The sequence below is a fragment of the Vicia villosa genome, unplaced genomic scaffold (assembly GCF_029867415.1).
Source record: "Vicia villosa cultivar HV-30 ecotype Madison, WI unplaced genomic scaffold, Vvil1.0 ctg.003848F_1_1, whole genome shotgun sequence".
In the NCBI taxonomy this organism is placed as follows: Eukaryota; Viridiplantae; Streptophyta; class Magnoliopsida; order Fabales; family Fabaceae; genus Vicia; species Vicia villosa.
Window position 1 is genome coordinate 19,279 of NW_026706316.1, and position 72,089 is coordinate 91,367.

General features: G+C 33.9%; 2 protein-coding genes and 1 long non-coding RNA gene across 3 annotated transcripts; 2 read left to right on the forward strand and 1 right to left on the reverse strand.

Annotated features, from left to right (window-relative positions):
• Nucleotides 1-4,282: 4,282 nt before the first annotated feature.
• On the reverse strand, nt 4,283-4,845 carry LOC131641565 (uncharacterized). Its single transcript, XR_009295570.1, has 2 exons — nt 4,647-4,845; nt 4,283-4,494 (listed from the first exon to the last, which is right to left on the reverse strand). It is a non-coding gene; the product is annotated as an uncharacterized LOC131641565 (long non-coding RNA).
• Nucleotides 4,846-34,722: 29,877 nt separating this feature from the next.
• On the forward strand, nt 34,723-36,618 carry LOC131641562 (protein TIFY 5A-like). The gene is made up of 3 exons (XM_058911867.1): nt 34,723-35,002; nt 35,131-35,239; nt 36,261-36,618. Exons 1-3 carry the CDS (start codon nt 34,956-34,958, stop codon nt 36,465-36,467), a joined length of 363 nt encoding a protein of 120 aa, XP_058767850.1. The 5' UTR covers nt 34,723-34,955; the 3' UTR covers nt 36,468-36,618.
• A 28,701-nt stretch (nt 36,619-65,319) lies between these two features.
• On the forward strand, nt 65,320-66,210 carry LOC131641563 (protein TIFY 5A-like). Its single transcript, XM_058911868.1, has 3 exons — nt 65,320-65,463; nt 65,588-65,693; nt 65,833-66,210. Exons 1-3 carry the CDS (start codon nt 65,399-65,401, stop codon nt 66,037-66,039), a joined length of 378 nt encoding a protein of 125 aa, XP_058767851.1. The 5' UTR covers nt 65,320-65,398; the 3' UTR covers nt 66,040-66,210.
• Nucleotides 66,211-72,089: the final 5,879 nt, after the last annotated feature.

Below are 72,089 nucleotides of genomic sequence, written 5' to 3' on the forward strand. Positions count from 1 at the left end.
TTTGTTGAAAGTTTCTTGAGCTCCCGCTACAGATCTTTGTTTCTTTTGTTTATTTTTTCTATTTCGTAGCTTATGTATTTTGGACTAGTAGTCATGTACCTAATACCTAACTTTGTTGTCGTTTAGGCGTATTGTATGTTTTCAGTACCAAACTTTGGCTATGTATTACATTATTTAAGATATATGTTATGCATGATTGTTATAGTTTAGAAATTAAGAAAAAGGAGGTGAGAAAGGTGTGAGTGCATTCTAGAAGCTTATTTAATTAAATAGTGAATAATTATGCAATAAATCCATGAAATAATGATGTAATAAATAAATGATATTTTGGGCCTTCTAGAAACTTGATTTTTGTTTTATGATGTATGAAATTGATTAGTAAAATTCAAATTGATATAATGATGTTAAGGTTCAGTTTGGTAAGACATAATCCTGAGTTTACGTCATATAGCTTATAGCTTATAAGCTCATATGACAATTTAGACATGTTTAGTAACGATGTTTTCATCACTAGCTTATAGTTTATTTTACTAGCTTATAGCTTATTTTCCAGACGCTATTTCAAATAGCGTTTTAGCTTATAGCTTATAGCTTATCATTTTTTTCTTTTTTTATCCTTATTATTTTAGCATAAACTCATTTTTATCTTTTATAATGTATTTTAATTTCAAATTAAATAATTATATATTAAATATCTTTTATGTCATTTTACATTTATAAGTTACTTGAACCGCTAATTTTACCAAACACTTCAATTAGCTTATCAGTTATCAGTCTCAACCATCAGTCATAAGTTATAATCTATCAGTCATCAGTCATCAGCTAGCTTATCAGTCAACCACTATTTTTACCAAAAAGACCCTAAATCAAATGATCATGAATTTATTTTCCAAAATGCATAATAAAATACTACAATTTTAGTCAATTTCTTTCAATATGTAATATTTTGATTTTTCTTTGACTTTTTATTATGATGTGTGATATGATTAATAAATATTCCTAATGGAATAGTGTGATGAACTATAATGCTCGTGAGTATGATTATGATGACTTTATTTTTTGATAAAAATGCACATAATTAAAAAATGAAAAACTTTAAAAAATAAATATGTATCAGATGAACTTAGAAACATGCTAGACGAAATTAGAGGTATGACATTTAATATAATAAGATAATATTGATTAGAAAAACACACACATACATAAATAGAAATTAATCTTCCAACTATCACCCTCTCCTAGAGAATAGGTGTAGTTTAAAAATTCTCCTGCGAACAAAGACACAATGACAACTCCACCTAGCCTAAATTAACATTTTGAATTGCTAAGAAGTAAAAATGAAGATCCCTAATCAACTCTATTACCTTTCTTTTCTTATTACTACCCCTTAAACCATTAAAGTTATAGGAGCCAATGATAAATAAATTTCGATAAATTCTTGAAGTAGGGTTAAATTCTCTTAAAAGAAGTAAAATAAAATATTACTAAGCGTTTTGTCATGTAACTAAAACTTCAGATATATAATCATACATCATAATTTATACACTAAATATTTTTTTATCATATTTTACAATAGAATATACCTTCAATTAAAAGAAAGTAAAAATATATTAACAAATATAATTCAACATATCTATTTCTCCCATCATACAATCTATGTATGCAAATAACAGAAAATTTCAAATGAAAATTTTTGATTGTTTAGAATTCTTTTCTTATAATTAATGGAAAAAGCTTAATGCACACAACCACCAAATCTAGTGGGTTTTTAAAAGAATAAGATATTCATGCCTATAGAATATATCATTAGATACGGTTAGCGATGATACACTATGTTAGTAGTTTAGGCTTATAAAAATTTAACAAAATGAGTAAATATAAATTGAGAAAAACTAAAAGTTTTTGTCATTCAAACAATACACAAACACAAACTTTAAAAAATAACAATGTATAGAAATAACAAAAAATATAAAATACATAATGAATCACGATCTAAATAATATATTTCCTAATTGAGACAATCTTTCAACCATATACAAGACACTATGCTAAACACTTGTTTTTCCTAACATTTACTTTCTAGTCTAATCATTTTATTTGTTTTGATATATATATATATATATATATATATATATATATATATATATATATATATATATATATATATATATATATATATATATATATATATATATATATATATATATATATATGTTGGAAATTATTAATATTTAATAATATATAATCACCATAGGTGTGTTCCAAAATGACAAGAAAATATCTATGTGAAGTTTGTATTTTGAATATAAAAACTAGTAACTAACCCGTGCGTGTGCACGGGTTCTGGTATGTGACGCGCATTTGTTTCAGATATATATTTTTTAATAGAAAAATATCTGGTACTCATGAAAAAATAATAATTGAATGTATAGAAAAGTGTCTGGTACCCGTGAAAACCAATTCGTTTTAAATGTAAATTTTTTATTAGAAAAATATCTGGTATTTGTGAAAAAAATAATAATTGAATGTATAGAAAAATATATGATACCTGTAAAAAAAAATAATTGAATGCGTAGAAAAAATTTCTATACCTGTGAAAAAAATAATATGTGAATGTTTAGAAAAATGTTTGGTACCCGTAAAAAAAATATTAATTAAATGTTTAAAAAAATATCTGGTACTCGTGAAAAAGTAATAATTGAATGTATAGAAAAATATCTGGTACCCGTGAAAATAATAATAATTGAATGTTTAGAAAAAAAACTGATACCTGTAAAAAATAATAATTGAATATATAGAAAAATGTTCGATACCCGTGAAAAAATAATAATTGAATGTTTAGAAAAACGTCTGGTACCCGTGAAAAATAATAATTTTAATACATAGAAAAATGTCTGATACCCGTAAAAAAAAATAATTAGATGTATAGAAAAATGTCTGGTACCCGTGAAACTGAAATAAATTGGATAATTGTTGAGTCCTATCTAATACGGGACGCACATTTGTTTCAGATGTACATTTTCTTAATAGAAAAATGTCTTATACGCGTAAAAATAATAATAATTAAATGTACAAAAAAATGTCTGGTACCCGTGAAAAAATAATAATTAAATGTATAGAAAAATATCTGGTACCCGTAAAAAAAACAATGGAATGTATAAAAAAATATATGATAGACGTGAAAAAATAATTAAATATTTTAACAAATAACTTCATCATCAGTAAAATACTATTTTCAACATCTAAATCATCATTCTAAACCATCATTCTAAACCATCAATTACTAATTTAAGTCTTCTATAATTTAAGCTTACACAATTTGAAAATAATAAAATCTATAATTAATACTACCCAATTAATTAGAAAATATTAACAATTTAAAAATAATTAAAATTTCTAACATGGTTTTTTAATAAGGTTAGAGGATGAATCTCAATGAGGTATTTAGAGTTTGGTTGTAACTTGCAATTTAAATTAATTATTTATTTTTCTTCTGATGTAACTAATAGGGATGACTAATTTTATAGTTTCCTTTTTCAGACTTCACCGCTTTTACTTTTCCAATAAATAAATTTGTTGCTATCCTACGGGCAAGAACTTTAATCATGGTTGACCATTTTCTCATTTAGTAATTTTCACAAATAGTTAATTAAAAATTTCAGTTACCACATGAAAACGTTTTTTTTATAAATAGCAGGTTATTAGCTATATATCAAGTATCAACTCCTCAGCATGTGTGAAATACATTGTATGTGTTTATATGTTGCAGATATCTAAACAACAAAAATGCATACACAAAACAAACATCATAATAATCAATTCATTGGGAAGAAATGGAATGGTAAGAGGACCATATTCCAGAATGCTATTCTTTGGAATGTATTTTGTTTTTCAATTTTAGACAACTTGAAGCAAACAGTTCCTTGTACAAACTCTTATTACATCAAATACATGCATCACTGCTATATTAAAGTTCCTTGTACAAAGGTCATTCTAATTTGTGAGCTATAGCTACAAATTATAAACATTTGAACACAGTTTTTAAAACAAATGTAGTATACTTACTTCATTCACTTGTGCCTTTAGAATGTTTGATAAAAATATATTTTAAACCTCAATCAATATACAGTTCTAAAATATAAAAATTACTTTATACTAAAAATACATTAGGATTATAATTAACTTTTTTTCCAAATACAAATAAACTTTATTAAACTATTTTATCATTATTAGTGTCAAATTTCAAATTAGGATTGTTCAATCAATTTTCCAATCAACTTGCTTTTCATCCTAAAGCACTTTAAAAATAAAACTAAGAGTTTTATACATAAAGTTAAAGCTATTTACTTACTATTATTTAAAACTTAATATAAAACCATCACAAACTCAAACAGTTTCTATTCTTTTATCAGCTCTAGTACTCAATTGCCTAATAACTTTTGCCCCAATAAGTCCACTTCTTTGCAGGCTTATCTGATGCAAAGCACTTGGTGCCTGTAAAACCAACACAACACAGTCTTATTAAGCAGCATAAACATCAATTAACAATAGTAGATAGCAAGTGCATTCAACAGTTAGCAGATTTTAAGTTGTTGTTGTTTGAATCCAATAACACATTAACACAAACATTTGAATAAGGATTATACCTTCTAATAGTTCTGGCTGATCAAAGGGACTACATAAAATTTGAACGGCTCCAATTTCGCTCTCTGTCCTTTCTTTGACATCTAATTCCATCACCTGAAACATTTATATAGATAAAAAACAGTTATCAAAATATCAAAAACAGATGCCAAAACACCAACTTACAATTGTTCAAACTGAATAATTGATGCCTCTTAGTATTTTTTTTATGACTCTTAATAAAAATGTAAAACTAAGTACTTTTGATATAATGATGAGTACATAAATCTTGATTCTAAAATCAGATTTTTATAAATAGTGGCATTTCCATCCTATATTTTGAACTGTGTATCAGTACATGCGTCGGTTCTTTGGAAACCGCAAGAACTATTATAACGATAAGGATTTAATTTATAACATATGGAAAGATGCATAAACCTGTCAAATACAAAAGCTTTGTAATAAAAACCAAAACAGAATCTTGAATACTTCATATCAGAATATCGAAAGATACATAAATGTAGTGGTGGTAAAAGAATACATCATAGACTTTCCGGACATACTATGAAATAATCATTTTAATGGCAACGGTATATAAAAACTACAACTTTGTTATAATGGCAAGAAATAGAACTTTGTTATCCCAGGCCTCCCTGCATAATGCATGAACATGTCAACAAATATCAAGTTCAAGCCATCATTATTAATAACCAGCTCAAGCACAATTCTAAATTATTGTCCATAACAATTCTAAAGAGCACAAAACAAAACTAACATCCATAGATTGAAAATTTCCCCAAGGAAAGAAAACTCCCTGGAATTTGAAATTGATATGAGAAGGCCCAAAGCATACATGTTGTGTTACCAGAAGGAAACACAGTAGAAGATAATCACCGTTAAGAACACCAAAATCACAACACAACCGAGAGGAAGCCCCTGCCGTGACTGCAAAAAAGAAACCAGAAACCTAAGACCTACTAATAAAAGGATTTAATATTATATAAGAATTTCAACAATAAACCCCCCTAACATGCGAGCTTCAACCGAACGTTGATTTTAGAAGAACACCAGAGCATACCCACATGAAAGATAGAGCAAAATCTGATACAAGCAACTTTTTTCTTCCCACGGTGACACTACCACCGCCTCCCTACTTTATCTTGCTGGTGCATGCTATGATTTGAAGTCTGAGACTGCTGATTTGAAAGTGTATGCTGTTGAAGTTGCTGCTGTTGTGCACTGATGCTCCACTGTTGTTGATGCTGCTGCTGTAGCAGAGCCAGTTTCAACTACATATACAAAAATAAAAAACTTTTAGAAGAAAGTTAATAACGAAACCTAATTTGAAAATGTCATACATAAACCTTTTCGAATCGGACCACCACCACACTCGTCGTCGGAAACCCATTTCCACCACCACCACACTAATCGTCGGTAACCCGTTGATGCCGCTACAGATCTGAATGTCAAAACATAAAAACTGATACAAATCAGAAATACATACAAAACCACAGACACAATAATGTCTAACTACTCAACAAAAAACCGATACAAATCGAAGAAATTTCATAAACAAAAAGTGACGGATCTGCAAATCCTAAGCCATGAAAGTGTCAGATCTGGAAACCCTAAGACATGAAAGTGTTCGAAACTATTGTAAATACGGTGGCTGCAGGAAGGTGAGATATTGAGAAGATGTGATATTGAGAAGATGAGATTTGGAGTCTGTAGAAGATGAATGGCAGTTTGGTGAGAAATGAGGAGGGAGGAAAGCGGAAGTAGAAGGTAATAGACAGACTAACTTTTGAGAGGCATGGGAAAGAGTAGTCTGCAATGATAAGCCAGATTGAGTAAAGCAAACAGTAACTTTGGGTTTCCAAGGAAGATTAAAAACGAAATGGGATTTGGCTTGCAAGAAAGATGAGTTAGTGGAAGAAAGCATAGAAAGAGTAGAAAGAGCAAGGAAATGCAAAGACAGCATCCACGTGGCGCAACAGATTTGCAAAGGGGCATTCTGGTACTTTCCAGAACATCAAACTTTCTTATATTGTAGATAGGCAACACTTCGTGAAGTGTTGCAATAGGTTATTTGTAGTTTGAATCAGAAATATGTAACACTTCGTGAAGTGTTGTAGAATGAAAACATGCAACTCTTGGTAAATGTTGCAATAGGCCAAGCATTGTAACTTTTGGAAAAGGAATTGTTTCACGAAGGGTCGCTACCTTATGAAACAATACTAAAGTGGCCTATAAAAACCTCATTCTTGATTCATAAATAAATAACAAAAAAATGTACATTTGATAAGCCTATCATCTTCACTAAAATTCCAGACACTCCGCTACATCCGAGTTTTCGTCGGTCTTACGCAAACTCGATAAAAGGCTGAATTATCTTGGGTATTCCTGCGTTCCAACTCTAAGACATATTGAGAGTGCTTGAAATACTTATAAGGAAAGTGATTTCATTCACGATTCTAGCCTCGATTTCATTCGGTTTAAATTGATTTTTTCTAACAATATATATATATATACACACACACACACACACACACACACACGCAAGAATTAGATAACTCACGTATCTTCTATTTCACTCGCGGGAACACTTAACATAAAGAATCAATAGGAAGCACGAACAACCACACATGGTCATTATAGGAAACCAAAAAATAATTCGGACTTGAGAAAGAAAACCATCATTTTCTTTTCTACCACGCGAAATAAAAAGCTACCACCCACTAGCACGATCTGTAGGACACTAGCACGATCTGTAAGACAATAGTTTCAGTAAAAAAACACTTCATCAAAGGTTATGATTCAATAGTTTTCAACATGGCTTAACTGTACCTGTTAAATAGCTTCGATTCCAAGATAAAAATCTTTATCCAACTCTCTTACCTTTCTCTTTTTTAGACAATCCCATAAAACCCTAACACTAAAGGAGACAATGATCACTGAAAGCCAGTTATTCATCCTCCGTGTTATGAATAAATATTGTGGATGTCCATATATATTCTTATCTTTCATCTTCATATTCCTTATTAAGTGGTATAGTAAGGTTATGATTTTTCATCTTCCTAATGTCCTATAAATAGATACCACTTTGCAATGTAAAGAGAACTACTTGAAAGATGATAATACAATATTACATTTTCTCTACTCTTTCTCTCCTTCATCTCTCCTTCATCTCTATATTGTTTTGGTTAATTTTATAACACGTTATCAGCACGAAGCTCTACCAAACTTGGAAGAAAAAATTTTTGAAGTCCTAAGTGTTAAAGGTAATATTAGGTAATTATTTTATTATTTTTCTTTCTCATTATCCGTGTTGAATTTTGATATTATATCTTATTAGATTATCAATATTCTCTAAATGATTACAAAATAACGTGTTTGTTATATAGTTCCTGAAGAACTTAACAAATATCCATTAAAGATAGTATTAAGTTTGTTATATAGTTCTTGAAGAACATATCAAATATCCTAGAAGGATAATATTGAGTTTGATATATAATTCCTGAAGAACTACAAAATGTGATTGAGTTCATGAAGAACTATTGTGATTGAGTTCCTGAAGAACTACCCACACACAATTTTTTTTTATCACTACGAAGATCAATTGTGATATATAATTCCGGAAGAGTTAAAGTTTTAAAATAAGGATTTATCACATCTTAAAATATTGTATCTATAATATTAGAAGAATTTCATCATGATATTATTGAATCCTAGAAGGATTGCATCTATACTAATAACATATCCCTGAAGGATTACTCAAAGATTAATTTTTATTGACCATTGTTTATGGAAATAGTTTGTGATGTGATATTTGTAGAACTAAAGATTATTAAACTAACTCCAAATTATTGTTCAAAGATTGAGTTTAATCGAATATTGTGTTTATCAATAATTGATGAATTTCAGAAGAATTCAACGTTCAATACTTAAGATTATATATATTTTTTAGATTATTGTTTATAACAAATTATTTTTATAGTTCCTGAAGAACTTATCCATCCCTGAAGGATAGTGAATCAAATTAATTATATGACGATATAATTTTAGTGATATAATATTGTTTGATTAAATATGTTTAATTTTATAAGGGGTAACTGTTTGATAATTATATGATCATATGTTCATATGAATGTATTTGATTAAAGTGTTTAATAATGAGATACTATTATATTGGTTTTGAATTATACTGGAGGTATTGAATATCTTTGTATTACACAAATGAATTTGGACATAAAATGTATAATAGAAAAGGTATCGATTTTTCCCTCGGGCTTGTACTACACTTATATTATACAATTTAAGCACATGTTATTGTAAACCAGTAGTTTACTTAAATGTGTCGTTGGTAAAACCGGTTGGGTCATCTTGGATATAATATGATGCGAATAATTTGTATTGAAGAACCAGAAGTTTCTTCAATCCATTAAATTTTTGTGTGTTTCTAAAGGAAAATGAAAATTTGAGAAATTGCATTTTTATGATATGAATTTTTGCATAGACTAAAATAGCATGCATATGTCTCTACTCACAACCAAAAGTTTGTGAAATTATTTTCTCAACTAATTAGACTAAGATCTTATTTTCTAGATTTTTTTAGAAATTTCTGTATAAGTATCACATATATTATTAAAATTGATATTAAATATCATGTAATATATGTTCATAAAAAGAAAATGGACCCGAAGATCCATTCTTTAGACGTCTAAAGTTAATTATATGGTTGATACTTATGAGATCATCAATTCTAAATTATATATTTGAAACACCCAAAGTATGATATTAAGATATTTATTCGCATTAAGCCAACAGTATACTATATCTTAGTCCTCCCTAATTTATTCTTATACTTCTCATCTAAGTGAATATTTGGATGTGTTGTGTATCTTCCAGTTGCTCCAATATAATACATTAAGATGAGTCACGAAAGAATATTGGAAAAATATAATTAATATGACTCTCAATTTTGAGGATATATTTTGAGAAAATAATCAAATACTTGATTGCAGCCCAGTAGGCTGATTATCACTTGATAAATTAATTTTCCCAATATTAGGGGGAGGGAATAAGCAGCTGAAATCATGAACAAGAAGTTCAAATGAACAACTAAAATCATGAACAAGAAGTTCAAATGAACAATTTAAAATAAATTGTTGTCTTGATCCTCGTACAAATCAATATGAACCAAAAGTGCAAAATATTATTCATTTGCAAAGTTTATGAAATAAATTATCAGCTGATAATACTCCACTCAAAGTTGATTCTCCTATTGGATAATATAATATTGCAAATGAGTTGTTGATGCGCCTGAAGCGTGGTATGAAAGTCGGTTCCAATGTTAAAATTCCTCTACTAAGAAAAGAAACTAAAAATGACCCAAGTGAGGATATGAAAATGCTAAAAGCACTTTGATCTAATTTAATTTTCAGTTCCAGAAGAACAAATCAAGTACTTGAAATATGAAATAAAGAGATCTCGATAAATTATGTCATGGATGAAATGGAATGGAACCGAAATTGAGATAACCAAATAAAGTCAATATTGACAATGTCTTTGTATACAATATAGCGCTAAAAGTGATCAATGATAACGAGGATCATGAGTCAAAGTCTATTAAAGATTGTAGACTAAGTGAGAATTGGCCAAAATAAATATATTCAATTGAAGAAGAATTAAACTCACTTTACAAGTGACTCACTTTTGGACCTGTAGTCTGAACACCTCAAGGTGTGAAACTAATTGGATATAAATGAGTTTTTGTGAAAAAGAAAAATAAGAATGATATGAAGTCTGATTTATTGCTCAATGATTTTCACAAAGACCTAAGATAGATTTTGATAAAAACATATTCACCTGTAGTGGATTCAATCAATTTTTGATTAATTAGTCTTGTAACACATGAAGGACTTAATTTGAACATGATGGATGTAATGACATCTTATTTATATGGTTCACTTAATAGTGACATTTATGTGAAACTCCCTGAAGGGTTCAATATACCAGAGGCACGTAGTTGTGGATCTCGAGAAAACTACTACATAAAATTGAACAAGTCTCTCTATGGGCTGAAAGAATCTGGATGCATGTGGTATAATCGCCTCAGTGAATATTTACTAAATGACGAATATACTAATAACTCAATTTGTCCTTGTATTTTCATAAAATGGTGTGGAAAAGTATTTGCAATAATAGTTGTCTATGTGGATGACATTAGTATTATTGAAACTCCTGAAGAGCTTCCAAAAGCTACAAATTGTTTAAATAAAGATTTTGAGATGAAGGACCTAGAAAAGACAAAATATGTCTAGGTTTCTAAATTGAGCATGTGGACAAAAGAATATTTGTACATCAAAAGGCTATATAGAAAAGTGTTAAAATGATTCTATATGAACAAATGTCACATGTTTCCTACTCCAATATGGTTGTTAGATCATTAGATGTGGAGAAAGATCTTTTTAGGCCTCGAGAAAAGGATAAAAATTGCTTGGTCCAGAAGTACCATATCTTAGTGCAATTGGAGTACTAATGCACCTTGCTAAATATACACATCATGATATATCATTTGCGGTCAATCTATAAGTAAGATAGAATTATTCACCTATACGAAGAAATTGGAAAGCGGTCAAACATATACTTCGTTATCTTAGAGATGCAGGTTACTTGTCAGATTCTCACAATGGTAGATCAGAAAGAGGTTATTTATTTACATGTGATGGTACAACCATTTCATGGAGATCTATGAAACAAATCATGGAAACAACTTCATAAAATCCTGCATAACTATTACCACTACATGAAGTCACTTCGAAGAAGACATTTTAAGCAACGACTACAAAGAATATCGTCTCACATGTAAATGTCTGCGTGAGGGGGAGAAATACATATGTTTTGCACTCTTTTTTCCTTCACCATGGTTTTGTCCCATTGGGTTTTCCTGGTAAGGTTTTTAACGAGGCAATTCACATTCAAGGGATATTGTACTCTTTTTCCTTCACTAGAATTTTTCCCACTGGGTTTTCTCTAGTAAGGTTTTAACGAGGCATATCCTTAATGGACATCCAAGGGGGAGTGTTATGAATAAATATTGTGGATGTCCATATATATTCTTATCTTTCATCTTCATATTCCTTATTAAGTGGTATAGTAAGGTTATGATTTTTCATCTTCCTAATATCCTATAAATAGATACCACTTTGCAATGTAAAGAGAACTACTTGAAAGATGATAATACAATATTACATTTTCTCTACTCTTTCTCTCCTTCATCTCTTCTTCATCTCTATATTGTTTTGGTTAATTTTATAACACTCCGCTTATTATACGCTTATTTATTTATTTTTTAAATTTGTCTTCAAGTCTCTTCCTTAAAGTCTTGTTTTTTACATCCTCCCCTTGTTGTGAGATATTATGTAAATTGGGCAATATCGATTGGTCTAAAAATAAAGAAAATAAAGTGTCAATAAAAAATATTATAATATAATCTACAAACTATATTTTATAATAAAACTTACTTTTTGTCCATCATGTTTGTAAAATTTCTCCAAAACATGTCTATCCTTTTTTCGAATCTAGTGATACTTTCTTCGAGGCTTTTAAAAAAATACTTTACACAAATATATTTGATACCATCACGATTAAAGGAGCCGCATGTAATGTTAGAATAAATTATTGGAACCATCTTGTTTCAAGTAAATTAAATCAAAGAAGAATGTGAAAAGAAGTTTATTGGAACAAACTTCTAATTTTGCGTTTTGAAAATTCAACGAAATGTATTAAATTTATATTGTCATTAACAATAATTATTTGTATAAATTTATTAGAATAACCTCCAAAATCATATTATTATCATTTATAATATACCTGCAACACCCCGTGTATATATATGTCTAGAATAACATGCATTTGTTATTATAATATGGTACATGAATGTCATACATAAGCAGCGGAATAAGATAAGTATTAGTACAATACAGAAAAGCCGAAAGTATCATGGTCAAAAAGAGTACAACCTCGTAGGTAATAATACATATGTTGCTATCGCGAAAAACTAACCAGAGTCGCCACTAATATATCTATCTCACGAAAAGAAAGGAATATCAGAAAACCTAACAAGAACAAGAACAAGGTCTTACGACCAGAGAACAGGGTATGGGAGTCGGTTACACGAGAGGAAGGGATTAGCACCTCTCATGCCTGTCGTACTCGACGAGATCCTTCTTTGTTTGTTTCTATATAGAGTGTTTTAATAATTATTGTGCTCGCCAGAGTTGCCTCTAAGCCTACGTATCCCCTTATAAAGAATCAGAGCGTCGTAGTTCTGCTAACTACTTTCTATGTTTTTTATTGTTTGTTGTGTGTTTTTTAATTGAACAGTTACATCCCATTCTATAAACAGCTCGACCTTTGGAGACTTATGCAGGGGGAGATAGGAAGGAAGCAACATGCTCTTAAGAGCCCTGAGGCAAAAGAAAAAAAGAAAGTGTGGTTTGTTTTTTGGTTGGAAAAATGCACTCAAGTGGTTCCCTTAAGCAAGGGCGACCTGAGCTTCTCTTCCCTCTTTATTAGTTTCAACCTTTATTAAGTGTTTTATTAAGGCTTAGAGATTTAGTGTTTATTATCTGCACAAAGGGAACATATAAGCTAAATGGGAATCTCTATCCTAATGTTATCATACAGTGATGGCCCTAAGGTCTAGGATAAAATAGAAACTCTATCTAGAGTTAGCATGCATGGATAATAATCCTAAGGTCTAGCTCAATTCCTCTTAACAAAGATAGAACTAAGAAATCCTAAGGGAGCATAGCAATCACAAGATTAACAAGGAAAAAAGTAACAACTTCTCAAGATGAGACTACAAAGAAATAACTTAAGCATTTAACAAATCACCTAAGCATAAGCAACACACAAGCTAGAGGTTACAACCTCTCCTTGAGTACTTCACAAGTCTCAAGGACATTCTTACTTCACAAGTAAGAAACAAGCTAAAGGGAATACTACCTTACTTTAAGTACTTCACAAGTCTCAAAGAACATCTCTACCTAACAAGGCAATACAACAAACAAGCTAGAGGTTACAATCTCTCATTGAGTACTTCACAAGTCTCAAGGATATTCTTACTTCACAAGTAAGAAACAAGTCAAATGATTACTATCCTAATTTGAACACTTTACAAGTTTCAAAGAAAAGATCTTACTTCACAAGTAAGATACAAACTAAAGGTTACTACCCTAACTAAAGGATTACTATCCTACTTTGAACACTTCACAAGTGTCAAAGAAACCTACACCTAACAAGGCAAAGGGACAAATGTGAAAGAAACAAGGTTACAACCAATCGTACACACATCTTAAGCGCCAACAAGAACTAAAAAAAAAATCATATGCTTCACAAGCAAAGATAATCACAATTGTTCATTCAAGTTTAAAAAAAACTCAAAACAATGCATACCCAACAAAGTATCATCACAACAAACATGCTTTTAGGTAACAACCAACATGTTTTAAAGTATTAACAAAGACTTGACAAAAGACACTTAACAAAGTGTTAAAGATAACAATCTCACTTTAGTTTAACAAAACTTGGCAAAGAAAACACTTAGCAAAGCAATCAACACCTTTTAACACTTAGGTTGCAACCTAACATGCTTACAAGCAAAAGAAGACTCAAATAAACTAAAACATGCCTAACCATACAAGTAGATGAATAATAAATGAGTTGGGGAAGAATAAAATCAAGTATTTAAGTGTCTCAAAACAATTACCAAAACCTCATAGTATCACACAAAAAGATTCACAAGTTTTAGGTCAAAGTAGTACATGACATCATATGTGTCTCTAATGAGTTCACACAAAAAATTATTGCAAAATTCACTTTTTAAGTCCTTTAATCAAAGCAATTTGCAATATGTACCAAACCAAAGAAGTTTATGGACATGTTCAAGAAAAATACCAAATAAAACCAAAAAATTCACAAAAAATATAACAAATATCCTATGACATCAAAGTAGTTAAAACATATTTTTCGGCATTTTTTATTTGATAGGAAAATGATTTACTAATCAGAAATTAGAAGAGAAACAATTTTTAACAAAAATAAATTCTGCCTACTACAGGGGTGAGATAGCAATTAGCACATGAACTGAAATCTTATTATGTAGCGCTTTGGGCCTGAAAGAGGTGGTGCGGATAGGAGAAAAGTCCAGGCCCGTTTAATTGAGACATGCTAGCGATAGAAAAACAGGGGTGCATCCAAAGGAAATAGTTTGAGCCCAATATCAATCCCAGTCCGTGGCCTAACTTAACATAATATTCCAAATCCATTTTATTATCATATTCAGTATCGCATTATATTTTTATACCATGCTTCTTTTAATTAAATGTGATATGCAAATTTTTTAGTTTAAAGATTGAAGATGATGGAGAAAAGGTTAAAGATGATGTAGGTTGTTATATAGTTGGTTGAAAAACGGTTATGGTGGTTAGATGAAGATAGGGATGAGAGAGAGAGAAGAGAGTGATGGGAGGATTAGAAAAATTCTGAAACTGAGAAAATGAAGAATGAAATCGTGTCTTGATTTGTGAAGGAAATGGTTTATATATCGTGTGAGCTCATGGAGTGTTATGGTGTGTATATGTTGTATTGTATACTTTCCTCTACAACACGTAATAAACAAGTGTTGTAAACTTTGAGTAAGTTTCCTCTATGCTTTTCATGTGTGCAGTATTTGGCTCAGCTGTTTTTAGCATGATAAGGTGTATGGAAAAATACATAACATAATATGCCATGGAGTATAATGTTAAATTCTCTTCAAACTTAATGCATAAGTTAGTTGTACACTAAAGGTAAGGTTCCCTTTCATGCATGAAGGTACATAGAGTATATACTCATTCTGAGTAATGGCATATCGCATGGCAGCCTATCCCTCAACTTTGCATTTTTTATTCAAAACATCGTGCCGATACTGTATGACTCGGGTTCATAGTACTGACTTTGCATGTATGTAACATCCTCCATAGACCATCACTTGACTCAGATTTATGATCAATAAAAGAGAAGAGTTATGATAGCATGATATTGATGTTGATGAGTTTTGAAAATGATGACTGCAAATGCGTTGAAATGGCTCCTGAACATGCTCGATCATAACCGATGTTGCGCTGCAGCAAAAATGCGCCAAGCTAGCCAAACTAACAACCTTGAGGAGCACACTTTGTGACCTTCTAATATCCCAACCAAAAGCTCAAATTACCTCATCTTAGGCTCATCTTAAAGAGGGCACGGAATAGAAGATTTGATATTTGGAGGTTCTTGAAATAACGCTTGGAAGAGAAGTGGCCTCGAAGTTACATGACGGTGACTGATTGCATGCTGCAGCAGAATTGTGCCAATCCTTGTGCCAAGATAAATCCTAAAGATCCAACTTTGCATGATTATATCTTCATCTATGGACTATCATTCATCTCAAACTTATGCTCAAAATGTAGAGGAGATAGAGTAGAACAAAAGTCATGTTGAAGACTCTTTGAAATGGTGGTCGTAGCACCCTTTAAAATTGCCTTGAAGTGAAACAAACACCACTGCAGTTGATGCGCGCGCGGTTCAATTCTAGCCTGGAGCCTTTGTCAAAACGCAGTTCCCAGGGGAACGACTTTGAGACTTGATATTTTGCTCAATACTCCACCAAATGATGTAATCTCTTGATCATTAGCTAGAGGGCGTCGGATAGAACATTTTTTATGTGGGTTTTGACTCAATAGATAACTTCAACTTACTCAAAAACTACCTTGAAACTAGCACGGAAGGTGTTTGATTATTTGCCTGCGCTTGACGAGGATTTCTGCCTGGCAGCTTGACATGAGTCAGTTAGGATTTTTCAACTTCATAGCTTCTTATCTTTCAAACCAAGCCTTAAATGAGAAAACTTTCAACTGCAAAGTTGTTCATCTCTAGGAGATGAATAATTCTGATGTTGAACTTTTCTCTGAAAAATGCCTCCAGACACGTGTAAAGTGGTGGTGAAGTGAGCTGATCAGTCATGTTCGAAAACTCTAAAAAAAATTCTTTAAGTCTTTCTCACTTTCCATTTTTGGCCTTTCCCAAACCAACTACTTTCCAAATTTGGCAATTTTTGGTTATTTTGATTTTGAATATTTTTGTTGATTTCTTTTGACCAATTTTCCACCAAAAGTCAAAATATGAATATTGATCTGATTTTGACCAAAAATGTAAAAAGTCAACCGTTTGACTTTTCAACCCTAGATGAATTACTTGATTAATCAATCCCTCAATTCAACTTTAATTCATAATCAATCAAACAACTCAATTAAATAGCTTAACATGAACCCCATGACACCTCATACCATATAATCAGCTTCTGATTAAGATGTTGACCAAAAAGTCAACTGAGTTGACTTTGGTCAAAACCCTAATTTGGGAGACTAGGTGAACTACATCTTGCCTTTACCTTTGTCTTGTCGCGATCAACCTAAAAAGATATAATAGGATTGGGGTGAGATTACTAAATCTCTGTGAGTCCCCATATCTTACGAGTTCATTCGGTTTTACAGGGTACATGCATTCACACTGACCCATCATTTATCTGGGGTTTCCTCACTCTCAGGTACAAGAATATACAACAACACGTAGCATTGCAATTTGGAGTCCCTTGATTGTCCAATGTAAAGCACATATCACATAACAGAAACAAAGCAAACAAGTATGAAGACCTATGCCCGCGCGCTAGGAATCAAGAAGTAGTATCTGCCTATCTACCTAGGTTGTACAAACCACACCCTCAGTGAGTCCCAAGTGCCTAGCGTCACAAGACTCACACAAGACCATTTCATGATAAGTTAGGTGTGTCAAAAGTGATTGAAGCCTACTTGGCTATACAATATCACCCATGACGAGCTACTGAAGTCACTTTCTACATGTCGTCACGACCCCGTCAATCATTAATAAGCATATGGATATCACAAGTGCGAAAATGCATACATGACTGCACAAGCCCACCGAGCAAAAGTACCAGTGATATGGCCTACATGGAATCACTCCCCCCATACCAAGCATGCCAATTTGTGAACCGCGAGTTAGGAAACGCCCTATAAGACCCTCACAAGCACATCACAATGGTAGCTCAGACGTGTAGGACATACTGATAAGGCGTATGTGTGAACCGCGAGTGGGAAACGCCCTTTAAGACCCTCAGAAGCACATCGCAATGGTAATCCATCGAATACTTATTCCATCAATACTAGTGCCTTACCACCTAGTAGCTTAGGTCTAGTTTGATTATAGCATACATCGCAACCACATCCGAACGTTCAACCGAAACGGGCGGTACAATCAAGTAAATGGTCACATGATAGCATTTAACACAATGCATTTACTTAAGCATACATACAAGAGTAGCATAATAGTGGTCATATAATGTCATTAGCCATTATGCATCACATTAGGTACATACATCATTAGTGTAATACCCTACCAATATGTGTCTAGAATCATATCAGCAGAATACTAATAACTGGTACTGAGTACATACAAAAGTCAGGAATAATAACATAAGTGTATACATTTCAAAATCATCTTGAAGATGGATACAATGAATATATCTACACAAAGATATTAATACACAGCGGAAGAAAAGATTAGGCACGGTCTTCACGACATCCGATCAAAAGCTCTTGATCCAAACATCTAGCAAAACTCGATCTTGCATGGTACCTGAAAAATAATAAGATGAATGGGGTGAGATTACTAAATCTTAGTGAGTTCCCCTATCTTATGGGTCCTCTCGGCTCTACAAGGTACATACATAATCTACAGATCCATCTCAGATCCTAAGGTTTCCTCACTATCTAGTACAGGAAAGCCTATCAACTCGTAGCACCACGATTGAGTGTCCACTGACCACCCAATTGGATCCACTGAGAATATATCACATGTTCGAATATTAGGTACATGTTTCCTCCAGAATAGGTCTTCCGGATTTACCTACCAACCTTCTGTCGGGAGCTACCCTCAAGGTCTGGTCTTCCGGGTTTACCTGCCTATCTGCCCTCGAAACAAGACCTTAAAACATACCTTTTCAATCTACATGGTAAGTAACTCATATGACTATAGAGAACCATGGAACCGACATTGAATCGCTACAACGATTCAACTCGTCCAATTTCCTGGGTCCAAATCTCACATAGAAATTCACCCATAAGGAAACAACAAAAGGAGAAGGTAAGGTACACATCCCCGGGAGTTCATCCCCGAAGAATAACTCCTGAACTAAGGAGTCAACCCATTCCCAAGACCAAAGCCCGAGAATGCCTGCAATATATGTGGCACAGGGGCATCCTTGGAATTTCTTCACAAGAAGTAGCCAACATATATGTAACGTGCCTACTCGCAGTTACTGTCCTTTTGTATGTCCTCTAACCCCTCGTCACATACTTACTACACCATTAGATTGTAGAATTTCAGAAGAAGTCGCTTGATAGGAAAGAGGGAATATCAGGCTAGAATATTTTCATATATCTTAGTTTAGGTATCCTAAGGCTCAGCTTACCATATCCATATTTTGTTTATCGACATACATAAGTTTCACCAAGTTGTAAGGCCTCCTCGCCTCTTGGTTCACTTGCTTAGCTTCACAAGCTATAATACCTAAACATCTTCAGTGAACATGGCTAGCTTTGATTTTCATCACCGCTCATTCTATGATGCCTACTACCCTCTTAAAGGAACACTTGGGCACTACGACCCTTAGGACGGTTAACGAATCAATTATTCGAGTATTATCTTTTAGTAACCAAGGTACAAGAATATTCACATGGATTTAATTAGTACTTAATAGTATGCTAAGGCTGTGGAAGCTTAGACATCTCGTAGCCCTTTCCATTAGCTTTCCAATGCCTTCGACGGCGCCCAATTCTGAGTTACGAAACTCCAGTTATGGTCGAAACAGTAAAGGGATGATTTTCCGTCAGGTGCAATCGATTTGCACTGGTGTGCAATCGATTGCTCGCTGAACTAGAAGCGCAGAAAGTCAATTTTTCACAGTGCAATCGATTGCTTGGCCTCTGCAATCGATTGCTTACTGAACCAGAAGCAAAAATCACGTTTTTCTTGCATAAAACCAGTTCCAATAGTGTTCTAACTCATCCATAGGTTCCCCAACAATCCAAATTCGAACCCCATCCTATTTCAACATTCCATATCATACAATTGCATCAAAAGAACATATATTTGACCGATTAAATCATCATGCAAGACATTAATAACAGTCTAAACCCTTAATCATGCAAAGTTCCCAAATCCTACCCCAAGTTCCTAACTAATGGAACTCACCTTGAAATCATTAGAAATTCTGACTTTGCATGATTGAATGATGGAGATGATGATGATCCTCTCACCAAGCATGATTTTTTGAAGCCAAGCTTTGCTATCTACAAATATCTCGCACATGCATGTTGATGATGAGCTTGAAGTTAGTCTTGCTTCCTCTTCTTCTTCAAGACCTCCCTATCTCTATCTCATATCTCTTTTACTTCCAAATTCTGATTTTCTTCTAAGTGTGGAAAGAATGAGGAAAATGAGTTAGAAAGACCACATATTGGGTTTATATAGTTCAAGTGCAAAATATCCAATTTGCCCCTTGTCTTACTCATCAAAATTACTAAACATGTCCTTGTCTTACTAACTCTCCACCAAATTCACCAATTAACTACTAATTGTACCAATTATACTTTAATACAAATTCTAGCATAAGAGTCCAAAATTGGTGAATAGGGATATTACAATTAGGACATGAACAATCGATCACCATATAGTTCAACCTTCCAATATTCCACAAATAGCATGCATATAATGTTCATAACATGTCATATTTTACAATGGACCCTAAAACGTTAACATAAAATAATTCCATTACTTCACTAATAAGTAGATCATTGCAAGAGCTTTCCAATGCTTCCAACGACACATAATTTTGAGTTATGGAACTCAAGTTATATTAATTTTAATTTTGAATTTTTCTCACACAAACAGTGGTAACCGGTTACATCAACCATGTAACTTGTTATGCACTCAAAAAACAACCCAGAAACCCATTTTTCTTGCATGTAACCTGTAACAACCTTCTAACCCATGTACAAAATTCGTAGTATATTCTAATAATTAAATAATCACGAGTCGCCAACAGGGGTGTCACCTTCATAAAAACTTCATAATAAAACGTCCTGCTCCGTAACAAGGGTTCTCAAAATTATTCAAACAAAATACTTCTTTAAAAACAAAAATTTGATTCAATTTTTCTTAGGGGAATTCATAATTCAAAACATATCAAAAACCACAACATGTAGTTCAAATCTCAAAACAAATAAAAGAACAATATTGTTTCAATCAAACAACCCCAACCCTGATATTAGGTATCGGAACAAGACCCTCTTTATTCTAAATAAAATGCTAAAAGACTCCATGAAGGTATCCTCTAAGCTTCAAAGAACTATTCCTGATTACCTACGCCTTACCCACATGGAGGTAACATTCAAACAGAAAGAGTGAGTATTTCATAATCATTATAAAAGACAACGAATTAAATATAGTAGTTGCACAACAGTTATCAACAATCACGCATATACAAAAGCATAGATATTTACATACTTCACATATTTACTCACACCTGCACATTATCAGTTACTTACAACGTCATCGAGTAATCCAATCACATTCATCATCAAGTCTCATTTATTCATAAATAGTCAAAACATCAAACAATCAATTATTATGCAATGTCACAAAGAATGTAATGCAACTTCATTGACTCATTCATGTGGTACCAAAACTTCACTGATGACTTAGTCATCGCTCTCCAAAGATCTCCACCAATGAGATCAGTTCCCGCTTGGAACCAGAGTACTTCACAAATATTGCACCCAATGCACACTATGGAAATGAGGCCATCACTAGACCAATCATCTTGCAAGCACCACTTGACAAATTGTCCTACAAACATCACTGGAATAATGTCCGATTATATATGCCATGAATGCATGATGCGCAACAACAAAATAAACATGACCACAGCTAGCCAAAACGCGTCACCATTCATATAACCATCATAGTAATCATCACAATACTTCACCTCATACACGACATCATCACCAAGACAACATAGTTTCGTCATAAGAAACATACATCACAATACATCGAGCATCGTCATAATACAATCATAACAACAACACATTACAACTAGCCTATAAACACCTATCATCCTCTTTATAAAACACACATCATAGTTAAACATACACATAAGAAAAAGACATACATATTGTCATATAGACAGGCTTCATGTCATGGATAAATATCCCTCAGAACTCATCTAAACATGCCAATTAAATTCTAGAAAATTAATTATAAATTAACATAAATTATAACTTCTCATAATCCAATACAATTTTACAAAAATACAACATTTTTCGTCCCAAGCAGCCGCGCTAAGCGATCCTCTTGGCGCTAAGCGTGCTGCTCTCTGATTTTGATCGTATTTTATGAATTGATGCGTGCTAAGCACGGTATCCGCACTAAGCGCGACCTGTGATTCTGCAGAAAATTCACGCATGATCAGCTTCAGTCCCATACGAGTTTTTAACCCCAAAATACTTTCTAATCATCATTTTCCTGCGATTTAAGGCATAGAAACCTATTTCTAACATGTATTATCCATCACAAACATCACAATACAAATAGTCATCATAAATCTCAAGAATTATCATCTAACCCTAGACTTTCAAAACCATAGAATGGTGGAATTGACCCTAGCTCATGTTACTACTCATCATGTTGTCAAATACTAACATCGTTATTCATACTAACAACATATTCCAAGCATCAATAATCATAATTTCATCATAAACATCAAATTCATCACAAAAACTCCAAACACAAACCCAACCTACAATTATCTAACCCTTGTATCAATTATAATAATTACGATAACTCCCCTTACCTTAATTCTCCTAGAGATTGATTCACATTCCAATTTCTACGGTTGGTTCTCCTCTCTCCTCTTTGTGCCCTTGCTCTCTCTTTCATGCTTCTCCCAATTTTCATGATGGTACAAAATGAATATTTCCTTCTCTCTTCCCTTTTTTACTTATTTAACCTTAGGAACCCTAATATAATCTTCCTATTACGTCCTCACTCAATTCTCCTAATTTATTTCATCCTTATATTATTTAGTTAATCAAATAATAATGCTAAGTAGAAACTCTAATTATTTATATTATTCTAACACCTTAATTCATCCTACCCCACATGCATCAACATAAGCACCATATATATTCTTCGCTAATTCACATTAATCATATAATCACACCAAAACAACTAAATAGTAGATTAAGTAATTAAATCTAGTTCTGAAGTGTTACAACTCTCCTGCACTTAAACAGTTTCTGGCCTCGAAAGTTATGTGGCAGAAACAAGAAGGGATAAGACTCTCTCATCTGGTCCTCGCGTTCCGACGTCATACTCTCACAGTTGGTCCTCCCCACAGTACCTTCACTAAGGCGATGTCTTTACCTTGCAACTGCTTCACTTCCCGACCTTTTATCCTCATTGGTGATGCTTCAACTTTCAGGTTGTCTCTCACCTATACATCATCCATTTGGATCACATGTGAAGGATCTGAAATGTATCTCCTTAATTGAGACACATGAAACAAATCATGAAGATTCACAAGTGACAGTGGTAAAGCAACCTGATAGGCCACCTCGTCTATCCTCTCTAAAATATGATACGGACCAATAAAATGCGGCGTAAGCTTTTTTGACTTTAAAGCTCTACCGACATTGGTTACTGGAGTAACTCTAAAAAACACATGATCATCCATCTGAAACTCAAGTGCTTTCCTTCTGTTATCGTGATAACTCTTTTGTCGACTCTCATAAGCTTTCATCATCTCTTAGATCATCCTTATCTTTCCAGTCATCCCTGGCACAATCTCAAGTTCGAGCACAACACTCTCGCCTAATTCATACCAACACAACAGAGTCCTATATCTTCTACCATACAATGCTTCATACAATGCCATACCGATACCCGCATGAAAACAATTATTGTAAGTAAACTCAATTAATGGCAAATGACTGTCCCAAGCTTATACTTGGTCTAACACACATGCCCTCAACAAATCTTCCAATGACTGGATAGTCCTTTCGGTCTGGCCATCCGTCTGCGAATGATATGCAGAACTCAATCTCAATGTAGTACCCAAGGCATATTGCAAACTTTTCCAAAACCTCGACGTAAAACTTGAATCTCTATCCGACACAACACTCGATGATATTTCGTGCAATCTTTCAATCTCTTCAATATACATCATAGGTCAGGACCATCATTGGATCATCTCCAAATTTTTTTTAGAATTTTTGAATCAAGAATTTTTTTTAAAGCATTTAAAACATAAGACAAATGAAGAAAATTATTAAAAATATCAAATGATAAAATAAAATTCCAGAAAAAATAATCATAAAATTAGAAATAAATCAAAGCATTTTTGGAATTTTTAAAATAATTTTTGGAATTAAAATGAAGGAGATATGAATTTTTGAAAATAAAAGAAATAAAATGAAAAATAAAACAAAATAGAATATATTTAGAAAAAAAAGGCGCGTTGGATCAACCTCATTAATCTTAGGTGGCTCATCCAATGGTCATCAACTTGTAGCGCATCATATACCTCAGTCAAAACAAAACACAAATCAATTCAAAGCAAGGCCAATAAAATTAAAACGAATGGCAAGCCTTCATTGGTTGAGGATGACACATAGGTCATCTTCAACCTTCATCCAAAGGAAAACGCAAAGAATTCATGAATCCTTAAAGAGTAACAAATAAGAAAGCTAATGGTATAATTGAACTCGTCTCATCAAGACAATCTCAACCATGTCCTCGCGAAGAATTTATTCAAACCATAACTCACTCGATTTGGAAAAAAAACTAGAAAAAAATGTGAAAACGATTTTTGAAAATACGAAATGTTAATGCATCCGTTCAACAAAATTGAACATCCAGAAAGCAACTACAAGTCAAAAGCTACATTGTGGTATAAAAAATGAAGCAAATAGATGCTCCAAGTTACCTGTTCAAAGTGAGATGAAAGAGCTCTGAAAATGGAATTGGTCTGAGTGATTTAGGGCATGATTTGCTTTGCTCTTAATCTGGTTAGCTTCAATGAAGATCAAGGAAGGTGTATGAATCAGAAATTTGGTACTGGAAGCTCTTGAAATGTGAATTCGAATTTGCAAAAAATGAGTTATGGAGAGGGTTATGGATTGAGGAAGGTGTTTCTGAATCTCAAATGCTTGAGAAATGAAGGGAAGCTCATCCTCTATTTATAGGGAAGCTAATGGAATCAAAAAGCGTGTGAAATAATCAAGATTTGAATGAAATCGTGTGAAGGTCGAAAGCATGAAATGTGTGACTTCACATGGCTCAAAACACAGCAAATTGAATGGTTTTTAGATTGTTTTCAATTGTGTGAAGTCCCTAAACATGATTAAGAGAGTAAACGCGTGCCAAATGGGTGATTAACATGAGTTTTGATCAATTGAAAATCTGCCTTCATGTGCAAGTTTCAGTTTCAAGTCACCAATTTCAAATCCATGGGGCAACTTGTGTATAAGGCTTTATGGTCTTATTCCTTTTGCAATTGAGATATCTTTCTTCAATCTTCACAATGTGCAAAGAAAATATTTATTTAGACAATTGAGAAAAGAGTTGTGATGCTTCAAAGTTTAGAAAAAATAAGCATTTCTTATACTTAGAAAAATTTCTAAGTTAAGAGCTCAAAGTAAACCTATAATATCTCAAAAAAAATCCAAGGTCTTCCACACTAATATAGCTCTTGATCCGTGAAGATGACTTGTAGATAACATTAATAAGGGTCCATATCAAAAAGAAGCACTCAAAAATGTTGAAAATTTAGCAAGTTATGATCTTGGAAAAATGGGCAAAAAACACTTGAATCTTCAAAATGACCTATAATATCTTCACATCTTTGATGAATTATGAAGAGAAGTTATTGGGGACATCAAGGAGAGTCATTTGCAAAAAGGGGCACTAAAAAATGTTGAAAATTGAGAGAGTTATACCATTTTGATCATAGAATCAAGAACTTGCCGAATAATGTCAAATATCTTGAATAAATCTTGAATCTTTTGAACTTTTCTTGAAATCCAAGGAATGATGGAGCATATAAGACCTTAAAATGATATTACCTTGAAGTACACTTGATTATGATGCTCATAGATTCAATAAACTTGGTGAAGAAGTTATGGAAATAAACACATAAACCTATGAAACTTCTTGATGAATCCAACCCTAAAACCTTGGGATGAACTTGATCAAATTAAGCTAAAAGATGCTCAAGATATAACACTTTGATGGTAGGAGTGTTACTTTTAAGCTTAATCCATTGAGCTTTAATGAATGACCAGTTGATTAGAAGTCAATCCTTAAAACCCTAGTTTAGGAGATGAGATGGATGTACTTAGCTCAATACCTACAATGTACCAAGTATAAAGAGAAGCAAAATATATTTTTGTATTTTGGTTAGAGATTAGTATAACATAAAACATATATTTACAAGATAAATAAATGGGTACTTAGTGATCCCTCAAAGACAGACTTAGAGAGATCAAAAACCAAGAAGTATCCTTAAGGTTGTGATCTTGATGCATTGCATAAATGTAAGATGAATGAGGGATCTTAGGGTTCAAAATTAGGATATGACACTATCGGCTAGAGCAAGGAAAAAACTCCTTAATCAATTGGAAACACCTATAATTGATTAAGACACGTATTTATTATAGGGTTTTCATTTTGGATTACGGTTTTTGTCTTTTTGAAGGTCTTACACAGTGAAACCTCAAGTTTAATCGATTAAGTTATTGAAAATCCCATGGATCTTTTTAATTATGGAGCAAATTTATCGCCAATAAATAGAAGTCTTATCCTCATTTATTTTTTAAACTATAAATTGAATCTATAACTATTCGCTTTTATTTTTACTCTCTCCTACTTCATCATGTTCTATTTCACCTTAAAGTTGATTTAGTGATTTTAGAGTGAAAATTAGTTGTGAGAGTTCTGGTAATGTGAATTATTTAATTTTCTAAAGCAGGAATTATCTTTTATGCAATATCATTAAAGAATATTTTTGTTTGGCTCTTGACATTAACTAGTCAAAATCTCAATCTGGTTCTTGAGATCAACCTGTTAAAATCTATGTTCAGTTTGTGAGATCATCCTATCAAAAGTTGTGTTAGGTTTTGAGTCATGCCTTATAGAATACCTTATTTAGTTCATGAGATTATCCAGCTAAAACTGTTGTAATACACCATTAGTAACAAAGTTTTTGAAAACCATCTTAATTAAACTACCATAATTCCTCTGTTTGTTTTTAGTGAGTCATTTGGGAACAATTTATACACTGGATAATCAATCAATAACTTAGTCTAATTGATTAGAGATAGGAAAAAGACTCCTCAATCGATTAGAAATAATCTTAATCGATCAATACACATGACTATTGCAGGGTTTCAATTTTGGGATATGGGCTCGTGTTTTTTTGAAGTTCTTAATAGATAATACCCTTTGGTTAATCAATGTAATACTCCAATCCTCAAGTGAGATGATTATTCTCTAATGATGATCAAATCCCCGATCAAGCTCTTAAAATTCTTGATTAAGAGGACAAGGTATCATTAGTAAATAAGGTTTTACCCTAAGGTCAATGGCGTCTTTTCAAGTTCCTTATAAAGGGATAAATGGAGAGGTTTCTGTTTATTTTTCCCATGAGTTCGACTTTCTAAAATCAAATTTCGAGAGAGGATTGGAGAGATTAGAGAGAAAAATTGAGAGGAGGGAGGAGGAGAAGAACCAAATTCATCATTATCTCTTGGTGCATATAGGGTTTGGAATAAGAAAGAGTGCTAGCATGCTTGGTCATCATCCTTTCCACCATTTCCATCAACTTCAAGCTCTAAGTCAGAATCCATCATCTTAAAATGGGTTCTATTTCTAGGTTTTCAATTTGGGAATTAGTACCAACTAGGGAATCACATGATGGGGAGGGATTGTTGCACAATTATTGATTTCTTGTGTGATTGTGATAATGCATGTTCATGTAGCTATATAATAATATGATTTCTACTTGATGCATAATCATGGTGTGAATCCATGAGCATTGAACATGTTTGTGTTATTGCATCAAGGTATATGATGAGTTGAACTTCCTAATCAAGAATAATTCTATATGTGTTAGAACATGTATAATTTGGGGCTAGTGTCAATGTGTTGACCATTGTTGGTGGTGTTTCCTTAATGAAAATATACCCTAAAATTTGTTGCATTGACATGCTTGTGTTAGGAAATGGCTCTATGCATGAATATATGAAAGAAAATCAAGGTACAAGTTTGAAAATCACAGTTAGAGAGGGTGCCCTAATTATCATGGCCCAAAATAGGCTGTTCACTCCTGCACATATCACCCGTGTATGGGAGGAGCATTTTGAGCCCAACATGTGTCGTTTCTCCTTACAGGGATAACCCCTGTTGGTACCTTTGTTTTCCCCATATTTGTCCATTTTTTATCCTGTTTCGTGTGATTGGACGTGTTTCATCTTGTGTAATGCTTCGAAATTCACTCGGTTCTCTTGTGTAATGTATGATACCATACATGTAATAAGGGTGTACAAACCCTAAGACTTGTATGCAATATCAAGAACGGTCGTGTGAGCCGAAATCCTCGATACACATGTAATATTGTAATGCTTGGCACTATGGTCTTCGTATTATGTTGATCAATTGATTATGATAATATTAAAATCTTAATATTGTGTTAATGATTGCTTACCTAAAAGTGACAATTGGTAAGTAAGGAAAAGCTTAAGATGAGTGTATAAAATGAAGGTAAGAATAGTCTTTTTCCTTAGTGGATGTTCAAAAAATAGTATATTAAGGATTTTCTTTAGTTAATTCCTCGAAGGTAATAACACCCAACAGTAGGGAGGATGGGAGATTTCATTAATCGATTTCTTGAATGTAAGTCCCATATGTAGGATATTAAGGAATCTTCTTAGTTGATTTCTTAAGGTAATGAAACCCAACATTAAGGATGACGAGAGACTTTCTTAGTCTTTTTCCTTGTGGGCAATGGATTAGTTGTATTGTCGAGACGACACAATACAATTGTGCATCTATAACTATTATAGTTCTACCTGATAAGGGGGGTTAGCTAATTTTTTTAAAATTCTACTCTCTCCTACCTAATCTTCTTCTATTTATTCACAAATTTGTCTTATCGATTTGAGAATAAAAAATATTTGCGAGTTCTGGTGTTGTGGAGTTATTATAATTTACTAAAGCAGTAATTATGATCGTTGATAAAATCATTGTAGGAATTTGTTGTTTGGCTCTTAAGATTAACTAGTCAAAATCTTTATTTGATTCAATCAGCACAAATCAAGGATATCCAATGAATGAAAAATTTATTTTTATTATTTTTATTACTTTTTCATTTATTTACAATTTTTGAATGCGTCAAAAACACTACATTATATAATATTATTAATGGATAATCAAACAAAAGTCCTTAACCCTAAAAATAATACTAAATAATAATGAAAAAGCTCAACTAGTAATATAAATTATAAATCAAATTTAACATATAAATAATCTATTTATTTTTAATATATTATTTTTAATTTTTTTCTCTATCACAATCCATAGCAAACTTGTGTGAATTACATAATGGAAGTAGTAAAGAAAAAATATATGATAGATAATGCATGACTAAGTAGATATAATTGATTTTTCTAATGGTGATAATCCTTCATCCATCCTGGAAGCTTTCTCGCACGTTTGCTTTTTCTTGTAGTTTTCTCTTTACTCTCATCATTTAGCTCTTGTGTCTGGTCTGCTCCACTTGTTGAAGGGTGTTCTGTAAACTGTTTTATATCAACTGGTCTGAAAATAAAATATAAAAAATATTCAAAATAAAATTAATAATTCATATCTATGATAATGTTGTATCTATATATTAAAAATTCAAATTTATCATTAATACTTACTTCTTTTTCATCTTCACGTTTGTAGAGAGTCTCCGAAAGATGTCTTTGTTTTTATCTGATTTAGTGATGGTATTTTCTTTTAGACTTTCCATAAAACATTTTCCACAAATACTCTTGATGCCAGCATGATCATAAGAGCCACATATATTACTACCACAAATTGGTGGAACCATTTTGTTTCAGGTAGATTGTCACAAAAACAAACGAATAGGAGACAAATTCACAATTTTGTGAAACTAAACAAACTTATAAATGAGAAATTGTTTAAAGATTGAATGGGGTTTGTTTAATTTATATTGTCATAATAATAATTGTTTAAGAGAAAAAAGTCAAAAAATAACCATTGAATAACAATGAATTAAATTAACTTCCATAAATTAACTTCAATATATTGACTAGAAAACTTAAAATATACAAGATAATTATTCTATATCAATTTTAAAAAATAAAAAAAACTAAAATATTAGAGAAAGTTGTATTATTTGACTTAATAAATTCACAAGAATATACATTGAAACTAATCTTAAAATTGACCTAAAAATATCACAGGTTGTCAATAAATAATGGAATTGTTAACGACCTAAAAGATGATGAAAATATTTAAATATATACTAGAAAACAAAAGTAAAAAAATATTAATTAATTGAATTGTGTGGGTGAGTTAGTTCAACTCATAAGTGCTACTTTAGTTAAATGGGTGTAATTTGCTTGTTTAAAGTTTAATCCTTTTGAAGCAAAGCAATATAAAAAATTGTTGATATTCATAAATCAACAATTTAAAAAACAATTACTTAAACTAAATAATATTAAATAAATGCATAGACAACTAACAAAAATCCATCTTTTTAGAAAGACTATAAACTTTTTCTAGAGAAGAAAATCAATTTAACCGAAAAAGAGGCTGGTGGAGGGAAGTCCAAAATTTTAAAATAGAGATGGAGGAAAGGATTTTGATACCCATCTGTATTTCAACACCCACACAATCAAGTCAATATTTAGTGGTGAAATTTTGGATCTTGAATTATGTTAAACACAAATTATATATTAAAAAAATAATTAGTTACTCTTATATTTATTAATTTTTGCTACAAATTTATCATTATTAAGATTGTATTTTATTTTGATGATTCAATATTTAGAATTTTAATATTTAAAAATATAAGCTATATAATTATTTTATGTTGAATGTTTGTATTTAGTTTTATTATTGATATAAAGAAATACAAAGTTTTGATAATAAATTATCAAAAAAAATTATTTATAAAACAGTTACGATTTAAAAGGACGGGGTGAGGAACCCCATCATCCGGGGAAGATGTTATTTAATCATCCTCAGTAAAATTTAAGAGAGGGGGTGGTCATGGAGACAGGGCAAGGCATATAATGAAGAAATTTAGTTGTACTCAGCCTTGTTAACATGCTTTCTTTGCTTTCTTTTCAATACTATTTAATGATATTCACTCTTTTATTTGGTTACACAACTATTTTACGTAGGATTCATTAAAAAAAATGGATCCACTTGAGTTTAACTCAATACAGAAGTATGTTTTTAATGAAAGTGTTGAAAAAAAGTATTGCTAATTTTTTTTTATAATATTTAGTGAAAGGTGAAGAATCACCAAAGCACACAAAGATATTTAAAAAAGAAATGTCAAAAAGAGCATAAAGAAACAACAAAAGAACAAACAATCAAGAAATAAACCAACCAACACTACTATCTAAGGCATTCCTTTAGATAAAGACACAAGCTATTGAAATTCCACCTCACTAGCAACAGGTTAGATCTCAAACCACTATATCCACCCTCAATAAATCAGATCGCATCAAAATACTAATTGTCAAAATTTACCTAAGAACCAAAGCAAACACTTGATCTCCTATCGGTGCAAGGACAGGAAAATGTTTTGAGGCGATTCTTTGAAGTTTCAAGAGACCAGCCCTGATCCACTCTGAAACGGGTGCAGTTACCGTGCATAGATAAAAATCTATGCACCATGCATAGATTATTATGGACCCTTGGATCATTGGATCAAATTCTAGACATCAATTGTTATTACTCAATACTCAATACTCACCACTCAATACTCAATACTCAATACTGGATTAAAAACATGATCCAATGGCTTATGTAGGCTTATGCATGGTGCATAAGTAAAATCCTTATGCATATTAGCCAAAGCTCTCTGAAACCATTACAAGGAAATATAAATATTATTCTCCTCGACCTTTTTCGCTAATTTTGTATCTCCAAAAAAAACCTAATATTATTTTTGACTTTTCAAATGGACAAAACTACAACATGTCAAATAAAAAGATGCCAACTCATGTACTTAATCATACCCCCTAAGAGTGAAAATATTAAAAAAGTGTCCTAGTGTTATTAGGGATAACTACCTACCACACCAACCACCTAAAATTTCTATACCATGTAGACAAGAGTGGCTCCCAAGTAACAAATAAATGAGAAATCGTCTCAACAAAATACCCAGACAAAGGATAAAAGATCCTACGGGGATAAAAAATCGCCTCTCTCATAGACAGGTTTTTTCTAGAAGTGAGTCTATCTTTCAAAAGTTGTCAAGAAAATATCAAGATATTAGAAGGAGCTCAACTTATCTAGATAATGTAGAGGATATAGCTCTCTACTGAAATATGAGAAGGTAAGTGGAGGCCATTGAGAAATTACCCTGTCTTGCATGCTTCCAAATCCACTTGCCTCTATCCAGGGAAAAAGTGCATTCTTGAAGAAGAGATATAATGTCCTTAACAACGAGAAGCTCTCTAAGTAGGGTTGACGGGACCTAAGATCCCAAATCAAGATCTCATTAACAACCAAAGCAATCACTCTCATCGTTTAAGGGAATGATCTCTAACACAAGGTTCTTCCAAAAGGAAGTTTGAGTATCTGAACCACATTTCCCTATGACATCATCGACGAATCAATATGAGTTATCATCCTCTTTAGACCCAATAAGAGACACTCATTTTTTCCAAGAAGAAGAAGAAGTGACATTATATTATTAAAGGGACAAATGTTAGACACAATGTCAGGGACAAATGTTAGACACAATGCCAGGGACAATTATGCGCAACTTAATGATAACAATTTGACAACAATAATGAAATAAAACAAAAGAAATAAAGAACACAAGAGAATTAGTAACTTAGTTCGATGCAATCTCTTCTAAGCAGCGGAATATAAAAATAAAGTGTAGAAAATAAAAGAGTTAAGGGAAGAAGAAAGACACAGAGAATTATAGAGGTTCGGTCAAATGAAAAAGGATCTACTCCTCTCTCCAATAATTGATCTTGAGAGTTTCCATTAAATACTTGAGAGCTTTTAGTAGGTGAAGCTCACGAACCCCCTTATACAAGGATATGGTGGTTGTCCTACGACCATGATAATACAAGACGGAAGATATGATCATTTAGGTCTACTCCATTAAAATGTTAAGACTGAAGTGGCCAAGCTTCTTTCCCAACGGTAGATTAAAATGGTAAGTATTCTCTCCACAAAATATCTGAGCTCAATTTGGTTTAACAGGACAACTAATATCCTTTTGAGATTTTAACAGTCTGATCCTCTAACCTATGATTTTAAACGGGCTAACCATGAACCTAATGGTAAGTTCATCAATATTGAGACACTTCATCCTTTAAATGAACAAGGCTTTATAATAGCCTTAACGGATGTCATACCTCATGTTCTGACATATTGTCTGAGAGAACTTGGGAGAATTTATTTTTCTCTACAAAATTTATGTGTGTTCCTGTGTGCAGCATCTGTGGGTTCCTGTGTTTATTTGATGCTATATGTGTGAACCATTTAGGTTATTACCCTTGAGGGGGAGTTTTGGTTCCATGAGACAGGAGGAATATTGTGACAGGGGGGCATAGTGCTTATGTGCTAAGGTTAACTCTTTCTCAACTGTGTTTGTGTTTTGGTGTTTTTGTGATGTCAGACAGGATGTCATGACATTTGGCCTCTGGTGGTATTCTGAATTGTGTGAGAGTTTTAAATTTCTCTATGTGTGTGAGGCTGGGTCTCTTTGTAAGGATTTGCTGCGTGTAACTCTGATTGTTTTTGTTAGCTGGATTTTCAAGTTTGCATGATGTTCATGTATCTTGTATTTTATTTATGTTTTTGTGGCTGTTTTTATTTGTATCTCTAGCTGTATCTTCCAAAGGTTGTTTTAGCCAATATTTATCAAATGGAGAGATTGTAAGTTCCTTGGTTTTATGATTGACAATAATTTTGCTAAAACATAGTTCACAGCAAGATGTTGTGACAAATATCTTGACATGTTTGCTTTTTATCTATTCTCGGGATCACCCTCTCAACATGCGTATCACCTCATTGAAAATCATGCTTGGAACGGTTTCATAAATTTCAACATCATCATTCATCACTATACTGCTAATATTAAAGACTTTGAAGACAACTATTTCGGGCTAACCCTAAGCCTATCCAATTAAGTGGCCCAATTCATATTAAGTAGTATTGTATAATTTCATCTCTCTCAAACATTACATTGATTATGTTTGAGCGTTAGAACTTCACATGTACCTATCTTTCTAATATAATCACCGTAGATATCAACTATTATATCAGACGTCTTTCAACAATAGTCACCTCAATATTTCACCTAATTTGTATTCTAGTACAAGAATAATATGAAACTTCTAAGCTAATTGTGAGGTGGGAACCTTCTTCACCTTTCCTATTCTTTTGTCGACATTGTTTGTGTTTGTCTTTTTGTCATTAACATAAAGATCTAAAAAACAAAAATTGTTACCAATTTTTTATTAAGATCTCGTGGTACCGACACGCGAGTGACACACTTAGTTGTGGTGTGCGGTTTCGTGTGCGGTACGTGAACACGTGACATAAAACTTAGTATTTAAAAAAAGAGGTTGTAAACATGCTCTCATGTTAATTCTTTGATCTTTCATTCTTTTGTTCCATAAAAAAAAACACATGTTGTAATTCTAATTGTAAGACAGCAGTTCAAGACACCGCAACTTGATCCTCAATATGTGTCCCTTTCTCTTTCTTTTTCATTCCAGCTGCGCCTAACTAAACAAGCATTTATATATATCGGCTACTCTTATTCATCTTTATACCTTCTCAACATTTTCACATCTTCATTTCGTCTCTCTCTCTCTCTTTCAATATTCTCTTTTGAAAAGATGAAGAGGAATTGCAACTTGGAACTCTGCCTTTATCCTCCATACACGTAAGCAATTTTTTTTTTTGCGTGTCTTCCCACTTCGATTTAATTTGATAAATGTTTTATTATTTTTATTTTATTTTTTACATTTAGGTGTTGAATTAATTCATTGTTATATTCTATCTTAATAAAAGGTTTGAAGAAGAAAAAGATAGTGATAAGAGTTCAATGCAAAATGAGCAACAGCCACTGACCATTTTCTATGATGGCAAGATGTGTGTTATTGATGTCACCGAGTTTCAGGTAATTTTATTTATATATTATTTTTAAAATACAAAATGATGTTAATTATCACTTATCGCTATCTCCATGCTTATATAAAAAAAATTTAAGTGTCCGTTTGGATGAAATATTTCAGTCAGATAATATAATATAATGTTTTGAGAGAATTTAAAATGATTTGTATAAAATTTATTGTTTGGATAAAAAAAATGAAAATTCGTTAAAATGATGAAAATTTATAGAGTATTTTATCTAAGTTAAATTTTATCATTTTGAAATGACACTAAAAATCAAAGAATTTGAAATTCCTTTCATACTCCATAATATATTTGTTATTATTATTTCCTCAAATTTTACAAATTAATCCTCATATTTTTTAAAATTAAAAAAATTGACTCTAAAAATTTTCAAAAATTTATAAATTGATCCTTAATAATTTTTAAAATTTATAATTTAATCCTTCAAATTTTTAAAAATTGCAAAATGATCCTTACTTTTCAATTTTTTAATTTGATAAAAAAATTAAATTTAATAAAAATGACCTCAAAAATCAACAATAAATTATCTTAATAATTTATCCAAATAAAATAATTTCAAAATAATTAAATTTTAATTAAATCATTTGAATTACTTTGAATTTTAAATTTTTTTAAAATTTTCAATTACTTTACTCAAACACAATTAAAAAATAATAAAAATAATAAAAATAATAAAGAACCACATATCAAATTAATATCAACAAGAACAAGTTGGTGGTAAAACATCAAAAACAATTAAAAAATAATAAAAATAATAAAGAACCGCGTATCAAATTAATATCAACAAGAACAAGTTGGTGGTAAAGCATCAAAAAGAAAATCTAGAATGTACACGAAAGTGACAGGAAGCAGTATGTAATGAACTTGAAATATATATTATTTTCCAAGTTTAATGTAACTATTTAGATGTGAAGTTAAGGTGAATGTCAACTATTTCGAGTAAGAAAAGCATATATTCTTTGACAAACAATAATAATAACTGGGTTAATGTGAATGTTGTGCAGGCCAAATCAGTCTTAACGATGGCAAATAAAAAAGTGGAAGAAATAGTGAAGACACCAACAGGATCAGAGCCATCAACACCAACAACAGTAGAATCTCCTCATCAATTGTATAGCCCTGGTCATGCTCTTTCAATGAAAATGTCTTTGCAACGGTTTCTACAAAAGAGAAAAAATAGGATCCAACAAGCTTCTCCATATAATCATTAGCAAAATCAAATTAGTTTGTCCTTTTTTTACTATAGGCTATTTAGAATCAATTATTTTCTTCTTTTGTATTACAGTCTTGTAGGGTTTCATACATTTTCATTTTTTCTGTTATTATTCATTCAAAACTAGAAAATTTGAAGAGCATTCTCAATTCTTTTAACCTTCGACAAATTGCTTTAGTTTTTTGGAAAGTTAGATTGTATTTGCCTTGAGTTTTAAGAATAACTCAAGAATTTTTCATTTAGTTGAGACTTTAACTCCAACTCTTTTTCGAATACACCAAATTTCCATGTCTTTTTCAGCCTTCTCATCATCTTTTGTTTTGTCTTTAACATCCATCACTGTGTTAAATACATTATCAAAAAAATTCTTCTCAATATGCATAACATCACGATTATGGGGCAACAAATTATCTTTCTAATATGGGAGGTCCCAAAATATACTTAAATTCCACATGCTTTGCCAGTATTTGTGATTTTTGGTAGTTTACAAACTTGGTTCCATACTTCACCTAGTGATAATCGAGGCGGAAACAAATCTGTTACTCATTAGTCTTTTTTGAAACCAGTCTTGTTTCTTCTATAGGGATGATTTCTTGGTAGGAATATGCGATGACAGTCAAACCACGAGCCCCCCCCCCTTTTTCCAACGTAAACGCCTTGGTGTTTCTCATGCAATGCGGACATCCCAATTTTCCATGCATACCCCAACCAGATAACATGTCATATGCTGGAAAGTCGTTAATTTTCCACATCAAGGCTGCTCGCAAAGTAAAGTTTTATTTACAAGATATATCATAAGTCCATTATCCAATCCACAACCTCTTCAAATCATCAATTAAAGATTTTAAGTATACATCGATTCGGGCTTTTGGACTCGACGATCCCGGAATAAGGTAGGTCAAAAACATGTATGGTTTTGTCATGCACGTCTCAGGAAGGAGGTTGTAAGGGGATACAATAACTAGCCAACAATAATATTTACTTCCTGGCACTTGGACATATGGAGTAAAACCATCATAGCATAATCCAAGCCCGACATTTCTAGGTTCTGCGGCAAAATCAGGATGTATCTGATCAAAGTGCTTCAATGCCTAGCCATCATATGGATGTCGCATAGTGCCTGGAATTATTTTTTTGTATGATGCCATGTCATTTAACTTGCATTGTGCATTGAAGCAAACATTCTTTTTAACCTTGGTATTATCGGAAGATAAAACAAGGACTTTATTGCTACACGTTTTTTCTTACGGTTAATGGCTTTACTGCAAACTTGATATCTTGGACTTTTATAGAACTTATATTTCTCCAACAGTCCTTCATTAGTACCAAACTCATTGTCATAAAACAACATGCAACCATTAATGCAACAATCGATCTTTCTTACTTCTAAACCCAACTTTGACATAAACCTTTTTGCATCATAAAAACTTGTAGGCAAGTTGTCTTTCATAGGATTCGCGTCTAGCATCATTTTCGCGAAGAACTCCAAATACATATCTGGAACATTCCAATTTGACTTGGCCGCTGATAAGTGCCAAATTGTAGTTATTTCTGTGTATAGTTTTGCGGCACTTATCTTCTCTTTTTCCTCAATTTAGACGCGTTTTAGTGTATATTACATAAATTTGTATACTTTGTGTTTAATTGAGTTTTTGATTCATTTATGTACCGACTAATAGTTTTTCATTCATTTTGTAGGTATTTGAGCATGTATGGAGCATTGAGTAATAAAGCTTCAAGGATGCGATTTTGGATCAATAAAGGAGAAGCAATTGAAGAGATAAGAAGTTGCAGACTGGTGTGAGTCGCCCGGAGGAGCAATTGGCTCGCCGGGAGAGCGTATAAAATAATTGCCATGTTTCTGCCTTGGCTCGCCTCTTGGTCGCCCGGCGGAAGAATAACGAGTAGTCGGGCGAAAGAAGATATTTTTGCCCACTTGTTGACATGGCGCAGGCTGTGTGGGCAGAATAAAGTCGTTCGCCGGGCGGAGCAATTGGCTCGCCGGGCGAATGCGTTGGGACATAATTTTGTATATATTTCGGTTTCATTTCATTTGTTAGGGTTATGGTTTTGGGAGAGGGTTTTTGTTCTCTCAACTCCATTAACCTCATTTTTCTTTAGGATTAGCTTAGATAACAACATTAGGGTCTTGCATCTGGTGGATTCGGGGTGGATTTCTCTTCAATCGGCGCTGACAAACCGGAAGAAGTTTGGTTTATCTCTTTTCTATCTATGTATTTCTCTTTTGTTGGGTTATATATATATATATATATATATATATATATATAAATATATATATATATATATATATATATATATATATATATATATATGTATGTATGTATATATATATATATATATATATATTTACTTTGAACTCATGTATATTTGTCGCCCATGGTGTTATATAAAGCTTGCCTAACAAATCTTTTTTGATTGTTGTCTTAGATTTTTGCTCTGCACTAGGAATTTGGGTTGTTGTAGAGATAGACTTCTTGAATCCTTATCTAGGATGATTATCTGTTAGTTTCTAGATTTCAGAGATATATTTAGAGCTAACAAGCTTTATGGGTGTCGAAGCTTAATGTTTTCGTGTTGGTTGTGTCGGTTGAGGTGTGCTGAGAGATCGTCGCCGAGATGATATAGTAGTTCTCTCTATTTTGGGTTAGAAATGACGTAGGGTGTGAACGATGTCGGATGATATTGACGAGTATTATAGGTTGAGTGTAACTGGCCGATAAGTTTAAGTTTTTAAGAAGTAGATTATATAATATGCTTGATAAGTCTCTTCTTTCTGAAGAATGAATTCTTTTATGTTAATATTTACTTTTCTGTTTTCATATTTAAATTCATTCAAAACCAAATTCATAACTATGGAAATTGTTGAACGACAGTTCAATGCACTAGTCTCCGTGGAGACGATAATTTCCCGGATAAATATTTCCAAAACTTTTGTTGCTTGCCGCTTTTGTTGAATGCAGTATAGGGCAAGCAACAAACAAGATTTGGAAATATTGATCCAGGAATTATCGTCCACAGAGATGGAGAGATGCCATTCAATAGTTTCTATGGTTTCGAGCTCGGGATTGAATGAGCAAAAAGTAAACAAAGATATGGACAGTAAAAGAATAAACACATTCTTAGAAGAGAAATAACTTATTAGGAATGTAAATATATTCACTCTTCACAAACATACACTTACCAACCCGTTATACTCAACCTACGATACTCATCTATGTCATCACGTATCTCTCACATAAGCGTCCATCTCTGGAGCACAAACGAGATCACCTCACAACTAAGGTTATCTCTAACGCAAAGTCACGAGAACATCTGTATTCTCGCGTCGGCGATCTCTCGCGCGCCGCTCAAACACGAAAGCATTAAGAACAGATACAAACAGTGAATGCTAGCTCTAAATCTATCTCTAGAGTTCAGAACCAACAGATTATCATCCTAGATAAGGATTCAAGAAGTTTATCTCTAAAGCACCCCAAATCCCCAGCATAGAGCAAAAATCCAGGATAACATCAACACAGATTTGTAAAGCAAGTTAAACATAACATTATAATCGGTAAATATACATAAGATTCGAGTAACTATACAAACAAACCCAACACAAAAGAAATACACAAAGAAGAGAAGAGAAACCAAACATCTCGCGGGTTGTCAGCTCCGGTTGATGAGAAATCCACCTCTGATCTTCCAAGTGCATGACCCGGTGTTGTTTTCTAAGCTAATCTTGATCTAAGAATGAAAATGATGGAGTTGGAACCAAAAACTCTCCAAAACCATACCCTAGAAATGTTACAATTGAAGAAATATAAACACAATTTCTGCTACGGCCGCTTAGCGGCCAAACCTCGCTGAGCGGACTACACGTATTACAAAAATATCTAGAACAGTAAACAGGGCTCCGCTTAGCGGCCAGAGCTGCTGCTTAGCGGCCAGGAAAATTGGTTCGCCACTGGAAAGCGCGCTTAGAGGCCGCTAAGCGGACCTCTCTGCACAAATCTTGCTTATTTGATCCAAAATCGCGCAACCGGAGCCGTGCCTTCGACACTTTATTCCTCGAGGCTCCAATAAGCATGAATACCTATAAAAATAAAGGAAAAACTATTAAACGGTATATAAAACATATGAAAACTAAATAATGTGAATATATACACAAAAGTGGGGATTTTATTACAAAAACGGAATGAATAGAATTGATAAGTGCCACAATTATATACTCAAAATAACAACATTTTGGCACTTATCAAACTCTCCCCAACTTAAAACTTTGTTTGTCCTCAAACAATGTCAAATAAATCAAAGAATCAAAAGTAATAAACCAAAGAATTGTGAATCAACAAGTTTTGAAAACCAAAAACAAATGTATGGTTCAACACAAAAACGTATAAACAAAGTACATACTTACCACTATACTACAACGACAACATGTAAACGAAACGAATCCTAAGTACAAAAAGCATACAAAGCATTCTAACACAATACATGCTCACATCATGAATCACACCTAGCAAAAATTCATCAATGGATGAAGAACACACAAAGGTGAAGGACTTTTAACACTCATCCTGAAGGATAGAAAAACACTTAGAAAGGGGGGTTTGAATAAGTGTAGCTTTAAAAACTTGACAGATAAAAAATAAATTGCACAGTTATTTTTATCCTGGTTCGTTGTTAACTAAACTACTCCAGTCCACCCCCGCAGAGATGATTTACCTCAACTGAGGATTTAATCCACTAATCGCACGGATTACAATGGTTCTCCACTTAGTCAGCAACTAAGTCTTCCAGAGTCTTCTGATCACACACTGATCACTCCAGGAACAACTGCTTAGATACCCTCTAAGACTTTCTAGAGTATTCTGATCCACATGTTGAAGCGGTAAAGCGGCAAGCAAAAAGTAATAGGTATTATTTATTACCGGGTGATATAGGTTATATCGTATCGTAGTCCACAGAGATTGGTTGAGAAGAACTGCCGTTCGACTATCTCGCGTTCTAAGTTTCATGATTTGTTGCGGAAAGGTAAATGCGGGAAAAGTAAATAAAAGCAGATAAACAATCTCAATAGTCTAAGAGAAATAGTTATGGAATTGTATTTCGTTCTACCCGTCGAATACTTAAATCCGAAGATCTATCGCTCGACACTCACAATACGCATCAACATCACCGGGCATCAATCGAGACGCCACATCGGTGCCCATGTCTGCAACACCGACAAAAGCTCAACCACACTATTCACATCAGCGATTTCTCCACCGACACAAACAACACGGAGGCATTAAACTCGATACCCACTACGATTGTCAGTCCTAAATCCATGTCTGCAACTCAGAAACTAACAGTTATCATTCCTAATCAAGATCTATGGTGTCCATGTCTGCAACAACACAAATCCAGAGCATTTAAGCAAAAAGATCAAGAACAACAACAATGATGATTTGTAAAGCGAATATATAAACGATCCCAAGATCCACAAATATACATACAATAAGAGTAGAAACATACATACAACACCCACCATTGGAATGAAACAAAGGGAAGAGAGAAGATGAACCGGAAAGATCTCACCGGTACAATGAAATCGAGACAGATCCATGATCAATCCACATGACGTCGCACCCAATGGTGTTTCCTAAGCCTCTAAACTATCAAAATTGGACCAGAGCCACTCCATGGGGGAAATGGATGATAAAAAAACCCTAAAAAAGTGTTTTTACAACATATATACAAGTCTGAAAGTCGCAGACCGCGCTAAGCGCGCCCACCGCGCTAAGCGGGCTGTTTTTTATTGTTCTTAAGCCGCCAGACCGCGCTTAGCGCCAAAAACCCGCGCTAAGCGCCCAACTCTCTGCCAAATGGGTCAAAAATGCTCCCAGAGCCCGCTTAGCGCGGTCAAGCCCGCTTAGCGCGCTCAACAGAACAGCAAATCTTGTTTTGGTCATATCTTGAGAACCGTAACTCCGATTTGCGCCCGGTTCGAAGCGTTGGAAAGCTTATTCCATGCTCTATCTAACAATGAACAAATTGCAACCAAATTGATGAATTTGATCATCCTTATTTTGAGCCTTGTCCGCCGATGAATTGGTAAAATCGCGTGTTCGCCGCCGTGTCTTCGACACTTTATTCCTCAAAGCTTCGAACACACATAAATACCTACAAAAAGACAACAAAACTATCAAACGATATACATTTACACGAAAACGTAACAAAACACAAACGATACAAATATACACAAAAACGGGGAATTATTCAAACGGTATTAACAAAAAGTATCGATAAGTGCCACTATTTACAAACACAAAATAACTACATTTTGGCACTTAACAACTCTCCCCAACTTGAATTTGTTTGTCCTCAAACAAGGCCAAACACTCAAAGAATCAAAAGTAAAAATCCAAAGAATCAAGAATCAACACAGTTTAGAAAACGAAACAATTGCACAGTTCAAACCAAAACGTACCAACAAAGTAAATACTTACCACAATCCTACAACGATAACATGAAAATGAAACGGATCCTAAGTACAAAAGTCATACAAAACATCCTAAAACAAAACAAGCTCAATAATGAATCACGCCTAGCAAAAACTCATCGGTAGATGAAAAACACCGAAAGGTGAGGACTTTGACACACACCCGACAATCTTGCAAACAATAGACAAAATTATGCATTCATCCAAAAATAGTATCGAAAACGCAACGGCACGAATCACAAGGGCTTTCAAGGTTGTAATGTGGCTCGGTTAACAAACAAGTGATAAGTCCTAAAGCTAATCGAAACAAAAACTTGCCTAAACCTAAGGGAGTAATTACTTCCACAAAGTTCCAAACAAAGGAATTTCAATCAAACTTTCTTTTTCATCACATGTTTCACACCAAACAAAATACTTATTAGCACAATCTTATTCCCAACTCTTTTTGTTATTTTCTTTTTCAAACTTTTTCTCTTTTTTCTTTCTTTTTCTTTTCTTACTTTTCACATTTTTTTCTTTTTCTTTTTCTTTTCTTTCCACTACCTCATATCAATCACATCATAAAGAGGCAAACACCTTCTCCCCAACTTGAATTCAACCATAACATAAAGTGAATACTCCCTACTTTCTAAGGCAAGGTAAAAATCCATCTAAACATCATAATTATAGGTCAAGAAAACAAAGATAATCAAAATCCATCAAAAAGGGTGAACTATGTCTCAAGTTCAAAAACAAAATGGACAATGACAAAAAGGCTCAAAGGGGGTACTAATGGTCACACACTCACAAGGTAAAATGACATTTGGCTTATGGTAGTTGCGCTCAAAATCAAACAAGTGCCTTGATCACTTTCGTGCATTCACAAAATCAATACAGACGAAAGATTAAACATAATAATATCCAGTTAAAACAAGAAATGTCGGTCACTCGCATATATACACAATGGAAAGCCACCTCACATTTATGGTAAAAAGGGTAAACTAATTGTGATTCAAGTAATGAGCAAGTTATGCAAAAAGAATGAGTAATATGAAAATTGTACAAATGAAAAGTCTCCTAATCATGCTATGCTATAGAAAGCGATAAACGAGTACCTTGCTATGTACAAATTCGAACAATCATTACCGCACAACCGGCATGTTGAATCAATCAAAATTGAAGAATTACCAAATGCGACTTCAAGTAATCGAGCCAAAATTTGAGTCTAAACAACAACAAAAGAATTAACACATATTACTAAATATTACTACACTATAAGGCCTTGGTGGAAGTGGGAAAAAGGCGAGTCAAATGAATCATTAAAAAGAATTCATTGGCTAAAAGCTACAGACCGCGCTAAGCGCGGTCTAGCGCGCTAAGCGCGCTACACCAGGAAGACAAAAACCAGGGCAACAAAACAAAAATTCTAGTGTGCCTCCACTTAACAACTATACATCTCATTTACAGAAAAACAGAAAAATAAAACCGTTGGGGTGCCTCCCAAAAAGCGCTCGTTTTACGTCGTTAGCTCGACGCCTTTTATTGTTTCGCGAATGGTAAGAAACTTCCTCGCGGTACGCCAATGCTTTCTCCTCTAACGCAACCTAAAGGAAACATCCTGCCCAAACACTTAACAAACGAATCAAAAGCAAAAGTTTATACAAGTATGTGTAAAAACACCAATATACAAGGAATGGTGAAATTGACTAAACAAGTTGAAAATTGAAGATATGTAATTTAAGAGCTAATCCGAGTTCAACTTGTTTAGTAAGTTCACCAAACAAAACGAAACAAGTATAACTATACAAGTATGCGTCTATGCACAAAATATACGATATGAACATATTTACGAAACTTAAAACACGAAACCATCGCAATGCGATTAATCTCAAAACCAATCCCCGGCAACGGCGCCATTTTGTTGAAGCGGTAAAGCGGCAAGCAAAAAGTAATAGGTATTATTTATTACCGGGTGATATAGGTTATATCGTATCGTAGTCCACAGAGATTGGTTGAGAAGAACTGCCGTTCGACTATCTCGCGTTCTAAGTTTCATGATTTGTTGCGGAAAGGTAAATGCGGGAAAAGTAAATAAAAGCAGATAAACAATCTCAATAGTCTAAGAGAAATAGTTATGGAATTGTATTTCGTTCTACCCGTCGAATACTTAAATCCGAAGATCTATCGCTCGACACTCACAATACGCATCAACATCACCGGGCATCAATCGAGACGCCACATCGGTGCCCATGTCTGCAACACCGACAAAAGCTCAACCACACTATTCACATCAGCGATTTCTCCACCGACACAAACAACACGGAGGCATTAAACTCGATACCCACTACGATTGTCAGTCCTAAATCCATGTCTGCAACTCAGAAACTAACAGTTATCATTCCTAATCAAGATCTATGGTGTCCATGTCTGCAACAACACAAATCCAGAGCATTTAAGCAAAAAGATCAAGAACAACAACAATGATGATTTGTAAAGCGAATATATAAACGATCCCAAGATCCACAAATATACATACAATAAGAGTAGAAACATACATACAACACCCACCATTGGAATGAAACAAAGGGAAGAGAGAAGATGAACCGGAAAGATCTCACCGGTACAATGAAATCGAGACAGATCCATGATCAATCCACATGACGTCGCACCCAATGGTGTTTCCTAAGCCTCTAAACTATCAAAATTGGACCAGAGCCACTCCATGGGGGAAATGGATGATAAAAAAACCCTAAAAAAGTGTTTTTACAACATATATACAAGTCTGAAAGTCGCAGACCGCGCTAAGCGCGCCCACCGCGCTAAGCGGGCTGTTTTTTATTGTTCTTAAGCCGCCAGACCGCGCTTAGCGCCAAAAACCCGCGCTAAGCGCCCAACTCTCTGCCAAATGGGTCAAAAATGCTCCCAGAGCCCGCTTAGCGCGGTCAAGCCCGCTTAGCGCGCTCAACAGAACAGCAAATCTTGTTTTGGTCATATCTTGAGAACCGTAACTCCGATTTGCGCCCGGTTCGAAGCGTTGGAAAGCTTATTCCATGCTCTATCTAACAATGAACAAATTGCAACCAAATTGATGAATTTGATCATCCTTATTTTGAGCCTTGTCCGCCGATGAATTGGTAAAATCGCGTGTTCGCCGCCGTGTCTTCGACACTTTATTCCTCAAAGCTTCGAACACACATAAATACCTACAAAAAGACAACAAAACTATCAAACGATATACATTTACACGAAAACGTAACAAAACACAAACGATACAAATATACACAAAAACGGGGAATTATTCAAACGGTATTAACAAAAAGTATCGATAAGTGCCACTATTTACAAACACAAAATAACTACATTTTGGCACTTAACACCACACGATCACTCTAGTTACAACCTGCTTAGATACCCTCTAAGACTTCCTAGAGTATTCTGATCCACACGATCACTCTAGTTCCTTACAACTTAATGTAATCAATTCTAAGAGTATTACAATTGCTTCTTAAAAGCTATAATCTGATCCACACGATCACTCTAGTTACAACCTGCTTAGATACCCTCTAAGACTTCCTAGAGTATTCTGATCCACACGATCACTCTAGTTCCTTACAACTTAATGTAATCAATTCTAAGAGTATTACAATTGCTTCTTAAAAGCTATAATCACAAACTGTGATATTTCTCTTAACGTTTAAGCTTAATCTCACTAATATATTACAACAGCAATGTAGTGAGCTTTGATGAAGATGAAGATTCTGAGCTTTGAATAGAACAGAGTTTCAGCAAGTTAATATGAGTTATTTTATTCAGAATCGTTAACCTTGCTTCTCATCAGAACTTCATATTTATAGGCGTTGGAGAAGATGACCGTTGAGTGCATTTAATGCTTTGCGTGTTCCGTACAGCATCGCATTTAATGTTATACGCTTTTGTCAACTACCTCGAGCCTTGTTCACGCTGTGTCTACTGACGTTGCCTTTAATAGCTTTTAACGTTCCTTTTGTCAGTCAGCGTAGCTTGCCACTTGTACTTCCTTCTGATCTGATGTTTGTGAATACAACGTTTGAATATCATCAGAGTCAAACAGCTTGGTGCAAAGCATCTTCTGATCTTCTGACCTTGAAGTGCTTCTGTGCGTGATACCATCAGAACTTCAGTGCTTCTGATCTCATGTTCTTCTGATGCTTCCATAGACCCATGTTCTGATTCTGCTTCGACCATCTTCTGATGTCTTGCCAGACCATGTTCTGATGTTGCATGCTGAACCCTTTGAGACAAAGCTTCTGAGCGCTGAATTATGCATACTCTATATATATTTCCTGAAAAGGAAATTGCATTGGATTAGAGTACCATATTATCTTAAGCAAAATTCATATTATTGTTATCATCAAAACTAAGATAATTGATCAGAACAAATCTTGTTCTAACAATCTCCCCCTTTTTGATGATGACAAAAACATATATAAATGATATGAATTTGCGATCAGAAAGAGCAGACGGCAAAAGACAAATTACACAGCTATAGCATAAGCATGTGAATATGTCTCCCCTTGAGATTAACAATCTCCCCCTGAGATAAATAATCTCCCCCTGAAATAAATACTCGAAGAACTTTAATAAAAGACTTCCCTGATTATTTCGGTAGAGACAATCACATAAGCTTCTGTCTTCAGAGAATTCATAGCTTCTGACTTCTGCTTCCATTGGACAGCTTCAGAACTAGAATTTCTTTAGATCCCTAGAACACTCACAGCTTCTGATTCCTGCTTCCATCTAGGACAGCTTCAGAACTTGAATTTCTTTGATCTTCAGAACATTCACAGCTTCTGATTTCTGCTTCCATTTAGGACAGCTTCAGAACTTGAATTTCTTTGATCTTCAGAACATTCACAGCTTCTGATTTCTGCTTCCATTTAGGACAGCTTCAGAACTTGAGTTTTCTGGATCTTTAGAACATTCACAGCTTCTGATTTCTGCTTCCCTCGGATAGCTTCAGAGCTTTGAATTTCTACCAACATCACTTCATGCTAGATTTGTATCAGAACATTGTTGAATGTACCAGAGCATCATCAGAGCATCTCTACATCCTGAAATGTTACAGAACAAAAACTAAACGACAAAAGTCAGCATGAACGAGTTAGAACATAAAATGTATATTAGAACACATGATATGTATCAGAGCCATATAGGCTAAAATAATGTATCAGAGCAAATAGAATTTTGTCAGAGCAAATAGACAAATATGGATCAAATTCTATTATCAGTGCTTCTGATTCATTCTTCTTTCTTGCTTCTGATTTCTGAAGCTTGACAGCAATTAGCTTGCTTCAGTTTCCATGAGCTTATTCTTTTTACAGAATAACACTTCTTATGGTTTTGCTTCTTGTGTTTGCTTTGAAGATTCTCTTCACTTCTTTATACCTGCAAAACACTTAAACCATATAGAACTTGCAGTTCTTGTTAGTAAATGTGTGGGAGCTTTACCCAGCAACTGATAGATTAATCAAATCATTTATCATTTATCTTCTCCCCCTTTTTGTCATAACATCAAAAAGAATATTTCAAAAGATTCAGATGAATAAAACGACAAATAAAATCACTGGAATGTAAAAACAAAGAAACTTTTCATTGATAATCAAAAGATATTACAAAAGGTTCTTATGTTTAACAAGATGAGAAACATTCCTAGCAAATACATAAAAAGTCATCCCAAGAGGAAATGACTACAAAAATTAAAAACAAAACCCTAGCAAGACACATTCTGTGTCAACCCATCAAGAATCCCTGTGGTCTTCTTGTCTTCCAGACTAGAACCTCCACTGTAGGAGAGATCCAAGAGACCAAAGAGGAAGAGAGGGACAGTTCACAGACAGAGAACTGCTGTTGCAAACGGGGCTTTCTCTTAACATAGAAGTTAAGAATATCATTCTTAACCTCTTCCCATAACTCAAGAAAGTCTTCTGTCTTTGGGTGAAAGTTGATAACAACATCAAAGAAGAGGTCTGACTTGAGAGGTATTAGGAGAGCCATCCCGAGATATGCAGAGATCTGCCGCCTTTGAGTCATAGATCTTCAACAGGCTTAGAGCATGATTAAGAGATCCAGACAAAGGATTCAAGATGAACGCTAGGTTTGAACTAGGATTTTTTTTTAAAAAAAAAAAAAAAAACTTTGTTTGAGCAAGAGAAAAAACTTGATGAGGAATGCAAAGAGATAGAGAAGGAAAACAAAGACAGAGTGTAATAGAGAAAATATAAGAGGGAAGGAGAAGCGTTTGAAGAATATTTAAAAGAAAATAAAATGAAACAAATGATGGATAGCATTTAATGTTACGTGACATGAGGAGAGATAATAAAGACAAATGAGGTGACTAGCACAGTTACCTATGGTCGGCGTCCCTTCAACTGCACGCGCGCTTATCCATGAACAGTAACGACAGGTTTACCATCCCGAGATAAAACGTTACAGCTGTTTTGCTTTAAAAGAGGTTCTGAATCAACTTAGACAATGAAACGTTAGTAATAACCGAATCATAATTTCTAAAAGATTTCAATCAGAACTTCTGATTAAAAAAAATCCACATTCATTTCAGAAGATACTCATACGTAAGAACTTCTCATCTTCTCATTCTGGGCATAAATCCATACTGATGTTCTTCAGAATGAACTTAAACCTATCTTCAGCCAGGGGTTTTGTAAAGATATCAGCCCATTGATGGTCTGTATCCACAAAGTTTAAAGATATAACACCCTTCTGAACATAGTCCCTTATGAAATGATGTTTAATCTCAATATGTTTAGCCTTTGAATGAAGAATAGGATTCTTAGATAAACATATAGCAGAAGTATTATCACAGAATATAGGAATGTTACTCTCATATATCTGATAATCTTCTAACTGACTCTTCATCCAGAGCATCTGTGTACTGCAACCAACAGCAGCGACATATTCTGCTTCTGTTGTTGATAGAGCAATAGTTGCTTGCTTCTTGCTATACCAGGAGATCAAATGACTTCCAAGAAATTGGCAACTTCCTGAAGTACTCTTTCTTTCAATTCTGTCTCCAGCATAGTCAGCATCGCAGAATCCTACTAAGTTGTATTCTTTAGATTTTCTGTAAACTAAGCCAACATTAGTAGTACCTTTCAGATACCTTAGAATTCTCTTAACAGCAGTTAAATGAGATTCTCTAGGATCTGATTGGAATCTAGCACACAAACAAACACTGAACAGAATGTCAGGTCTAGAAGCAGTCAAATATAGAAGAGATCCAATCATACCTCTGTATAACTTCTGATCTACCTTCTTACTTACCTCATCCTTACCTAGGATGCATGTTGGATGCATAGGAGTTTTGGCTTCTTTGCAGTCTAGAAGATTAAACTTCTTCAGAAGTTCCTTCACATACTTGGTTTGGTGAACATACGTTCCTTCTGATGTTTGATTTATTTGTATTCCAAGGAAATACTTGAGTTCTCCCATCATGCTCATTTCAAACTCAGCCTGCATAGACTCAGCAAACTCCTTTCCAAGTGTAGCATTAGATGTTCCAAAAATAATATCATCTACATATATTTGACAAATTAAAATATCCCTTTTAAGGGTTTTACAAAAGAGAGTAGTGTCCACTTTTCCTCTAGTGAAACCATTATCCAGAAGGAAAGAACTTAAGCGTTCATACCAAGCTCTGGGAGCTTGTTTCAATCCATACAACGATTTCTTTAGTTTAAAAACATGATTAGGAGACATAGAGTCTTCAAAACCAGGAGGTTGATGGATATAAACTTCTTCATCTATATAACCATTTAAGAAGGCACTCTTAACATCCATCTGATAGAGAGTGATGTTATGTTGAGTGGCAAATGAAATTAATAGACGAATAGATTCTAACCTGGCCACTGGTGCAAAGGTTTCTGTATAGTCAATCCCTTCTTGCTGACTATAACCCTGAGCCACCAGTCTGGCTTTGTTCCTTACCACTTCACCTTTCTCACTGAGCTTGTTTCTGAAGACCCATTTTGTACCGATTATATTGAATCCATCTGGTCTAGGAACAAGATCCCAAACATCATTCCTTGTAAACTGATTCAGTTCTTCTTGCATAGCAATTATCCAGTCTGGATCTTCTAGAGCATGATCAACAGAAGTTGGCTCGATCAAAGATACAAGACCTAATTGACAGTCTGCATTGTTCTTAAGGAATGCTCTTGTTCTGATTGGATCATCCTTCTTTCCAAGAATGACATCTTCTGAATGACCAGAGATGAGTCTGGATGATCTTTTGACAGATGGTTCTTCAGAAATGCTTAGATTCTCCAGAGAAGCTGATACTTGATCTTCAGATTCTTTGCTTCTGAGAAGCTCTGCTTCTGATGCATTGCTTCTTGGCTCAACAACTTCTGATATATCAATATCACAATCTGCAAAATTATCAAACTGCTTTGGTTTTTCAGAACCAAGCTTATCATCAAACCTGATATTGATTGATTCTTCCACAATCAATGTTTCAGTATTGTATACTCTGTAGCCTTTTGAGCGTTCAGAATATCCAAGAAGGAAACATTTTTGTGCTTTGGAATCAAACTTACCAAGATGATCTTTAGTGTTCAGAATAAAGCATACACATCCAAAAGGATGGAAATATGAAATGTTGGGCTTTTTATTCTTCCACAATTCATAAGGAGTCTTATTTAGAATAGGTCTGATAGAGATTCTATTCTGAATATAGCATGCAGTGTTTATTGCTTCTGCCCAGAAATGCTTAGCCATATTGGTTTCATTGATCATGGTTCTGGCCATTTCTTGCAGAGTCCTATTCTTTCGTTCTACAACTCCATTTTGCTGTGGAGTTCTAGGACAAGAGAAATCATGGGCAATACCATTTTCTTTGAAGAATTCTTCAAAGGATCTGTTCTCAAATTCACCACCATGATCACTTCTGACCTTTATGATTTTACACTCTTTTTCAGATTGAATCTGAATGCAGAAATCAAAGAACACTGAATGAGACTCATCCTTGTGTTTCAAGAATTTTACCCACGTCCAGCGGCTATAATCATCTACGATGACTAATCCATATTTCTTCCCTCTGACAGATGCTGTTTTGACTGGGCCAAACAGATCAATGTGCAAGAGTTCTAATGGCCTTGAGGTAGAAACAACATTCTTGGACTTGAATGCAGGTTTGGAGAACTTGCCCTTCTGACATGCTTCACAAAGAGCATCTGATTTGAATTTCAGATTAGGGAGTCCTCTGACAAGATCCAGTTTGTTAATCTGAGAAATCTTTCTCAAACTAGCATGACCTAATCTTCTGTGCCAGACCCACTGCTCTTCAGAAACAGACATAAGACAAGTCACCTTCTGACTCATAAGATCTTGCAGATCTGTCTTATAAATGTTGTTCTTCCTCTTGCCTGTAAATAGGATTGAGCCATCCTTCTGATTTACAGCCTTGCAAGACTTTTGATTAAAGATTATATCATAACCATTGTCACTCAATTGACTGATAGATAAGAGGTTATGTGTTAATCCTTCTACAAGAAGTACATTAGAAATGGAAGGAGAGTTACCAGACTTTATAGTTCCAGAGCCAATCATCTTGCCCTTCTGATCTCCTCCAAACTTGACTTCTCCTCCAGACTTAAGCACCAGGTCTTGGAACATAGACCTTCTTCCTGTCATGTGTCGTGAGCATCCAGAGTCCAGGTACCACGACATGTTGTGCTTTGTCCTTTTTGCAGCCAAGGATATCTGCAATAGGAATAATCTTATCCTTAGGTACCCACATTTTCTTGGGTCCTTTCTTGTTAGATTTTCTCAAGTTCTGATTGAACTTGGGTTTAACATTGTAAGCAATAGGAGGAACAGCATGATAATTTTTAATGTGAGTTTGATGATATTTCCTAGGTTGTGTCACATGCTTTTTGGTGTGTGTTATGTGAAAACTTTGAGCATGTGAAGTGTGCCTAATATCATGGGAGTGGCCATACTTGAACTGATCATACAATGGCTTGTATGTGAATTTCATTTCATCAACAGGTTCAAGTTTGTATGGGGTTTCACCCTCAAAACCAATGCCGACTCTTTTGTTTCCAGACACAGCATATATCATAGAAGCTAGCTGAGTTCTGCCAATACTTCTAGATAAGAACTTCCTGAAACTTAAATCATATTCTTTCAGAATATGGTTTAGACTAGGAGTGGATTTTTCTGAATCAGAAGGAGATCCAACATTATTGGATAATTTTAAAAGTTTTTCTTTTAATTCAGAATTCTCCAACTCAAGCTTCTTTGTTTCAAATTCAAATAGCTTTTTCAGCTCTTTGTATTTGAGACTAATCTGAGACTTGAATTCCAGAAGTTCAGTTAGACCGGAAACTAACTCATCTCTAGTAAGTTCAGAAAATACCTCTTCAGAATCTGATTTTGATGTAGATTCTGATCCGTCATCTTCTGTCGCCATCAGCGCACAGTTAGCCTGCTCATCTTCAGAGTCTGAATCATCTTCTGACTCATCCCAGGTTGCCATAAGACCTTTCTTCTTATGAAACTTCTTCTTGGGATTTTCCTTCTGAAGTTTTGGACATTCATTCTTGAAGTGTCCAGGCTCATTGCATTCATAGCACATGACCTTCTTCTTGTCAAATCTTCTGTCATCAGAAGATTCTCCACGTTCAAATTTCTTTGAACTTCTGACGCCTCTGAACTTCCTTTGCTTGTTCTTCCAGAGTTTATTTAGCCTTCTGGAGATCAAGGACAGTTCATCATCTTCTTCAGATTCTGATTCTTCAGGATCTTCTTCTCTAGCCTGAAAAGCGTTAGTGCATTTCATGATATTGGATTTTAATGCAATAGACTTACCTTTCTTTTGAGGCTCGTTTGCATCCAGTTCAATTTCATGACTCCTCAGGGCACTGATCAGCTCTTCCAAAGAGACTTCATTTAGATTCTTCGCAATCTTAAATGCAGTCACCATAGGACCCCATCTTCTGGGTAAGCTTCTGATGATCTTCTTTACGTGATCAGCCTTGGTGTATCCCTTGTCAAGAACTCTCAATCCAGCAGTAAGAGTTTGAAATCTTGAAAACATCTTTTCAATGTCTTCATCATCCTCCATCTTGAAGGCTTCATACTTCTGGATTAAAGCGAGAGCTTTAGTCTCCTTGACTTGAGCATTTCCTTCATGAGTCATTTTCAAGGACTCATATATGTCATAGGCCGTTTCCCTGTTAGATATCTTCTCATACTCAGCATGAGAGATAGCATTCAGCAAAACAGTTCTGCATTTATGATGATTCCTGAAAAGCTTCTTCTGATCATCACTCATTTCTTGCCTTGTCAGCTTTACGCCACTGGCATTTACTGGATGTTTGTAACCATCCATCAGAAGATCCCATAGATCACCATCTAGACCAAGAAAGTAACTTTCCAGTTTATCTTTCCAGTATTCAAAGTTTTCACCATCAAATACCGGCGGTCTAGTATAACCATTGTTACCGTTGTGTTGCTCAGCAGAGCCAGATGTAGGTGTAGACTTTGCAGTTTCATCAGCCATCTTTTACTGAAGCGTTTTTCTCTTCCTGAATCTTTTCTAAACACGGTTAAGTGCTTGCACCTTAGAACCGGCGCTCTGATGCCAATTGAAGGATAGAAAAACACTTAGAAAGGGGGGTTTGAATAAGTGTAGCTTTAAAAACTTGACAGATAAAAAATAAATTGCACAGTTATTTTTATCCTGGTTCGTTGTTAACTAAACTACTTCAGTCCACCCCCGCAGAGATGATTTACCTCAACTGAGGATTTAATCCACTAATCGCACGGATTACAATGGTTCTCCACTTAGTCAGCAACTAAGTCTTCCAGAGTCTTCTGATCACACACTGATCACTCCAGGAACAACTGCTTAGATACCCTCTAAGACTTTCTAGAGTATTCTGATCCACACGATCACTCTAGTTACAACCTGCTTAGATACCCTCTAAGACTTCCTAGAGTATTCTGATCCACACGATCACTCTAGTTCCTTACAACTTAATGTAATCAATTCTAAGAGTATTACAATTGCTTCTTAAAAGCTATAATCACAAACTGTGATATTTCTCTTAACGTTTAAGCTTAATCTCACTAATATATTACAACAGCAATGTAGTGAGCTTTGATGAAGATGAAGATTCTGAGCTTTGAATAGAACAGAGTTTCAGCAAGTTAATATGAGTTGTTTTATTCAGAATCGTTAACCTTGCTTCTCATCAGAACTTCATATTTATAGGCGTTGGAGAAGATGACCGTTGAGTGCATTTAATGCTTTGCGTGTTCCGTACAGCATCGCATTTAATGTTATACGCTTTTGTCAACTACCTCGAGCCTTGTTCACGCTGTGTCTACTGACGTTGCCTTTAATAGCTTTTAACGTTCCTTTTGTCAGTCAGCGTAGCTTGCCACTTGTACTTCCTTCTGATCTGATGTTTGTGAATACAACGTTTGAATATCATCAGAGTCAAACAGCTTGGTGTAAAGCATCTTCTGATCTTCTGACCTTGAAGTGCTTCTGTGCGTGATACCATCAGAACTTCAGTGCTTCTGATCTCATGTTCTTCTGATGCTTCCATAGACCCATGTTCTGATTCTGCTTCGACCATCTTCTGATGTCTTGCCAGACCATGTTCTGATGTTGCATGCTGAACCCTTTGAGACAAAGCTTCTGAGCGCTGAATTATGCATACTCTATATATATTTCCTGAAAAGGAAATTGCATTGGATTATAGTACCATATTATCTTAAGCAAAATTCATATTATTGTTATCATCAAAACTAAGATAATTGATCAGAACAAATCTTGTTCTAACACATCCAACAATCTTGCAAACAAAAGATTAAATTATGCATTCATCCAAAAATCACATTGAAGATACAAAAGCAAGAATCACAAGGACTTTTCAAGATTGTAATGTGGCTTGGTTAACAACAAGGGATAAGTCCTAAGGCTAATCGAAACAAAAACTTGCCTAAACCTAAGGGAGTGATCAATCCACCAAAGATTCAAACAACAAAATCTTGATTAAACTTCTTCCTTAACCACAAGTTTCTCAAACCAATCACAATACTTATTAGCACAATTATTCACTTCTCTTTTCTTTTTCTTTTTTAAAACTTTTTCTCCCCTTTTTTTTTCTTTCTTTTTCTTTTCTTTTCACATTTTTTTTCCTTTCTTTTTTTTTATTTCTTTTCAAACCTCATAGCAACAACCAAATAAGTAGCAACCATTTCTCTCCCCAACTTAAATTCAACCATACCATCATATGAATACTCCCTACTTTCTAAGGCAAGGTAAAAATTCATACAACAACATAAAGTTGAGGGTTCAAGAAAAAAGAATCAATCATCCATGCAAAAATGAGAACTAAACACTCAAAGTTAAGCATTTAGAAAAAACAACATGGACATTGACAAAAAGGCTCAAAAGGGTTAACAAATGATCACACACTCACAAGGTGAATTGACTATTTGGTTTTGGTAGTTGTGCTCAAAATGAAACAAAATGCCTTGATCCTTTTCATGCTTTCATAAAATCAACATAAACAAAAGATTAAGCATAATAAAATCCAGTTAAAACAAATATTGTGGCCTCCAACATATGTAAACAATGGAAAGCTTCCTCACATTTATGGTTTGGGAACTAAAGTGATTCAATCAACAAGCAAGTAATGCAAAAGAATGAATTGTATGGTAATTGTACAAATGAAAAGTTTCCTAAACATGTTATGCTATAGAAAGCGATAAATGAGTACCTTGAATTATACACTTCAAAAACAATATCCTACCATACATCCGCAAGTTGAAACACTCAAGCTTTGGAAAATCACCTCAAAAATCTTCGAATTACCGAACAAAATTTGAATACAAACAACCAACAAAAGAATTAGAAAAACAAAACTAATATATACTATTAATTAGCCTTGGTGAGAGTGGGAAAAAGGAGTGAACCAAGTGGAATAGGAACCCCACTGGTACAGAGCAGAAAAACAAAATTCTGCTATGCTCGCTTAGCGAGCTCTGCTCCGCTTAGCGGACATAGCAGAAACCAGAAAAATCAGAACAGGATCTGTTGTTCCAATCACCCACCACTTCACCTAAATACCTCATAAATAGAAATATAAGCAATATTTACAAGCGTTGGGGTGCCTCCCAACAAGCGCTTGTTTTACGTCGTTAGCTCGACGCCTTTATTGTTTCGGTGTTTGGAAAGTAGCTTCCTCCAATCATGCCATGGTGACGTCTCACCGCGTAAACCTAAAGAAAGTGTCCTAACCAACCACTCAAAAAATGTTACGGGTACAAATATATACAACAATTATACGAACATAAAAGAAAACACAAGTATAAAAATATGTACACAAACAAACACATATATACAAGTATGAACACATACATGTATTATTATACAAAAAGAGAAAAGTTGGTGAATGTTGGATTCACAAGTTGAAAAGTGAAGATTTTGAATAACGAACTGGTCCGATCTCAACGTGTTTCACCAACATTCACCAACAAAGTATACTTGTATGCAAACATATACAAGTAACCATATGGTGAACATAAACAAGTAAACATGTACAAGTAAATATATACACGTGAAACTATACAATATATACGTTATATACAAAGCTCAAAACCACGAAAACTATTGCGATGCAATTCAACAACCATCCCCGGCAACGGCGCCATTTTGTTGAATGCAGTATAGGGCAAGCAACAAACAAGATTTCGAAATATTGATCCAGGAATTATCGTCCACAGAGATGGAGATATGCCATTCAATAGTTTCTATGGTTTCGAGCTCGGGATTGAATGAGCAAAAAGTAAACATAGATATGGACAGTAAAAGAATAAACACATTCTTAGAAGAGAAATAACTTATCAGGAATGTAAATATATTCACTCTTCACAAACATACACTTACCAACCCGTTATAGTTAACCTACGATACTCATCTATGTCATCACGTATCTCTCATATAAGCGTCCATCTCTGGAGCACAAACGAGATCACCTCACAACTAAGGTTATCTCTAACGCAAAGTCACGAGAACATCCGTATTCTCGCGTCGGCGATCTCTCGCGCGCCGCTCAAACACGAAAGCATTAAGAACGGATACAAACAGTGAATGCTAGCTCTAAATCTATCTCTAGAGTTCAGAACCAACAGATTATCATCCTAGATAAGGATTCAAGAAGTTTATCTCTAAAGCACCCCAAATCCCCAGCATAGAGCAAAAATCCAGGATAACATCAACACAGATTTATAAAGCAAGTTAAACATAACATTATAATCGGTAAATATACATAAGATTCGAGTAACTATACAAACAAACCCAACACAAAAGAAATACACAAAGAAGAGAAGAGAAACCAAACATCTCGCGGGTTGTCAGCTCCGGTTGATGAGAAATCCACCTCCGATCTTCCAAGTGCATGACCCGGTGTTGTTTTCTAAGCTAATCTTGATCTAAGAATGAAAATGATGGAGTTGGAACCAAAAACTCTCCAAAACCATACCCTAGAAATGTTACAATTGAAGAAATATAAACACAATTTCTGCTACGGCCGCTTAGCGGCCAAACCTCGCTGAGCGGACTACACGTATTACAAAAATATCTAGAACAGTAAACAGGGCTCCGCTTAGCAGCCAGAGCTGCCGCTTAGCGGCCAGGAAAATTGGTTCGCCACTGGAAAGCGCGCTTAGACACCGCTAAGCGGACCTCTCTGCACAAATCTTGCTTATTTGATCCAAAATCGCGCAATCGGAGCCGTGCGTTCGACACTTTATTCCTCGAGGCTCCAATAAGCATGAATACCTATAAAAACAAAGGAAAAACTATTAAACGGTATAAAAAACATATGAAAACTAAATAATGTGAATATATACACAAAAGTGGGGATTTTATTACAAAAACGGAATGAATAGAATTGATAAGTGCCACAATTATATACTCAAAATAACAACATTTTGGCACTTATCAGCTTTACCGCTTCACCAAAATGGATCCATTGCCAGGGATTGGTGTTATTGACTTGCAACGCAATAGTTTCTTTGGTTTTGAGTTTTGTATATATCGCACATATTGTATATTCTCACTTGTTTATATTAATACTTATGTATGTTTACTACACTTGTACATATTTTTATTTATAGTTGTGAATTCGTTATTTATTGTTTGTTTCCTTTCACGTTTGCTTATGTGTGTTTAGGAATAGCCAGGCGAAAGTAACATGAAGGAACGTTCTTAAATAATAGGCGTTGAGCTTACGACGTAAAACAATCATGTTTACTCTTTTTAGTTTAGTTTAGTTTAGGTAGTGTGATGCAATTGTCTAAACAAATTTAGATCGGACCAGTTCTTTAATTTCAAATCTTCAATTTTAATTTTGTTTAGACAATTTCATATGGTCTTTTAGTTTGTTAATATTAATATTTTGTGTGTTTGTCTTTGACCTTGTTTTGAGTAACTTATGGAATTTGAGGTGATTTTATAAGTTTGATCGTTTCAACTTGTGAATGTATATGGTAATGATTTTGTTAAAGTTTTGTACACGTTCAAGGTATGTATTTATTGCTTTCTTGACTTTAGCATATTCATGATTTTTAGGCTTTTTATAATTTCTATGTCATTCATTCTTTCGTATACTTGTTCGTTTGTGAATCACTTTAGTTCCTACCCTTTTTGTTAGGTAGCTTTCCATTGTTCACATATGCTGGAGACCATAACTCTTGTTCTAACTGGATTTTATTATGCTTAATATTTTGTTTATGTTGACTATATGAATGCATGAAAATGATCAAGGCATTGTTGTTTCATTTTGAGCACAACTACCTTGGCCAAATAGTCAATTCACCTCGTAAGTGTGTTATCATTAGTATCTCTTTTGAGCCTGTTTGTCAATGTCCATGTTGTTTTTGCTAAATGCTTGTCTATGAGTGTTTGGTTCTCAATTTTGTATGGGTGTTTATTCTTTGTTCTCTTGAACCCTCAATTATGATTTATAGTTTGAATTTTTACCTTGCCTTAGAAAGTAGGGAGTATTCATATTATAATGATGTTGTATTCAAGTTGGGGAGAGAAATGTTATGCTCATTTATATTGTGGTTACTATGAGGTTTAGAAAAGAAAAGAAAAGAAAAAAATGTGAAAAAGAAGTGAAAAGAAAAAGAAGAGAAAAGAGAAAAGTTTTGAAAAAAAAAACAAAAAGAGTATGGAATAATGTTTTGTTAATAAGTATGTGATTGGTTTGAGAAATTTGGGATTATGAAGAAGTTTGACTGGAATTTTGTGTTTGAACTTTTGCGACTTGGTCACAACATCTTAGGTTTGGCCAAGTTTTTGTTTCAATTAGCCTTAGAAATTATCCATTGTTTGTTAACCAAGCCACATTACAACCTTGAAAAGTCCTTGTGATTCTTGCCTTTGAAGGTTGAGAAAACACTTAGAAGGAGGGGTTGAATAAGTGGTTCTTTAAAAAAAACTTGATGAAGGAAATATCGTCAGAACACAGTTATTTTTATCCTAGTTCACCTTCTCAATAAGGCTACCTCCAGTCCACCCTCAACAAGGTGATTTGCCTCTCTCAACGAGGACTTAATCCACTATAATCAGAACCTGATTACACTTGCACGACCAACTGCCATGACTCACAATACAATGCATGAGCCAAACTGCCGGTGACTAACAATCCTGCACAAACCAACTGTTTGTGACTAACCAACTTCTAAGACTCAACTAGTCCTAGACTTCTTGAGACTTCTGACCCAACTGGTCTCTCAAGGATATAGTTACCACGTAACTTCTGATGACAGTGTACAATGTTGCTTCTCGAAAGCTGTAATCACAACTGTGATATTTCACTAAGATTAAGTACAGAATAATGAACTCATAATATGAATAAGAAAATTTTGCTTCAGAGATTTTTTCTTCACACTGGATGATTTTTCAGAGTTGCAGCATTCTTGTGTGTTCTTTCTTGTTTTCTTCTTTTTCGCTCGTTGTATATCTTTTTCCTTCGAACGATCATAAGTATATATAGCTTCAGAATTTTTGATCGTTATCTTTAAAGCTTGTATTCAGCATTAAATGATTTGCATGTTATCTTTGCTTTTGTTGTCTCCAACGATTTGCATTGGGTAGCTTCTTCAATCAACCTTGAGAATTACGCTTTTGAAGTGTTGCAGCCGTTTTGCTAATGATTATGTCTTCAACGGTTTAATTTGAATCAATCTACGTAATCTTCTGTTCCTCCTTTGTTCTTCAACTTCTGTTGTGGATGTGTTTACGGTGTTCTGGTGTAATATCCGAAGTTGCTTTCAGCGGTATTAATTTGAATCATTCCATATAATCTTCTGTTCAACCTTTGTTCTTCAACTTCTGTTGTAGATATGTTTGCAGCGTGCGGTATCAGAAGTTGCTTTATGACTTGCGTTGTGTTTGTCTAACTTCTCATAAGAGCCAAGTTCTGATTGCTGGTAATGGTACATCTTCTAAAATTAGAACCATATGACTAGAGTACCATGTTTTCTTTATACAAAATTTGTTTGCTTGTTATCATCAAAATACTAAAATATGATTAGAACCAAACTATGTTCTAACAATCTCCCCCTTTTTGATGATGACAAAACATTTACGTTCTGAAAAAAAATTTGTATAAGAAAATTGATCTCCCCCTGAGATGTATAATCTCCCCCTGAAATAAATATTTAGAGAGAAATATGATGGATAACTTCCCTAAATAATTTTCTTCTTGACTTGATTCTTCAGAAGATTGATGGATGTGGCTATGTATACGCGCATCTTCACAGAAGTTTTAAATATATTCCTGCATTCCTTTTAACAGCAGAAAACTTATGGAGCACAAGTTAAAGAAATTTTATCTTTGATTTGTAGACCTTGTTGTTCTGTTCAAGTTACTTAAAAAAATTTTAGAATATGTGTTTCCTTTTCTTTTACACATAATTATCCCCCTTTTTGTCATAATAAAAAAGAAATGATGCTAAATGAAAATGTATGAGTTTAGTCAGGTAGGACCATTATAGGCATTAAAATTTCATGTTATCCCAGAAATAAACAATTGATAAAGAGAAGAAATACAGACTCAAGATATTTGAAACACGGACTCCTAGTAGATGGGTTCATAATACCCTCCATAAAAGAAGAAACGGTCATAGCGCTCTGCATACAGTGCTTCCCTCTTGTTCGGAAGTTCTGAAGTACGGAGTGTGTTCACGATTCCTGCAGATTCAAAGCATGCTGACAGGACTCTTCCATAGGGAATGAAGAATTCTTGACCACACTTGAAAGCTATTAGAAACTCTCTAATATGTCCAAAGATAATCGCAACAAGGTTTATTGGTTTACCCGATTCCAGGCGATTGATCAAGAACCTGCCTCTAGCACACATGATTTTATGGAATTTTCCTCTAGGAATGAGATTTGAAAGAATCATCCTGAACCAGACTTGTTTGGATGAGGAGAGGTAGTAGGGGTTGTTTTTGAGACGACGAGCGAGTCTGCTCAAATCGTTTGGAATGACAAATGTATTGGCATAGTCAAAGACTGAGAGACATACAGCATCATGCCTGGCTGGACACCCAATAACTTCAGCAATGGATGCTTCAGAAATTACGAAATGAATTCCATAAATGGAGGAAGTGATACTGAGGTTATCTTCACTGATAGAAGCATTGACCCATAAATTTTTGACAAGGGTTGGAAGGACATAACTATTTAGAATAGAAATGTAGGATTCTCATCCTTGTTTATGGCAGAGGTTTATGTAGTAGTTGTCTCTTTTATCTAGCCATAGATTTTGTTCTTTTATGATAATGAGGGCTGTTTGGGACGACATGATGGAAGGAAGTATTGATGAGAAAACAAAACTGACACTAATTGAATAGATGGATGTTAGAAAAGGAAGGCTTTTTATAGAGGATTGATGAGAAGAGAAAACGTTTGGACGAGGTAATTTATGTATAAACTCTCATGCATTATGGAATGAAGAGAATGAGAGAAATATTGCAATGACCAAGGAAATAGTAGCGTTATGATTAAAGACATGTTAGGGATAACATAGAGAAATTAATGCAACAGTTACCAAGACTTATTACTCATTTTTCTTTACACGCGTGACCTTTTAGATTTTGAACATGTGCTCAACAATCTCAGGTTTACGTGGATTGGCAGTTTTATATGTTGAACTTTTGACTCATCTTAGAAAACAAACTTCTGATCCAAGAAGGTCAGATATTTCTAGATGATAATCTTGTAGATAGTTCAACTTGCACTACAGAATTTAACCAAGATTTCATTTAGGACACAAATCCATACTAATTTTCTTTAGAATGAACTTGAATCTATCTTCAGAAAGAGGTTTTGTGAAAATATTAGCCCATTGATGGTCTGTGTCAGTAAAGTTTAAGCTTAATATCCCTTTCTGAATATAGTCTCTGATGAAATGATGCTTAATTTCTATGTGTTTAGCTTTAGAGTGAAGGATAGGATTTTTGGAAAGGCATATGGCAGAAGTGTTATCACAGAAAATGGGAATCTTACGCTCATAGATGTGATAATCTTCTAACTGACTCTTCATCCAAAGCATTTGAGTGCTACGTCCTGCAGCAGCAACATACTATGCTTTTGTAGTTGATAGTGCAATGGTAGCTTGCTTTTTGCTATACCAGGAGATCAAATTATTTCCTAGAAACTGACAGCTTCCAGATGTACTTTTACGTTCAATTCTATCTCCAACAAAGTCAGCATCACAATAACCTACTAAGTTAAACTCTCTAGATTTTGTGTAACATAGTCCAACATTAGTAGTACCTTTCAGATACCTTAGAATTCTCTTGACAGCAGTCAAGTGTGATTCTCTAGGATTTGATTGAAATCTTGCACATAAACATACACTAAACAGAATATCAGGCCTAGATGCAGTTATGTAGAGTAATGATCCAATCATACCTCTGTAGAGCTTTTGATCTACCTTCTTACTTACCTCTTCTTTGCCTAAAATGCAAGTAGGATGCATTGGGGATTTCGCTTCTTTACTTTCTGATAATTTGAATTTCTTCATAAGTTCTTTGACATATTTTGCTTGATGAATGTAAGTGCCTTCAGAAGTTTGGTTTATTTGAATTCCTAGAAAGAATTTAAGTTCACCCATCATGCTCATTTCAAATTCTTCCTGCATAGACTTAGCAAATTCTTTTCCAAGAGAGATATTAGAAGTTCCAAAGATAATATCATCCACATATATTTGACAAATTAAGATATCATTTTTGAATGATTTTCGAAAGAGTGCTGTATCAACTTTCCCTCTTGTGAAACCTTTATCTAGGAGAAATGAACTAGGTCGTTCATACCAAGCTTTGAGAGCTTGTTTTAAACCATATAAATATTTCTTTAATTTAAAAACATGTTCAGGATAGATAGAATCTTCAAAACCAGGGGGTTGATGAACATACACCTCTTCTTCGATGTAACCATTTAAAAATGCACTTTTAACATCCATTTGATATAGAGTTATGTTAAATTGAGCAACATAAGCAATTAATAGTCTAATTGACTCTAACCTGGCGACTGGAACAAAGGTTTCATTATAGTCAATACCTTCTTGCTGACTATACCCTTGAGCAACCAGTCGTGCCTTGTTTATGTTGATCTCTCCTTGCTCATTCATTTTGTTTCTGAATACCTACTTTGTTCCAATAATGTTGAATCCTTCAGGTCTTGGAACTAGATCCCATACATCGTTCATGGTGAATTGATTTAGTTCTTCTTGCATAACAATAATCTAATCTGTATCTTAAAGAGCTTCATCTACTGAGGTTGGCTCAATCATTGACACTAATTCAAATAAAGAATTTTCATTATTTCTTAGGAATGCTCTAGTTCCGATAGGATCATCTTTCTTGCCAAGGATAACATATTCTCAATGATGTGTAGTTAGTCTTGAAAATCTTTTATAAGAGTTTTCTTCAAAAGTTAGTCCCTTTAAAACAAATATTTAGAGGGATTAAAGTGAAAACTGTAATATTTGTAGGGAGAAAAACATATTTACCTCTAATAATTATTAATATTTTTTACTATATATAAAATTTAAAAATGACAATTAAAAAGAAAATGAGGAAGTAACATAATGATCCCACACAAATATTGTTGCCAATTTTTTATTATGATCCCATGGTGCCGACACGCGAGTGAAACACTTTCTTGTGGTATGCGGTTTCGTGTGCACTACGCAAACACGTGACATAAATTATGCTCTAATCTTAATTCTTTGTTCTTTCGTTCTAGCTTCGCCTAACTAAACAAGCATTTATATATATGGGCTACTCTTCTTCATCTTTATATCTTCAACATTTTCACATCTTCACTTCGTATCACTCTTTCTCTCTCAATATTCTCTTTTGAAAAGATGAGGAGGAATTGCAACTTGGAACTCTGCCTTTATCCTCCATACGTTTCTCATAGAAATCACATGTAAGCAATTTTTTTTTTTGTCTTCCCACTTCGATTTAATTTGTTAAATGTTTTATTATTATTATTTTATTTTTTACATTTAGGTGTTGCATTAATTCATTGTTATATTCTATCTTAATAAAAGGGTTGAAGAAAAAGATAGTGATATGAGTTCAATGCAAAATGAGCAACAGCCACTGACCATTTTTTATGATGGCAAGATGTGTGTTATTGATGTCACTGAGTTTCAGGTAATTTTATTTATATATTATTCTTAAAATACAAATGGCGTCCCTTATATATTCCATCTTAAATTAATATACACTAAAGAAAAGTATGTATTCTTTGACAAACAATAATAATAAATGGGTTAACGTGAATGTTGTGCAGGCCAAATCCATCTTAATGTTGGCAAATGAAAAAGTGGAAGAAATAGTGAAGACACCAAAAGGATCAGAGCCATCAACACCTACAACAGTAGAATCTCCTCATCAATTGTATAGCCCTGGTCATGCTCTTTCAATGAAAATGTCTTTGCAACGGTTTCTACAAAAGAGAAAAATTAGGATCCAACAAGCTTCTCCATATAATCATTAGTAAAATTAAATTAGTTTGTTCTTTTCTACGATAGGCTATTTAGAGTCAATTATTATTATTATTTTTTTGATAAGTCTTGTTAGGTTTCTTATACTTTTATTTATTTTATTTAAAATTAATTGATGTTCATTCAACGCTACAAAATTGACATTTTTCATATAGAAATTTGTATCGGAATAAAATTAGTCTTAAATTATATTACCTCAGTTTTTTATTATAAGTCGTTTTAGATTTTTTTTTCACATATTAAAAAAATAATAATAATTGTGGTATAAAATTAAGAAATAATGAAGGTTTTATAAAATTATCTTTCATTAATTACATGCGGAAGATAAATTTATATAATTGAAAGAGAGAGAATAATAAATATTTAAAGATAAATGGTATGTTTGATAAAATTAGCGGTTGACTGATAAGTTAGCTGATAGGTTATAGCTTATGACTGGGACTCCTAGCTTATAGCGGATGATTGAGTCTGATAGCTTATAAGCTCATTGAAGTGTTTGGTAAAATTAGCTGTTCAATTAACTTATAAATGCAAAATGACATAAAAGATATTTAATATATAATTATTTTATTTTAAATTAAATTAAATTATAAGGGTTAAAAATGAATTTTAATTGAAATAATAAGGATAAAAAAGGAAGAAAAACTAATAAGTTATAAGACATAAGCTAAAACGCTATTTGAAATAGCGTCTGGAAAATAAGTTATAAGCTATAAACTCGTGATGAAAAGACCGTTATCAAACAGGTCTAAATTATCATATGAGCTTATAAGACATAAGACATAAGCTATCAACTCGAAATGATGTCTTACAAAACATAGCCAAAATATCATTAATTATTCCTTAGAATTGTAAAATCACTTATATTTAAATACAATTTTTTTTCAAAGCAACTTATAATAAAAAATAGAGGGAATATTAAATTTATAAATGATATTAAATTTATAAATGTATTTGAAACACATTTAAAAAAATTTATACAATTGTTGTTTATTTTATATTATATTTTGAAATTTTCATTTCAAATCCATATAAAATATTGAGATGGATAAATCTAGTTATATAGAATCTTTGAGAATAAGATAGAATACAAATGTTAGTTATTTTTACTAATTTTATTTATTTTTATTTTGTTTCAAATCCGTTTAAAATATTGCGCCAGTGCCATGACTTTTCGGTACGAATTTTAGATTATTAAGGCCCTATTCTCCTAGGAAGCAGAGCGCATAAAGCAAAAAAAAACCGTCTAAAATATTAAACAAATTTTAATTGTGTATAGACTTTGAGATGGATTTTAGACATGATATATGTTAGTACCGATGGAATAGAAACATATTCACTTGTACATATGAAGAACAAAAAAGGCAAAAAAATGAAGAAAATTGGTGTCTTATTACTTGCTTCAAGCATTTATAGGTGTAGTGCATAAGGTGATGAAAGCAAACTGAATATTATATTTAATGCTCTGCAATGATAGCTACAAAAGTTGTAAGAAAAATTATTAGATTTAAATGACAACTACTACTGGTCTATTTATATTTTATACACACAAACTAGGGCCACATAGACAACATACTAAAAATACTAAATTACCCTTTAATATCATTCCTTAGTTAAGCTAACAAAACAAATTAAACTTAATAGCTAAGCAAAACAAACTCAAACTCCAGAAGCTAAACACACTTTTGGAACAGTCACCTCATAAGCTTCTGCTTCTGAGCAATACTGCTTCTGAGTAATCACCTCAGAAGCTTATGACTCTAACAATAGCTTCTAAATATGAATTACATCCAACACCATCCCTTAATTCATATTCAGCTAACCAAAATCTATAACACCAATTCAATCCCTCAAATGGATAAAATGTCCAGTCGTGGCAGCTTTACAAGTTGACAACGCAACCACTAGTTGCTTCTTGGAGCACCAAGAAACGGGACTTCCCATATACTTGAAGAAGTATCCAAAAGTACTTCTTCTGTCAACTATGTCTCTAACCCCATCAAAGTCTGAATAGCATCTTAGCTCTGCATCAGTTTTACCAGCAGAAGGAAGTAATACTCCATACCATAGAGTCCCTTCAGTATCTTGCAGCATGTCAAACTCTTCAAATCTCCTTGGTATTTTTTTGATTCTTTGTGGCCTTTAAAATTGTTCAGAATATCCTTCTGATTCTGGAACAATATTAGATACTTTACCACCTCCAAAGGTTAGATCACCTTCAGAAGTTCCACCTTTAGAAACATGATTACCACTAGAAACATGATCATCTCCAGAAACTTGTCATCCAGAACCTACGTCTTCAGGATTTTCCCTTCTAGAAGCATGATCAACACCAGATTCTGAGTCATCGTCAAAATCTAGATCAGAATCGAATTCACCATCAGAATTAGACCCTCCTTCAGAGTATTTTTCTTCCTCCTCGGAGTCACCTTCATACTCTGACTTGTCTTCACAAATTTTAGGTTCTGATTTATCTTTAAAACTTTCTAAAGTATCCCAGGCTCCGAATCACATCCGGATTCTGACTTATCTCCAACATCAGAGTCATCTTCCGACTCTAACTCATCTTCAGAAACCTTAGATTCTGAATTTTCTTCAGAATCTTCTAAGTAATCTTCTGATTTTGACTAATATTCTTCTTCCCCTTCATAATCAGAAAATGAAAATCGAATAGGTTCCGCATCAGATTCATAAGCCATTAATAACACAGGTTCATCATCAGAATCTCCTCTGGGTAGTTTAGCTTCTTCTTTGTTTGACCAATAATCTTTAGCGAAAGGGCCAAACTGCTTACAACACTAACATTGAACCTTCTTCTTGTCAAACTTCTATTTTCCCTCATGATGTTTCTTCTAATCAAAAGTAGAGGTTTTTGACTTCTGGAATCTATCACCACGTCTATTCTTGGCTTCTGACCAAGAATGCTTCCAGTCCTTCTGGACTAAAGAAGCTTTCAAAGCCTTCTCAACTTCCCTCTCAGAAGTTCTTTCAATCAAAAGCAACTCTTACGCCTCTAGACTGCTTTATAGCTCTTCTATTCTCATGGTGTCCAGATCTTTAGAATGTTCAATTGCTACAATAATGTAATCAAATTGAGAAGTAAGCGGCCTCAACATCTTCTCAATGTTTACTTGTTCAGAAAGGGTTTCTCCACACGCTTTCATCTCATTAGTGATAAGAATCACTCTAGAGATGTACTTAGAAACCTTCTCGTTGTTCTTCATGTTGAGATTCTCATACCACTTTTTAGGGACTGGAGATTCACCTTCTTCATTGATACGTCACCATCGTAACATCTGACCAGTGTGTCCCACACAACCTTCTCCGTTGTTGAATCAATGATTTTCTCAAAGACAACCTGATTATAGACACCACAAAAACTACCTATCAATGTCTTATTGAGAAATTATGACTATACCCTAGTCTCTCAAGGAACACAATTAACTTACAAGTTGAAATACAAAGAATGTGTGTTTATAAGATGATTTTTAAAAGCAGATTACACATATTAATTATAAATTGAACACAATAGTGTTTGAGCAAGTTAATTAAAAAAAGTTCTTAGCTTTTCACAGCTTTCTAAAAGAATAGAGTTTCAGTGTATTAAAAAATTTGTTCGTTTATTCTATGTTTCATCGATTCTTGCAATCTTCCAAGTCCTTAATATGTAGGCATCAAAAGATTCTTTGGAGAGTGAGGATGGAATGACGTAATTTCTTAGTTGTTTTCTTCATAACGGTTAGAAACGAGTGGTAGACAATATTGTATAAAAGTGCAGTCCTTGCGCCACAAAACACGCGTAGTGGAGGGGATATTTGATTTGTACTATGTACTGTTTGTCTCCCATAAAAATTTCGATCTTGTAAGTTGAAAATTCTGGTAAGACAGACTCAAAATGTCATACACAATATCACGACACCTTTTTTGTTATCAGCTTAGCTGAGGCAGTACATACAGATCCCCCAAATTTTGATTACTTCTTGCATGCAGAAGTCCATGAGAGCCGGGATCATATTAGTTCAGTTAACACAAATAAATCTGCTTTGCAGAGGTTCTGTGACAGTACAATTATTAAGCAAAACACCAATGTCATGTACGAAGTTATGACATCCAAACTGAACAAACAAATAAACAATGCAGATACATAAACAACACATAGAATTGCTCACCCAGTTCGGTTCTAACTAACCTACTTTGGGGGCAAGCAAGCCAGGAAGGAAATCCACTATCAGTAGTCTTAATTTGAAGCTAAACTCCCCCGTTTACAACTTCTCACTTAAACCCTACCCAATGCAATCTCTACCTAGGTTCTCCCTAGATATCGAATATCTCTATTCCACTCCCAATCATAGCAATGATGTCTAGCAATCAACAACTCAGCCACTGCATCGACAGCCTAATTTCCAACACTTTAAGCACAAATAAACACAACGTTAACTTGAAGTTTCTTAAAAGCTTTCTCCAAGAACAAAACTTCACTCATTGCTTCACAGCTTCTGAGTGATTAAAACATACCTCTCACCTACAGGCTTTGAGGCACAAATCAGTGACCATCCCACACACCGGGTGGTTCACCTACACGGCTAACCCTAGAGACTACATCTTCCTAGCTCTGGCTATCAGCACCTAAAATTAGGTTACAAAGATTACTATTTATAACCTGATCCCAGTTGGACTTGGGCTTACAAACCGCAGCTCTTTTGCTGTTACAAATCAGCAGATTTCTTCTGCTACAAGTAAGGTCTTCAATCATAAATTTCCTAATTTATCTCATAAATTAGAAACCATTGAATCTTCAATCTTCAAATTTGATCCTTCAATATTCTGACTTAATTCTTTGACCTTTAATTATGCGCCACATAGGATTACATAATATTCTCATAGAATATTCTGTATCTGTTTTAAATCAAACTGAATCTTTCTTCCTCAGTTCTGCAGGCGCGATGTCATGGTTGAAGTCATGTCATTCCATATAACATCTTGCTTTAGTACCTGTTTTGTTCTTTTCATATTTGCAAGACTTACACAATATTACATTCAGATGCTATTAAGTTTTAGCCAAGCATGGATGCCAATAAGACAATTCTACAGAGCAGAACATCAACAATCTCCCCCTTTGGCTTATTTTGGCTAAAAATAAACATATATTAAACTTAATTTAAGATCAAGAGCAGCTGCTTCAACTTTCAAGTCACCAGGAAGAACAGTCTTTTACATTCTCAAAATTGGGTCTTCTGTTCTTCACTGCTTAACCACATCATAACATCTTCAATTCACTCTGTCTTTAGATCTTCCTTTGTTTCTTTTGACAGTAGCAAAATCAGCATGCTATGTACCATCTCTCCCCCTTTTTAGCCATAATATGACAAAGCTTGAACCAATGTCATACCTTTGCAGTTCAACACCTTCATGCAACACTCGTACATGGGGAGGACGATGGATGGTGGCCTTTGTCTACAAGGACTATTGGTGACAATATGAAAACCCACTCCTTCTAGCTCGAGGTCTAAGATGAAGCTTGAATGAGTTTCTGCCATCCTTCCTCGTAACTCAGAACACAAATCACAACTAAAATGACCCTATTATCGAAGGCTGAATAAGGAGGAACATTCTTGTTGTTATTGCTGTGACACCACTGGTAGAGACACATGATTTCCCCACCCTGTGTTTTTCTGGACAGTTTTGGTAAACGAACCCATCATAATACCAAACCTGCACACACCCAATACGAACACACATGAAACACATCCTGAGAGATTTGATCTCTGAAGCCTGCTGCGAAGATGCTAATTTATAGCTATTTGAGATCATAGGTAGTAACGATGGTCTTTGGTTTTGTTCAATGGTCAACTGATTAATTAGGAAACAGTTCTAAAAGCAATTACTCTTTCCAAAGCAACTTTTGACTGTTTTCTTCTGATAGGAGTTATCTTTAATCCAGCGCATGCATATTCATTGATTGAACTTTACACCGGCCACTGACGAGAAGAGATAAACCCAATGCAGTTTTCCTTGTTTGACCCTGAAGAATCAATGTCTTTAA

What these genes read in the sequence shown, in the direction of transcription:
- LOC131641562 (XM_058911867.1), top strand. Translation starts at nt 34,956, where the DNA reads ATGAAGAGGAATTGCAACTTGGAACTCTGCCTTTATCCTCCATACAC. An exon ending in TGCCTTTATCCTCCATACAC is followed by an intron (nt 35,003 to 35,130) that starts GTAAGCAATTTT and finishes TCTTAATAAAAG; the next exon opens with GTTTGAAGAAGAAAAAGATA. An exon ending in TTGATGTCACCGAGTTTCAG is followed by an intron (nt 35,240 to 36,260) that starts GTAATTTTATTT and finishes AATGTTGTGCAG; the next exon opens with GCCAAATCAGTCTTAACGAT.
- LOC131641563 (XM_058911868.1), top strand. Translation starts at nt 65,399, where the DNA reads ATGAGGAGGAATTGCAACTTGGAACTCTGCCTTTATCCTCCATACGTT. An exon ending in GTTTCTCATAGAAATCACAT is followed by an intron (nt 65,464 to 65,587) that starts GTAAGCAATTTT and finishes TCTTAATAAAAG; the next exon opens with GGTTGAAGAAAAAGATAGTG. An exon ending in TTGATGTCACTGAGTTTCAG is followed by an intron (nt 65,694 to 65,832) that starts GTAATTTTATTT and finishes AATGTTGTGCAG; the next exon opens with GCCAAATCCATCTTAATGTT.